Source organism: Equus quagga, chromosome 1, assembly GCF_021613505.1.
Source record: "Equus quagga isolate Etosha38 chromosome 1, UCLA_HA_Equagga_1.0, whole genome shotgun sequence".
Classification (NCBI taxonomy): domain Eukaryota; kingdom Metazoa; phylum Chordata; class Mammalia; order Perissodactyla; family Equidae; genus Equus; species Equus quagga.
The window spans coordinates 106,804,961-106,865,908 of NC_060267.1; the positions used below are offsets into that span (position 1 = coordinate 106,804,961).

At 51.2% G+C, this 60,948-nt stretch overlaps 2 protein-coding genes across 2 annotated transcripts; one reads left to right on the forward strand and one right to left on the reverse strand.

The window, feature by feature from the left end:
• Positions 1–25,827: 25,827 nt before the first annotated feature.
• On the forward strand, positions 25,828–43,384 carry OXTR (oxytocin receptor). Its single transcript, XM_046685700.1, has 4 exons — positions 25,828–25,944; positions 26,546–26,618; positions 26,762–27,799; positions 42,746–43,384. The coding sequence occupies exons 3-4, from the start codon at positions 26,881–26,883 to the stop codon at positions 42,991–42,993; spliced, it is 1,167 nt and encodes a 388-aa protein (XP_046541656.1). The 5' UTR covers positions 25,828–25,944; positions 26,546–26,618; positions 26,762–26,880; the 3' UTR covers positions 42,994–43,384.
• Positions 43,385–49,568: 6,184 nt separating this feature from the next.
• On the reverse strand, positions 49,569–60,353 carry CAV3 (caveolin 3). The gene is made up of 2 exons (XM_046679442.1): positions 60,067–60,353; positions 49,569–50,323 (listed from the first exon to the last, which is right to left on the reverse strand). Exons 1-2 carry the CDS (start codon positions 60,178–60,180, stop codon positions 49,982–49,984), a joined length of 456 nt encoding a protein of 151 aa, XP_046535398.1. The 5' UTR covers positions 60,181–60,353; the 3' UTR covers positions 49,569–49,981.
• Between the last annotated feature and the right edge of the window lie 595 nt (positions 60,354–60,948).

Below are 60,948 nucleotides of genomic sequence, written 5' to 3' on the forward strand. Positions count from 1 at the left end.
GCCCCAGACACCCACCAATCTACTTTCCCTCCATGAATTTGTCCATTCTGAACATTTCATATGAATGGAATGATACAATATGTGGTCTTTTGTAACTGGCTTCTTTCACTTAGTTTTTCTTTTTTTGACGTTCATACATGTTATGGCATGCATCATTCATTTTTATGGCTGAATAATATTCCATTGTATGGATGCAACACATTTTATTTATCCATTCATCAGTTGATGGACATTTGAGTTGTTACCACTTTTTTGTCCATAATGAATAATGCTGCCATGAACTTTCATGTACACGTTTTTGTGTGGACATGTTTTCAGTTCCCTTGGGTATATATTTAAGAATGGAATTGCTGAGTAATATAGAAGTCTATGTTTTATTTTTCAGGAACTGCCAGACTATATCCCAAAGTGGTTGTACCATTTTACATTCTAATTAGCAGTGTATGAGAATTCAAATTTCCTATCTTTTTGATTATAGCCATGCTAGTGGGTGTGAAGTGGTATCTGACTGTGGTTTTGATTTGGTAGCTAATGATGGTGAGCATCTTTTCATGTTCTTTTTGGCCATTTGGATATCTTCGTAGAAATGTCCATTCATACATTTTGCTTGTTTTTAAATTGCGATATTTGCCTTCTCATTATTGAGTTGTAAGAGTCTTTTTTTTAAAAAAATATTCTGGATACAAGTCCATTATCAGATCTATGATTTGCAAACATATTCGGTGGGTTGTCTTTTCACTTGCTTGATGGTGCCCTTTGAAGCACAAAACTTTTAATTTTGATGAAGTCCGATTTATGCATTTTTTGGGTTCTGTTTGTACTTTTGGTGTCATAGCTAAGAACCATAGGGTTTTGTACATCCACAATCTTCTTGCCTATGAGTAAGGCATTTTTACTTCTTTTCTTAATATTTATGCCTTTGATCTCTTTTTCTTGATCTATTGCACTGGCTAAGACCTCTACTATAATGCTGGATAAAATTGGTGATAGCATAAATCCTTGCCTTATTACCAATCTTAGGGAACAAGGGTTTAATATTTTATTGTTATGTGTGATGTTGTCTGTAGGTCCTTTATCATAATGAGGAAGTTCCCTCCTACTCTGGCTTGCTGAGAGTTTTTTAAAAAGCAAGATGGATGTTGAGTTGTGCCAAGTGTTATTTTTGCATCTATTGAGATGATTATTACTATTTTCGGCTGGAGTGCTCTTTAACATAAGGGAGCGGTCCCGTGCACTGGAGCATGCTTAGCCGCGTGCCTGGCCTCTAGTACTAGACGCCAGTAGTAACGACCTGGTTGTGAAAACCAAAAATATCTCAACTTAATTGGATCTGAAATTGAGCAGTGTTTGGACGTTGCTGTAGCCTTCCTCTGATTCAGTTCACCATTGGCTTCAAATCATTGGAAGGCAGGATCAGTACTTTCCTCTAAACAGGGATTAAATCGTTAGCTGCGTGATCAAATTCAGTTATCAGCCCCTCACCTCCCCAGAGGTCAGGCTGGCCCGAAGTTCCAACCGTTGAATAATTTTTGGTGACCAGCTCCCACCCTGAAGCTCTCTAGGGGTCCACCATGAGTCACCTCATTAGCATAACAAGTAGTCCCGTCACTCAGGAGATTCTAAGGGTTTGGAAGTTCTGTGACGGGAACTAGGGGCAAAGCCCAGAGATATTCTCTGTTATACCGCAGGGCTTCTCTCGGTTCTCCTGCCCATCCCTGACTTTCTGAGGGGAACTTGCACTTGGAGAGAGGTCCCAGCCCAGTGTACCAGCAAAGATTCCTCTCTGCTCTCCTTCTCTGCCCCCATCCGCTGCTTTGAGTGTCCTACCTCTCATACTTGTTGAAGACTCACGGGGTAAGAGACGGGGAGTGGATGCAGACTGTCTGAGGGTGGGACACTCCGGGATTCGAATCAGTCATGCCGGCCCAAATACCGTGTTAAAAGTTGGCTATCAGTTCAGCTGGATTCTCTTGGCTCATCTCTGTGGAGGATTACTCTTTCTCTCACAGTCCTACCAAGTATGGAGCAGTTGTGGTTTTTTTCTCTCTTACGAAGTGCATGTCACATTCTGGAGTTTAGTTTATTTATATTTCTTTGTGTCCATGCTCTCTGATGAGTTTTTTAAAACAATTCGATTCTGGCTTATCTTCTTTTTTCTTTTGGAGGGGGGACAGTTGTTAGCAATGGTCTTTGATTTTTTTTGTGTGTGTGTGACTTTCTATATTTGAACCCAGACTGTTCATTTTTGTAAAGAATAAAGTAGGAGCTGTTAAGGGATGTTTTCGGTGAAAATTGTATGCATTTTAACCTCATTTTGTTCTTCTCTTCCATGCATGATAAGGCCTCTTTTGAGTAGCTCTTAAGCTCTCAAAGACCCCTTTAACAGCTCCCTTCTCTGAATCTCCCATAAACACCACTCATTTTATCTCCGCAATAGCAAATATCAGGCATGCATTCTGGCACTCTACTCTCTGCTCCCATCTCCCAACACACTCCCGCAGAAATTGCTGTTTAGTCTCCTGGCTGTCTCTCCTGTAGAAACCGGATGAGTTCTTCCAATCCTTCTCAACACAATGTACCAGGCAACCAATTAGACTTGGTCCACAGGATCAAATATATTTGCCATCCTGGGTTTAACCTCAAAGATGTTTTTTCCCCAAGTGAGCACTTGGGACTCCTCCAAGAAAAAGCCTGTCACATGGGGCATCCATAGGTTATAGGTTATGGTCACAAACAGCATTTCAAAGAGGATCAATGCGTACAGAGTTCAAAACAAAATGAGAACAAATTGGAAGACACTGGGGTGAAATAATGTGAGAAGAGTTTGTGCTGGTATATGACACGCACACTGAGAGAGGGAGATACAACCCAGCCTTGGCCTCCCTGGGGTGTAGTGTGTTCATCTTCTAAGTTGTTGGGTGGGAAAGGGAGCAGGGAGACAGACTGTACCGTATAATCTCTAGGGCCCTTCTGCTGCACGCATCAAATCGTAGAGAAAACTATATCAGGATGACGCTGCTAAGCTTTATTTTATTCCACTCCTTTAATTCCTACTCTTTCCACCAGCATTCAAGCAGCAGCAAGGACTTTCCATGCACACTTCCCTACAAAACAGAGAAAGAAGAGTCAAATTCTTGTAAATCTATAGCAGAGAGGATAGTCTTGAAAGCCACGATTTTCAATGGTAAGAGTAAAATTTTTGAGAAAGAAGGGGTATTAAATATATTTCTTTATTTATTTGCATTCTAAAAGATTGGTTTTTGAGTATCAAGGACTAAAAGGACTCAGAGGACAGTATTATATTATGAATCTGCCAAATCTAAGGAAAATAAGAGTTTGACCAGCTGGCCAGAAGCGAAGTACCAGAGGGGAGGTGATCAGCATTCAGATACTTTTTAGTTCCCAGAGCCCCTTTTATGAGCCAAACCCCAGGATGGGGCTGGGATGACAGAAAGTCTGAGAACCACCCACCCCCCAGCTCCCAGATACACTTGGGAAGGTATGAGAGCCGAAGACCCACTGCCTGCCTTCCTCAGGTGTGAGCCAGAAGGCTTACATGGTTTGTAGAGAAGCTTCATTGTCCAACAGGTACCCAAGTGATGGAGTGGCTGAGGGAGGTGGCTCAGCCGATGGACCAGAGGCCATTTCACAGAATCCTCCACACCCCAGTATGGTGTGCGGAAAGCAGACAAGACTTCTAGGGCTCCACGAGTGCCATGGGAGGGCAAGTGGGCAGGCGGACTCAAGGAATTTGGGCTTCCGCTAAGAAGGATAGTGGAGTCCAGCCCCCAGGACTCAGGAAATGAGCATCTCTGAGCAGGAACAGAGGAGAGGCTGGGACTCAATGCCCTCCCTCTGGGGCCTGGACTTGGGAACTTGGCCGAGCCCCTAGGGAGACAGGGAAGCGGAGGATCCCAGGTTAACTGAGCATGTATCTGGAAGGGACTGAGTTTGAGATCAGAAATGATTTGGACTCTCTGAGTTGGAAAGCTGCACTTGTTCTGCACCCACGGGAATGGTAGCCCTTTTAGTTTTTGAGAAATGAGTTTACATTTTCACACATATGAGTTTCTTGCACTCTTGGGACTGAAAAATCCATCCCTACAGAAGTGGTGAGGTGGTCCACACTCGTGTATTGGAAGTGGCGAGCCCCTGCTGCTTAATTCCAAACAGCACTTTGGCAGTGATCCTGAAACTGAAGACAGAAAGACAGACAAGTAGGAACAGAAAGAAGAAACTGGAGGCAAATGAAACAGTTACACTCTTAACTGAGACTTCCAAGCCTGCGAGAGCCTGAATGATCTGGCACCGCCCCCTCTGCACTCCTTCCCCCTGCCCCTCCGTGTGCTCTCTGCTCCGCTTGCACTGGCCTTCTTTACTCCAACACTCCAAGACCCTTCCCCATCGTCTTGTTATCTATTGCTCATCACCACCGCCCAGTGCTTAGGGATTTAGCACGGCAGCACCCATTCACTATCTCCCACAATTCCTTGGGACGACTGGGCTCAGCTGGGTGGTTCGTCCGCTCCATGTGGTGTTGGCCCCAGTCATCTGGAGGCGCCAGGGTGCTGCCATGGCCAAGGTGGCTCACTCACACAGCTGGCAGCTGGGAGCTCAGCTGAGGTTGTCAGTTGGAGGGTGTGTTAGTCTGAGTTCTCCAGAAGAACAGAACCAATAGGATGTGTGGGTGCGTATACATAGAAAGAGACTTATTATGTGGAATTGGCTCGCATGATTACAGAGGCAGGTGAGTCCCAAGATCTGCAGGGTAAGTTGGCAAGCTAGAGGCCCAGGGGGCTGATGGTGTTAATTGTGTTTGAGTCTGAAGGCCTGAGACCCGGGAGAGCTGATGGTGTAGTTTCAGTCCAAAGGCCAGCAGGCTTGAGACCTAAGAAGAGCCAACGTCTTAGCTTGAGTCTGAAGGCAGGAAAAAAGCCAATGTCCCATTTTAAAGGCAGGCAGGCAGGCAGCAATCCCTCTTAGTCCAAGGAGGTCAGTCTTTTAGTGCTAATCAGGCCTTCAACTGATTGGTTGAGGCCCACCCACATTCTGGAGGGCAATGTGCTTTATTCACTCTACTGATTCAAATGTTAATCTCATCCAAAAACACCAGCGTGGGAACATCCAGAATAATGTTTGAGCAACAATCTGGGCCCCCTGTGGCCCAGTCAAGTTGACACGTAAAATTAACCTCACTTCACCACTGGACATCCCCCGTGGCTTGGGCTCTCACAGGGTGGTGGCTGGATTGCAGGGGGCAGTGTTCGAAGCTTGCCAAAGCAGAACCTGCAGATGTCGTAAGGCCCTGCCTTGGAAGTCACAGGACATCACCTCTGCTGTGTTTGTCGATCAAAGCAAGTCACAGGGTCCGCCTAGACTCAAGGGGCGGAGAAATAGGCTCCCCCTCTCTATGGGAGGAGTGACAAGGCATCCGTGCCCATCTTTAACTCCCCGCAGATGGCAAGGCCTCCGTGCATGCTGTCCTCAAGAGGATTCTCCTCCTCTCCTCACCTGGCCAAGCCCACCTCATTCTTCGGGTCTCAGCGTAAGTGTCCGTCCCCCGGGAAGCCTTTCTTGAACCCCTTCCATCCCCGCAGACCAGCTTGGGTCGCCTAGTTCTGTGCTCTCACACACTCTGGGCTTTTCTGCACAGTGCCCGTCACAGCTCTAATTAATATCTGGGTAAAGATGAGCTTACAGGCTGGCTCCAGTCTCATGGGGATGGTGTTGGCTGGGGTGAGGGGGCTCGAAAGAACATGAGATTTAAAGGCAGAATACTTAGATTTTTAGGTTCCGGCCCTGCCACTTACTAGCTATGTGACTTTGAGGACATCATATATGTTCTCAGTCCTTCACTCACTCTCCTCATCTCTAAAACCAGAATAGTAACACAGACCTTTCCTTACAAAGTTGCCGCAAGGATTAAGAGACGAGATGTAAAAGCCTATTGCAGATGTTGAAGTACTGTGTGTAAAACAGCCTTTCTTCCTTCTCCTCTTCCGCTCCTCCTCCTCTTTCTGAAAAGGAGGAAGCTGACAATATGTGCCTTCAAGTTCCAGTACCCGGATGGGACCCCTTGGTGTGGAGAGCTAGCAGGAAAGAGAGAGCCCCCCATGGCTGCTGTGTGACAGGAGCAGCTGCAGGCCGACAGGTTCAGCTCAGGATGCTCTGTGCTCACACGGTGTGGGGCAGAGCCCAGGTGGGAGCCCCCACTCCTGACTGCTGCACTCCACTCTGCAGCTCTGTAGGGGGATGGGGGGGTTCCCGCTGGAGGGAATGGGATGGCCAGAGGAACATGGGAGGCTGTGAAGAAAAATAGGTTTGCTTCTGATTTGCTTACCTGGATTTGGCCTATGGAATTCAAAATTAAATCTGTCCCTTAAAAAGCTGAGTTCGATTAGTGAGCCCTGGGAGGCAGAGTTCAAGCAGAAGGACATCAGCCAGGCCTCCAAGGTAGTGTGAATATAATCACAAGACTTAAAAACAAAAACACCCCCTCCAAACTAAATATGACCAAGTTTATATGAGCATACAAATGCTGTTCCTTCTAGACAGCAAAGAAGGCAGCAAAGACGACTAGGCTTATATCGGAAGGACTCGGGCCAATTTGAAGAAGCTCCCACTGGCCGAAGGTGACCAACAGCAAGGACACCACCACAATGGATGACAAGTTATCAAGTACGTTGAAATACAGAAATTCATAATGAAATGAACAATAACTGGTCACCATGAGGCAATGCTAGGGAACTAACTTACTTGGAAAACTTGTGAATAAAAAGGAAGAATCAAGCGTTTTATTCTGTCTTTTCCGTAAGAACTCCAGCTCTGGGTCACCAAAGAGTGGGAGAGGAAAAGTTTCTCTTTACGGAAGGGTTGCCGCGAATAAGTGAAGGGGGCGGCTGGAAGGAGAAGATCACCATGGGGCATCCCTAATCATTTCATGGGTCTGTGTCCTGAGCAGTAATAGCTGCTAACATGGCGAAAAAGACACAACCGGGCACTGTGTGCTTCCCAATGGAAGTCTACAAACACCATCTGTGATGTAATTAGGAAAAAAAAAAGATCAAAAAGTGAAGCCCATCAAGCCTCCAAAACAGGGGTCAAGAACCCTTTTCTGCAAAGGGCCAGATAGCAATCTTTTGGGTTTTGTGGATGAGCTGTGTCATAACTACACAACTCTGCCACAGAAGCACTGAGGCCGCCATAGACAATATGGAAACACATAGGCTGGCTGTGTCCTGATAAAACTTTATTTATAAAATCAGGCCATGGGCTGGATGTGGCCCGCAGGTCATAGTTTGCTGACCTTTGTGCTAGACTCAACTGCCAACTTACAAGCAATTCAGAAGACAGAAGAACACACAATCAGCAAAATCCAAGCTGTGGGAAAATCTATATGAAACGATATCAATTTCTTCAACAAATAAATTACAATTAAAGTTGGGAGGGGCAGGGGAAAACTAGAAATTAAAAGAAACAAAAAACAATGTCAATGTGTAGATCTTTTTTGAATCATGATTTACACACACTGTTAAAATAATTGAAGATATTTAAGAGACAACTGAAAGCTAGAACTTTTTCTGGATATTTTATGATATTAAGGAATTATCGTTACTTTTTAGGTAGAAAATGATATTATGGTTATGTGTATGTATATATACATATTGGTTAAATGGTTATATGTATATATGTATATATATATACATATATATAAATCATTAAGTTTGGCACACCCTGCTTCAGGGTTCGTGGGTTTGTGTTCGCAGGTTTGGTTCCTGGGTGCGGACCTACACCACTCATCAGTGTGGTGACTCACATATAAAATATAGGAAGACTGGCACAGATGTTAGCTCAGGGCTAATCTTCCTCAGCCAAAAAAAAAAAAAAAAATTACTAATTGATCTGCTGATACTGTTTTGTTGGTACTTCTCTGATGACCTTTATCATATTCTGCCTTGTCATTTTTATTTGGGGACTTGTCTTAGGGCCTCTATTAAACTGTCAGCTTCATGAGGACAGTTGCCAGGTTGGACCCACCTGGCCTGGGCACCTTGCATGGTGCCAAAGACAGGGCCAGATGGAGAGACTGACTTAGTTCAGAAGTACAGGTAACAGACTGATTGCCTTACCAGCAAACGTCAGGAGGAAACGCCCGCCGTGCAGAAGCCCCTGGAGGATGAAGAGCCAGTGTCCATATTTGTATCCAAAGAAGAGGGTCCTAGTCGGCTCCAGAGATAAAGGAAAAGACAGGCCGGCCTGAAACCCAAGGAAGAAGCTGACCCAGAAGCCACGAAGACTAGTGCCTTGTGATAGAATAAATCGCACACGGAATTATTAATGGAAATTTGCTTGAAATGGTGCATGTCATATAAGGAGAGACATGGCATCTTACCTTTAGAATTATTTGCTGTGCAAGCACAATGGCAACATGAAGATAAATTTAAAAGGAAAAAAAAGTACCCAGAATCCTGCTCCCCAACAAACCAGCGTTTTCCAGGTTAACGTGTGCTTTGCAATTCTTGTCCCCACACACTTTAGTTATGAATAGTTGTGCTTAGTGCAAATCTCATCCTGAAGTCTAATTTTTTTAACTTGACATGTCATAAACCTCTCTTTCGCTGTGATGTTGTTACACATGCTTCACAATAATGTTCTTGGCTGCAATAATATTATATCAACTTAGTGTATCACAATTTATATAGCCACTTCCCTATTTTTAGATTTTCAGGTTGTTTCTAATTTTATGCTATTTTAAGTAATATTGCAATAAATACGTTCCCTCATACTTTTTCTCCTTTAAATTATTGCCTTACCGTAAACACACAAGAATAGGATTGCTGAGGCAAAGGGCACTTCTATCTTAAAGGCTATCAAAACAGCGGAAAGTTGCTTTTCACGTGACCGCCCCACGTTGTACCCGCCGGGTACAGACGCATGGACTCCTGACGTGCCCTCTTTACCTTGGTTCTGACGGTTTTAGTTTTGCATTTCCTTCATTACTAGAGGTTGCATCTTTTTCCCCACCCGGGTTGGCGTTTTAATTGCATCTTTCTTTGTCAGTTAAGTGTCAGGAAATCCGTACTTCCCTCATTTAGTCAGTTTTGCTTTCTTCTCCTTGACAATATATGATAGAATTCCTTAACCAATTGCGGCTTTATGAATAAATTATCATCTTTATTTTGTTGTCAAAATGTTTTCCACGCTCCAGCTCAGCATCAGAATTCCTATGAACCGGCATGCATGTGTGTGTGCGTGTGCACACGTGTGTGTTTTCTGTAGATGCCCATGTGCCGTCCTCAGAGGGTCTGATTCGTCAGGTCTGCAGTGGGACTGGGGCATCTTTTATTTTTAACAAGCTCACCTGGTGATTCTGAACCACTGACTAACCACACAGATATTGATGTCTTAACTGAGAGCCAACAATAACCTGGCTCTCCCATATGTTGACATAAAACTATGGATGCATTCGATATTATTTTTCTGTGGGTTCTTAGATCTCAAATATTAAGTTTCAGGCAAAAATCTCAATGCAGATTGATTTTTTCTCTACAATTTGATGTTAATCACGGCTACCGTTTATTGAATATCTTCCACGGGTCGGTCACAGTGTGAAGGACTTTGTATGCATCCTTTCATTTCATCCTCATGAAAATCTTATGAGCTGCCCCCACTGTTGCTGTTCTAATGGTGAAGAAACGGAGATCAAGGAGAATAAGTAACTTTCTCAAGACCACAAGCAGACCCAGAACTTGCACTGGAGGTTTCGACTCTAAAACCAGATGTCTTTAACCATGATCTTAAGCTGCCGACTCACTTGGTTGACAGCAAATTGACGGAAAGATGGAGCTCAGAGGAGAAAGGTACCAGCTGCCACATGATGAGAAGGATACGGGGATGAAGATGGGTCAGGGAGGGGTGTTGGTAGGGCTAGGCGGTGCCAATGTCCTGGGGACACAGACCTAGTGCCAATCCCAGGAGGCGAGGAGGGCTGCGACTGGGCAGTGACCTCCCGGCTCAGAGGAGGCCAGCACGGGCTGAGCAGTTCCAACAGGACTTGCCGTCCTGGGGTCCAGTCCTCTCTGTCTCGTATGTCCTGCGTGGCTTCCAGCAAGTCATCCGCCTCTTTGGGCTTACACCCTTATACCTGCTTCACCTTCCCTGAAGTTATTATGAGGAGCAAACGAGGGGTTGACATGACCCAACTCAACAGTCCTACCTGTTGGAATTTATTATACTAGGATAAAAGAAGGGGAACCTCGATAAGCTGGTAAATTTGATTTTCCATGCACACAGAGCTTTCTCGTGTCACTTTCTATCTGTTGCTCTCACCTCAAACCTCTGAATGTGTTCTCTGGAACACATCCGCCTCCACGCTGGCCGCTGGCCAGCACATGACCTCATCCTGTATTTCACTGAGGAAATAGACAACCAGACAGAAACAGCCCCATTTCCCCCTCAGAGGGCCCTGCAGCTGCGCCCGTGTTCTCTGCCCTCCTATGGGCGCCTCTGGAAGGAGTGTCCCTGCTCCCATCAGAGGCCAGCCCTCTCCTGAGTTCTGGATCTGAGACCTTCACTCCTGCCATCAGCCCTCTCTGCTGGAGCATCCCAAGAATATTCAAGCACGCTCTAGGATCTTCCATCTTGGGAAGGAGCCCCTCTTGAGACCCTCCATTGACCGCTCACATCGCACGCTCTCCTCCCACATCGTCATGCTGTCACACGCTCCTGGTTTCCTTGCCGCCTCGCTCGTTGCTTCTATGCACTCCCTTTTTCTCTACCTACCTTCTCTCCATGCTTTGTGTCATCTCTCTGCTCAGGTCCAGACCTTTCTCCTGAGTTCCAGACCACACACCTCACTGGCTGCCTGAAAGCTCCATGTGGGTGATGAATAGGCCTCTTAGAAGGGACATGTCAAGAACAGAACTCTGTTTTCCACCCTCCCGCCTTGAGTCCACCTGCTCTTCCCCATCCCAGTAGGTGGCTTCTGGCATCCCATAGACGTGACTGCTGTAGCCAGAAACCTGGAAATAGTCTCTGACTCCTCGCGCTCCCCAGCATATTCACCTCATCAGCAAGCCGTGCTGCTTCAGCTTGGAAGCTGTCTCCAGGCACGCTCCTGCCACGCCCTCCACCCATCCTGTCCCAGTTGCCACTGGCTCTCATGGGCACAACTGGCCTGCAGCCTCCTGGCTGGGCTCCCTGCCCCCAGCCTCACCCTCTTTCCCACCCTTTCCCACTCAGCAGCCAGAGAGATCTGTTAAAAACGTGACCGGCTCTTGGAAGCTGGTTGTCCCCATAGAGCAGCTTGGGTGAGAGCACTGGATGGTGAGAAGTCACGTGGAGGGGCACCGAGGCCCCCTGATGGCTGACACTGAAACTCTAGATGTGTGGGTGAACCCATCTTGGATCCTTGCCGTGGAGCAGAGATGAGCTGTCCCACTGAGACCTTCTTGGATTCCCAACCCACAGAATCATGAGTAAGAAAATGGTTGCTGTTTTAAGCTACTGCAAAAATCCTGACACTCCCCTAATTATCCCTTTTATCCTATTGCACTAGGAATAAAATCCAAATTCCTTACTGAGGCTTATAGGCCTTCAAAATCCAGTCCCTGCCTTCCACTTTTCTCTTGAGCACCATGCTGTGGCCATATGATTCCTTTCTGTTCCTCAGACCTGATGTGTGCATGCCTGCCTCAGGGCCTTTGCACTTGCTGTTTCCTCAGTCTTTCCTGCAGTTCCTGGCATGGCTGGATTCTTTCTATTCTTCAAGACCCAACTCAGAGGCCATCTCTTCAGAGAGGCTTTCTCTGACCACGCTCCTCACTTTGAAACATCATCACTCTGTCTATTTTCTTCTTAGCACCTACCACAGTCTGGAACTTTTTTACTCAGGGAATTCTGTCTCCCTTCAGTAGGACATCAGTTCTGTGAGAGCAGGATTTTGTCTCTTGTTCACAGCTCATCCTCGGGGCTTGACAGGCTGATGTATCGCAGACCTGCAGTAAATGATAGATGAATGTTCACCGGAAACAACTTCAATATTTAATAATAGGCGACTGTGTATATTAGGTTGATGCTTCTTACACTTGAATGCAGTACAGGACACCTGGGGATCTTGTTAAAATACAGATTCTGATTCCACAATTCTGGGAATTCGGGGGTGAGGCCTGAGGCTCGGCATTGCTAATAGGTTCCTCTCGATTCCGGTGCACTTTGACCAGCAAGGCATTGAGACGTTTCTACCTGCCACAATATTCAACCATCATACAAACGTATTTGTTTCGGCAGGAAGCAAAAAGGAGCGCTCACACTCCATGCTTTGTTCGAGTATCTTTCCAGGTACTTGCAATCGATAACCTTATCATGTCCAGGGCTGTCTTGGTGTCTCTTGCTTTCCAAGAGGGTTGCGTCTCTGAGTTTAAAGGCTAAGTCTGCTTCTCGGAATTCAATGCCCTACACTTTCTGCACCTCGTAACCGCAGCGGTTGTCCACCGAGTGGCCGCCAGCTTGCCGTGGCACGGGGAAGGGGATGTGCCCGCCGGGCATCTGAAGATGTCCTGAGCACCATGTCGGCGTGGCGTGGGAGATCCCAATCCCTGGTCGCCTGTAATCATGTTAGCGATTAGCTAATGTCTCTGAGACTTTGAGTCATGGGTTCCTGGTGACTCAGGGTCTATCGGTGTCCATCGAGTTTCCTCAAGCAGCTTTGCTGTCCGGCCTCTGTCCCTTGTGCCAACATTCATCCGTCTCTTCCTTTGAAGCAGAAGGAGTGATGCCCAGTGGACCCGTGGCACCACGCCTTCCTTTGCATCCTGGGTCGGGCGCCGTGGCTTTGGCCTTGGTCACTCACCCCCATCTCTCTGCCCTTAGGCTTAGGGTTCACACATGCTCATTGGAACTGGAGGGATGGTCAGCCCCTAAAATGAGGCCTCAGAAACAGGGCCCAGGAGAAAGGAGCTCCGAGAAGAGAGTCTCTGTTAGGGCACGTTCTAGGGCGTTGTCCCCACGCCCTCTCTGAGCACTCACTATCAGCCAGGCTGTGCTGGGCAGTCGTCCATCTGTTATCTCCCCAGCTCCTCCCACAGCGCTGGGAGGAAGGTGTCTGTGACTCGGGGAGAAGCTGCCAAGAGAGGAGGCTGGCTTGCCCAGGCCCCCTGAAGATGCGGAGAGACGGGCTGCAGAGCCAGGGACGATGCTGCTCTTTGGGGAAGGCAAAGGAGGCAGACAGCTCTGTCACGGGAGCTGTTTGCTTCCCAGGTGGGCATTGTGGGGATCAGGCTCCTGGGAGCTCTGGACCCAGAGCAGATTTTCCTGGAGGACTCCGTGGCAAGCTGCGCTGGAGATTCTCCCATGGGCCAGCATTATGCAGAGGCTGTGCCCACTCTAGGAAACCCTACTCGTCTGCAGGCAGTGCCCCCAAATCCACCCTCGGTGCTCCCTTCTGTAGGGTAAGCAGTTGATGTGCCTGTGGATCTTGCTCACTTAAAATTACACAGAGATATTAAGTTGGTAGCATCTCCCTGTGAATGAGTCGATCGACTATTCCTGAGACAGGAGGCTTGGTCGCTGCAGAAGGTAGAATATGGAGAGGGAGGGCCGTTGTTCCCGAGTTAGCAGTTCCGTGGTATGAGGCATGGTTCAGGGAGGTGAGAAGGGCAGTGGTCAGAGAAAGGAGGTAAAGGTTGCCATCTGGGCAGGGGACCAACCCCTGCTTCAAATGAATGAGGAGCTGATGAAAGCTAACACTCTTTGAGTTCTTACCCTGTGCCTGGTGCCATGCTGCGTGCTTAGAATCCATTGTCTTCCTTCCTTCCTTCCATCCTTTCATTTAACTAACGTGTTTAACCTTAACCTACATGTTTACCAGTTTAGACAATGCTGAAATGTATGAAGCAAACAGCTGGAGCTTCCCCACCTAACAGCAATCCAGCTTTCAGAGGTAACCAAGGACTGTCAACAATTTGATATCTTTTCTATGATCATACGAATGAATATAATTCAAAAGTATTTTTTGTTTTTGCAAAAAAGCCATATCATACTCTCCATATCATTCTTCAGTCTCCTTTTTCCCCCTTACTGCAGAGCACGGACAGTTTCCCTGGGCAGCCATGTTGCTCTCTGACGGGTAGGTAGACTCAGAAGGGGATGGGCAGAGCTGGATTGTTAGAGGGGTCCTGGGAAAAGAGAGGGAAGTGTCAGGGAAGCAAGCTGGGGGCACCAAGCCTGGTTTCTACCTGCCTGGGAGAGTGCCGGGCCATCCTGAATTGCAGTGGTCCTGCCTCGTAGGTGCTGGTGGAGTGGGTCACCTTGGGGTCCTCTTCTTGGTTGCTACACCCAATTGCCTTCCTCTCAGAAGTCAGTACAGCCAGACAGCCAGGGTGCTCTGAGCCTCTCAGGGTGAGCCGCTGAGCTGGATGTCAGATGCTCTGAATGCGAGATGGCGGAGTGGAGGGAGGCATTGCTTAGCAACTGCATCTGGAGAGGGCCCAGGGTTTCAGTTGATGGTAAGCGGCATGTGAGTCAACATGGTGGGAATTTCCAAGGAAGACAATTTGTTCTCCAGCCACATTAATGGAAGTATGGCATTTAGGACGAGCCCGAGGACTCTCTTCTTTTTAATAAAAGAAGTACAAAATTTATACTCTGAAAACAATATAACATTTTTGAAGGAAATTAAAGAAGACCTAAATAATGGAAAGACGTCCATTTTTGTGGACCAAAAAACTTACTATTGCTCAGATGGCAAGACTCTCCAAACTGATCTACAAATTCGAGGCAATTCCTGTCCAAATCCCAGCTGGCTTCTCTGCACAACTTGATAAGCTGATGCTAAAATTCATATAGAAATGTAAGGACCCAGGATAACGAAGATAATCCTGAAAAAGAACAAAGTTGGAAAACTCACTCTTCTCCATTTCAAAACTTACCACAAAACTACAGCAATCAAGACAGAATGGTGCTGGTATAAGGATAGACACACAGATAAATGGACTGTAATTGAGAGTCCAGAAATAAACCCTCATAACTATGGTCAACTGATTTTCTACAAGAGTTCCAAGACCATTCAATGGAGAAAGAAAGCCTTTTCAGCAAATGATGTTGGGAAAACTGGATATCCACCTGCAAAAGAATGAATTTGAACCCTTACCTCACACCATGTATAAAAGTTAAATCAAAATGCATCAAAGACCTAAGTGTGATCAAAGAAAAAAATGGATGAATTGGACTTCATCAAAGTTGAAAACTTTTGTGTTTCAATGAAGACCATCAAGAAAGTGACGACAACCCACAGAATGGGAGAAAATATTTACAAATCATATATCTAACAAGGGACTTGAATCCAGAATACATAAAGAACTCTTACCATCCAATAATAAAAAGACAGCCCAATCAAAAAATAGGCAGGGGAGGAATAGACATTTCTCCAGAGAAGATATACAAAGGGCCAATGAGCACACGAAAAGATCCTCAGCATCATCAGCCATCACGAAAATGCAAATCAAAACCACAATGAGATTCCTTCACATCCAGTAAGATGGCTGTCATCAAAAAAGAGATAATAACAAGTGTCGACAAGGATGTGAGGAAACTGGAACCCTCACGCTCTGTTAGTGGGATGTAAAATGGTGCAGCCACTCCGGAAAGCAACTGGAAGTTCCTCACGAGGTTAAACATTGAGTTAGCATGTGCCCCAGCAATTCCACTCCTGGGTGCATACCCAAGAAAACTGAAAATATTTGTCCGTACAAAAACTTGTACACAAACGCTCAGCAGGAGGATTCATTCAGCCAAAAAGTGCAAATAACCCAAATATTCATCAAATGACAAATGGATAAATAAAATGTGGTATAGCTACACAGAGGAGGAGTATTTGGCAGTAAAAAGAAGTGTAATACAGATACATGCTGGAACGTGCATGAACCTTGAAAACCCTACGCTGAGTGAAAAAGGCCAGACATAAAAGGCCACATTTTGCGTGATTCCATTTACAGGAAGTGTCCAGAGTAGGCAAACCCATAGAGACACAGTAGATAGTGGTGCCTAGAGCTGGAAGGTTTGGAGAGAAATGGGGAGTGTGCTAAAGGGTATAACGTTTCACCATAAAGTGATGAAAATGTTCTACGATTGATTGTGTTGATGGTTGTTGTGTTGGTTTCACAAACTTTGTGGCTTAAAACACTGTGAATTGATCATGTTACGGTTCTGGAGGCCAGAAGTTAGGAAGGGGCCTCTCTGGGGAGAAATCAAGGTGTGGGCAGGGCCGATTCCTTCAGGAGGCTCAGGGGAGAATCTGTTTCCTTGTCTTTTCTAGCTTCCAGGCCACCTGCATTTTTTTGGTTTGGGGCCCCTTCCTCCATCTTCAAAGACAGCAATGGAGCATCTTCCAATCTTGCTGATGCTGACACACAATCTGCTGCCTACTCTCTTCCATTTATAAGGGAACTGTGACTACACCGGGCCCACCAGAAGACCTCCCCCAGCTCAAGGTCAGCTGAGTAGCAACTCTCGTTTCCCCAGGCCACGTAACAGAGCCTATTCACAGGTCCTGGGGCGGAGGTCGTGGACATCACTGGGGCGCCATTATTCTGCTGACCACAGGTGGAGAACACTGCTGTGCGCAAGCATGGATCAAGATGGTGGCACCACTGTGTAGTGGCTGTCATTGTGTCCTTCACGGCCACACTCTTAACAGTGAAAAACGCCTGTTTCACTTAAAAATGTTCTGGATGAAGCGGAAAGAATACTAATTGCATTAAATCTCAACCTTTGAGCTCACATCTGTTTCTTAGTCTGGGTGATGGAATGGGAGGTAGGCAGGAAGGCCTGCTGCCCCCTGACGCTTTGTGGTTGTCCCAGCGAAAAGCACTTGTGCAGTTGTGTGAGCTGTGAGCTGAACTAGCGGCCATTTTCATGGAACACCATTTTTCCTGGGAAGAACGAGTGACAGCCACACTACGGGTATTCATGTTTGGGTATTTGCCAGACTCTTTCTCAAAAATCAATGAAATGGGCTTGTCACTTCAAAGAAAACAGTGGACTGTATCTGTTGACGATTAAATTAGAGCTTTTAAGGGAAAATTAGAATTTTGGAAAGCTTGTATATACCTTTCTGACCTTGATGGCTTCCCAATACTTAAAGACTTTTGTGATGAGAACATTGGTGATACTAATGAATGTGATTTTTAAAACAGTGTTTGATAAAATTTATCAACATTTGGAAGATATGCATAACTCAGCGAACTGATGATTCTTAGATGACCAATGCAGCATGTTACAAAATCATGGAGCCAACCAGTATACTAGCCTGTGGTCGTTTGTCCACTTAGTGCTGCGCTATTTTAAAAATATCCATCGGATCATATCATTACCCTGCTCAGACCCTCCGATGGCTTTCTATTACATTTGGAATGAAATCCAGACTCCTCCGCTGGCCCATCAGGCCCTTACATGGTCTGGCCTTTATTGACCTCCATGACCTCACTTCTTACCACTCTCCCCTCAGTTCACTCTACTCTGGCTATGTTGTCCTTCATTTATGCCAAATTGCGGCTGCCTCAGGGCCTTTGCACTTGCATTATCTCTGGCTTGAATGCTCTTCTCCCAGACCTTCCCAGAGCTCACTCCTGTTCATTCAAGTCCTTGCCCAGTGTGACCTCCTGAGACTGGTCTTCCGTGGCCACCTCATCTAAAGTAGCCCAAGTCTCCCTCCACCTCCTTACCTTGATTTTTTTTTTCTTCACAGTACTTATTGCCTTCTGCTATCATATTAATATTCTATGTGTATATTTGCTTATGATCTGACTCTCCCACTAAATGTAAGCTTCATGAGGGCAGGGACTTTGTTTACGTTCTCATAGCTGACTCTCCATGGCTTGAAAGAGTGCCTGGAGCATCGTGGGAGCTGTGTTGCTGACACCTGTCCCATAGATGCCTTCTGGGAGTTTACACACCTGGGAGTTCCCACTAGGCTATAAACGCCCCGAAGCCAGGGCTGTGTTTTACCAGACGCCTCTGCCTTGAGTTTTATGGAGGAAGAATTTAGGAGAGCCGAGGCGGCAGCATTTCCAGGGAAGGCGGGTGTGGACATCATGTGTGGGCCCTACCTCCTTGAGAGCCTTGAACGCACAGACCTGAGGGGCAGTGTGGGTCTGAGAGAGGAGCCGGGACAAGGTTGGACCATAGTTCAGCCTGCTGGAAGGGTGGGGCCCAGAAACGAAAGGAATCTCACTCCCCTGGACTTGGAGTGGGGACCTCCACGACGGGCCGTTTCGGGCTCTGTCTGGCTTGCTAGTCCATCGCACGACCTCTGCAGTCAGGCAAGCCCAGGTTCAAACCCAGGCTCTGTTTTATTCTACCTGTGTAACCGGCACATGTTCTCCAGCTTACCCAGGCCTCTGACGTCTCACCTGCAGAATGAGGGTAATAAGTAATTTACTTCCCAGAATTTAATTGAGATAGTTCATGCAAAGCTCTCAGCACACAGTAAGCACTCAACAAGGATTGCCAGGTCGCTGCTGAGGATAATTATGCCCCAGTCTCCGCCGTTACCTCTTCTGAGGAATGCAGACGATGATTGCTGCGTTTTGACCTCAGGGGGTTGTTTCTGAAGCTCTAACAAGCTGATAGACTGGAAAGTGCTCTGAGTAGGGACAAAAGCAGAACGAATGCGGGAGGTTGCTCCGATCTGGCCTTCCTTATGAAGGATGTGGGGCTTCCTGCAGACTCTGAATTATGAGGGCTCAGAGGAGCCAGGCTTTGCTGGAGGTTCAGTGCCTCCTGCCTGGAGCCTCATTTGGATGCCAGTGGTGGCCATTCCCTCTCTAGATACCCCGGGCAGCTGTTGGTGGGGACCTTTTTTTTAGTGTATAGAAATAATTTTAATTTCATATTGCAGCACAGTAGACATACAATCAATATTAGTTCCTAGAGTGTGCAATATATGAATTATTCACATTAAAAAATTAGGAACAGAAAGCCTCAGAGGCAGGAAATACAAGGCCCAGCTGCCTCCGGGCCAGACAGAGTCCCTAGGGGCCACCCGCGCCTGGGAGGGCAAACCAAAGGGGAGGCTGGGCCAGAAAACCAGCAGCGGCTCTCACGCTGCTCCTGTCCCAGGCGGGCAGCCTGGCAGGGAGGGACGGCTCCCCTTCTGTTTGAGGTGACCAGGCCCCTTAATAATCTTTTCACTGAATCCGAGCTTCAGGAAGCTTTTCAAGAGCAAGGGAGCTGGAGGAGGGCTGTGCATTTGGGTGGAGCGGTGTCCGCCCCGCTTCCCTGGGACCGAAAGTTAGCTCATTGAAAGCTAAGTTGGTTGGTTGAGTTCAGCTCCAGACTCAGAGAACTGCCTCTCGGTGCTGCGATTCAGGGTCACCCCAGCGGGCGCACAGTAGGTGCTTAGAAAATATTGAGTGCAAGAGTGTTTCTGCATGACAGAGCACAGGAAAAGGTACATTCCGTCAAGGTGTGCGCAACATCCCAGGGAGAAAGGCAGACTTCTGTTGGGTGCCCCTCTGGGAAGAAATACCTTTTTTTTTTTTTTTTTTACCTAAAAAGGAAAAATGAGTGGGTCGTTGGAATTGGTGGAGGCGGGAGAGGGCTGCCTGGGGCTTGGGACAATGTGCGTGTCTGGAGCTCTCAGGTCCCTGGAATTTCCCTTAGGTTCCTTCCTCCTCCCCGAGATGGCCTGATAGAAGCAGGCAGAGGTGGTGGATGGTGGAAGAGAGCTCTGTTTTCCTCGAGTGTCCTGTGCGAGTCTAGCCCTTGGATGATTCCAGGGGACTGTCTGAACCCCTCTCTTATCCCCTTTCCCTCTGCTTCACCAGAAAGTCTTTCCAGCTTGTATCTCCAGAACCTTTTCAATGCTTGGGCCTTTCGTGACCAGGAGGTGGCTGGGTCCATGGAAAAACCGGAGTTTTGGTTCGGCTTCATTTCTGATGGTGGTGGGACCTTGGGCGAATCACTTGTCCTTGCTATGTTGACCTGGACACTGCTCTACGCAGGCTAGCTCGATTCTCAACGGCCTCTTATCCGATTTGCCTTCTGCGACTTGCCCACTTCAATCTGGGCCCCCTCTCCCCATGCAAGCACGTTGTCACTTATCCACCTCTCCTTCAGTTACCCGCCAGAGCTTCCTGGCGCTCTGAGACACAGCAAAATCCCTGACCTTGGCTACCAGGCTGGGTGGTCTCTTCTGGTGACCTCTCCAGGTTTGTCTCGTGCTTCATTCCAGCCACGCCGGCCTTCTTTAACCAGCTGTGTGGCCTCGGGCAAGCCCCTTCCCCTCTCTGAACCTCAGTTTCCTCCTCTGTAAGACAGACATCACGAGAATCCCAACCATTCTGCTTGTTCCGAGTGAGGATAAGAACCACTTTTACATGTCTTTCTGATCCTGGAGGCCCTGCTGCTCCCAAAGTCACACATTCCACAGATCCTGATTCTCAATGAACCTTTTCTTCTGCAAAAGAACAGCCTGCTTTTATTCCAAGCTCTCTTATTCCAGAAGAATGCTTTTTCTCTCTAGTTATGTCTTAACCTAGGCCAACAGCGTCTACAAACGGAGAATGGGTTTATTTAAGCCATTTCCTTAATAGGGGTTGTGTTGTTGTGTTCATTGTCAACTGACACCGTGTTTGTGGAACGAGAGGCATCGTCCTTTATCTCTGCCATCGCTCCCTCTGGGGAGGATGGCACACACGTATGAACAATGTGCCTTCTCACAGAGAGCCCTCCTTCAGCCAGATTTCCACAGAAATACTGTTCCAGGAAGAAAGGGTCTGACCCGAGGGATTAACTTGCTGAGGGATGTTCTCGGGTAACCCACCGATCGTTTTCTCAACATGTCTTCATTGATGGGTATGTATGATAGGAAAGATGATGGGCAAGCAGATAAGGACTATGACCCACAAGGCGCCTTCTAGGCACTCACAGCTGAACTGGGAGACTGAGCACCATCACACCACACGTGAGGTCTGCGGTCATGCGGCAGAGGTTCAGAACAGGGAATTCTCAGTGGCCGAGAGGGTCAGAGAAGGCTTCGCTGGAGAGGCAAAGATTTAGAATTCTCATCACACCAGTTAGGGTTCAAAGGAGTTACTTTCCTTCCCCGGCACAACACACACACACACCACGTACACACAGACACACAACATGCATACATGCACATGCACGCACAGTTTGTCTAAGTGAATTGAGAAGACACGTGAGCTTGATCTGGAAAACTTAAAAGATGGAGGTTGGGGGCCAGCCTGGTGGCGCAGCAGTTAAGTTCGCACGTTCCACTTCAGCAGCCCGGGGTTCACAGTTTTGGATCCCGGGTGCAGACCTACGCACTGCTCAACAAGCCGTGCTGTGGCAGGCGTCCCACATATAAAATAGAGGAAGATGGGCACGGATGTTAGCTCAGGGCCAGTCTTCCTCAGCAAAAGGAGAAGGATTGGCAACAGATGTTACCTCAGGGATAATCTTCCTCAAAAAAAAAGAAGATGGAGGTTGAGTGGATGAGAAAATATTTTCACAAGATGGTCCTGGGGTGAGGCTTGTCAACATGAGAAAACAGACGCAGATGTACAATACTCAACCGTTTTCAAAGTATCCCGCCTGTGAATTATTTGCACAGTCCCATGAGGTCAGCACCTGGGGAAACTAAGTCTCAGAGACACACAGGCCACACGGGTAGGAGGTGGTAAAACTCAGAAGCCGGCACTCATGAGTGCAGTTCAGAGTGCTTTCTAACAGTTGAACATGTTTTTTTCTCTCCCTCCACCCACCGTGGGACACAGGAATGAAGCATAGGCTGAGAAGTGGCCCAAAATGACGCAGGCTGGACGAAGTATGCAAGAGCTATGAGGAGAAGCTGGCGTCCTGACACAACACCCTAGTACAGCCTCGTGAATGTCCCAGGTCATCCCACACACCCTGCCGTTCCTGCATCTGGACAGCATAGCTGAATGCAAGAAGGCTAGGGGTCAAGTTTGCCGGCAGAAAATTATTGCTCAAACGACTTAGTCTTCGTGCCTGAGAGCGTCACTGATGCCCTCCTGAGCCAGAGGCCCAAGCAGAGACAGAAATCATGTGGTCGGGGGAGTAACCGGGGAGGTGGTGGGGAGGGAGTGGACTGGATGTGTTTATGGCTCGTTTCCACCCTGACCAGTGAGGTCACCTGGGCTGGGATCCGCATCGAGATAAATGCAGCAGAGCTGGAAAATTCCCAGGATGCTGAAACTCAGGACCCAGCTCCCGGAGGTGGGAGTGGGAGCTGGACAGGTCATCGTGGGCAGGAAACCTTCCTCCAGTGTCCTAGGCCTGCTCTCAGGACAGAGAAACTGGCCATGGGGACGTTTATGTCTTATCTTTCTTACTCCCCCTTCCATCCTCCTCTACTTAATAATGCCTGTGGAGTGCCCATGGGCAGCATCCTGGGCTTTCTGAAGTACACGCAGATACAACACTGGCCCTGCCTTCAAGACCCTTGGCTGCTTGGGGAGACTGGGAAGTTTGTAAAACAGTGGTTTCCGAAACTCACTCTGTGATGGTTAATTTTATGTCAACTTGGCTGGGCCGCGGTGCCCAGATATGTGGTCAAATGTTACTCTAGATGTTCCTATGAGGGTGTTTTTGGATGAGAGTAACGTTTAAATGGACTTTGAGTAAAGCAGCCTGCTCTGTCTAATGTGGGTGGGCCTCGTCCAATCAGTTGAAGGCCCAAATAGAAGCAAAAATTGACTTCCCCTGAGGAAAAAGGAATTCTGAAGCAGACAGCTTTCAGACTTAAACGGAAGCATCTGCTCTTCTCTGGCTCTCCAGCCTGCAGCTCCACCCTGTAGATTTTGGACCTGCCAGCCTCCATAATTACCTGAGCCTGTTCCTTAAGATAAATCTGTATCTATGCCTATGTCCATATCTATATATCTTCGGGATAACCCTGACTAATACACCCTCCAATGTCCCATCCCCCACTCCCCCGGGTCCATGACTACAGCATCTCTTGCCTGAACCCCTCAAGGGTCTCCTAATGCCAGGATCTCTTTTCCCATCTTCCTTGTGGCCACCAAGGGTCTCTCTGTAAAGCCTGTGACTGAGCACGTCCTTCTGCTTACAATCCTTCCATGGGCATCGTCTTCCCCCCACTGTCTCCCGAACCTTAGGCCTCCCAGCACTGCCTTCATGATTTGTGGTCTATCATACTTTCTCCTGGCTGAAACCAACAGGAATGAAGTATAACTGGGAAAGAACTAACTTCCCCACCGTGTTCTTCAGTATCTCTCAATACAAAATCCACACCTTGAATGCCATCAGAGAAAGTATTCCGTCCCACATTTGGGGGAATGTTGGTTTACAGGATAAAATCCATTCTTCTTGGCATTGCTTTCTTGCTACTCTCCCAGCCACATGGAATAGTTAGTTCCCCAAACGCCAGGTACGCCTGGAACACCTCTGAGAAGAATGCCTCTTCTCTTTGCTTCCTGGAGAACTCGTTCTTGAGCCTCAAAATCCGGCTGCCTTCTTTGTGGCAACTGTCCACCAGGTGCTTGCCTGCACGGTGCCAGGCCCGTGTTGGCATTTATCATTGTCACACTGCAAATATGTGAGTGCTTGTCTCCCCAGAGGTTAGAGGTCAAGGGGTGGGAGCACGTTTTATTCCTGTGAGGACTCTTCAAGGGGACCCCTCAGGAAATAGCATCTCTCTCCCCTGCCTGACCTCTGCACATGCTGAGGAATAAAACAAAAGAGAAGAAATGGAGAACAAACGGTCCACTTTTTTTATTTTTCAGATGATGGCTAAATGAGAACTTAGCTTTTGCGTGAGACCAAATGGTCCTGCTCAGTGAATCCAGAATTCGGCAGTCTGACCTGCCCTGCACAGGCCACTCAGGACCGGGCAGGCTCCCCTGTGACGGGAAGAGCCTGGCCCTGGAGAAGGCACCCAGGAACCTGCTCCCTGAAGCAGCTCCCCTCCAGGGGAAAGGGGGGCAGGCCGGGCCCTGCAGGCCGGGTGGTCTTCTTCCCGATGTTACCCATCAGGGGCGCCCCCTCCTCATCCCACCACAGAGTCGGGCAGATGTGTTTCACCCCCTAGAATCAAGCTCGCAGATGGCGAATTCAAATTCCAGAAAACCAGAGGAATGAGATCTCAGAGATGAGCTCTCTTGACCAGCCCTCTCATTTTACAACGGGGAAACTGAGGCCCAGGGAGAAGTTCAAGTTCACCTAATCCACCTGAGCGGTCTGTAACTTTAATCTGTAATTTGTGTGACAGATACTATTAATTAATATTATTAAAAACAAGACAAAAGGCCCAAAATGGAGTCACTTATGCTAAGCCCCACATCACCAAATGGAAACTCGACTTAATTACAGTTTCGACTCTCCCAGAAATGGAAGCTTAAACCAGTCAATCAGGAACCGCCTGTCAGCATGAGTCAGGTAAGTGGCCTGACGGACCCCTGCCCCCCGTCAAGGGAAGTGACCCCGCAATAAGCAACCTGCTTTTCTTCCTAGCATGACTTCCTTGTTCCCACTCCCCTCTGTGTATAAGAGTCTTTCATTTTGTACAGCTCCTCAGGGCTCCTTTCTGCCTGCTAGATTGGATGCTGCCTGACTCATGAATTGTTAAATAAAGCCAATAAAATTTTACAATTTATTCAGTGAATTTTCTTTTTTAACACTATTACGGCACAACTCCCAAGGGCAAGAAAAAGACAACTCTTGCCTCTCTCCCCTTCCCAGCGTTACCGGAATTCCCAGGCCCATCCTGGAATGCCCGCTCACCTTGAACCCTGGGACCAGGGCGGAGGTGATGGTCTGCCCCTGGGATGTCTTGGCAAAGGGCTGTAATTGTGGATTCAGGAAACCCGGTCCTGGGCTAACTCAATTCTCTCCACATAATTAAAAGAGGTAGAAATGAAACGTCAGGAGGAAACATGCACTTGATAAAACTTAAAGAGCCCTGTCCATTTTTGAATCCTCACTTTGCTTTCCTGCCTTAATTCTTGGCCACTGTAAATTATTTCAAAAAACGATTTTAGAAGAGAAAAGGAGCCAGGAGTGAAAGAAGCGCCTTTAACATTCCCCCTTCCTTTGGCATCATTTAGGATTTTAATTTTCAAGCATGACAAGGAGGCAGAAATGGCTTCGGGCGGCAGAGGAGCAGCATCACGTTAAAATGAAGACAGATTTCTCTTTTTCCTTGAGGTCTTCTCCTAAAAAGTGCCTAAAGAATGAAGACCTCCCCCGGTGCTGATTAGAACAGAAGGCATTTCTAATTCCTCACGAATGGGAAGAGGAACTATCCCAAAGCAAGGACTAACTTGATTCGACGCTCAATCCACTACTTCAAGCTCCTGGGAGAAAAAAAAAAAGCGCTGAAATTAACCTGTTGTTTGGGAAATATCCCCGAAATGCTTTTGTAATTTCATCACCAACTACTCAGGGGGAAATACTGCTCTTTAAGCCTCCCTTTTGCCCGAGAGTCCAGAGCTTCTAAACCAAGAAAGGAAGAAAGCAAGCGGGTTATTTACGAGCGCCTCCCTCTCGCAGTTTTAAGACGCTGTGCACCGAGCCTGCTTGTCACCGCTCCGGGCCATCGCCCGGCGAGGCGACCGGCTCTGCGGGGCCCGGCGCGGCCGGCCTTCCGCGTCCCCTAGCGGACGCGAGAGGTGGTGCGGCCCCGGCCACTCGCCGCAGAAAAGCGGGCCACCAGGAGACAGCGCCGCGTCCGCACGCTGTCGGTTGCACAACCTCAGCAGCACCCCTGCTCGCCTTGTGTCCTCATCCAGCGACCAGTCAGGCTGTGAGCGAGGGGAGTCCAGCCACCAAGGCTCCAGAGTTGGAGACCTCAGCATAGTAGACTGGGTGCCGCCTGGGGCCACCCCAACCTGGGCCGGGAGCGCACGCGTCTTTGCAGCCGTCCGCGACGGTGCAACTTCCCCAGGGAGCCGAGTTTAGGTCAGCCTGCGGGGCTCGGTGCAGGGAGCTGGGTCCTGCGCGGGGGTGGACGGCATGGCTGGGGCTGGTGGAGCCCCTGGGAGACGGTGGGGGGCCTCGCGCTCGTGGTTCCTGGAGGCGCGATTGGTGCTCCGAGAGACTGTAGAGTGGCTGCTCAGGAACAAGATGCGGAGCCCTTGACTGTCGGGGCCAAGACGTGCGTCGGGGCTGCTGGGCTGGGGAGGACCCCCGCGGGAAGATACTGGGAACAGCGGTCGAGGTCGGCCTCCAGGAGGGACCGCCGGACTGGGGTTCCAGGAGAGCAGCTGTTGTGGAAGTTCGGGGTGGGGGGCAGCTATGCATTTTAGAAACAGGAGGTTGGAGGGCGATGACCCTGGGCTAGGGTTTCCCAGGCAAGTGGGCTGTTTGGGGATCTCCGGAGGAAGTAGCTGGAGTAAGGTTTACTAGGAGAGGTGGCTGGTTTGGAGGCCTCGCGGGAGGTGGCTGTGCTGAGGGTCCGGGGGGCGGAGAGTTACTTTGGGGATGCCTGGGGGAGGTGTCTGGCTTAGGAGTCCCAGTCCCGGAGGAAAGTGGCCGATTATGACCCTCCCCTCTCCTTCAGTGGAAGCGACTGAGTATCTCGAGGAACCGGCGGTCCGGGAGATTCCCGCTCATTTCCAGCGGCTCTGAAGGAGGTACCTCAAACGGGGCTTTCCGGGGTGGCGGCTGAGCCCCTAGTCCTAAAAGATTTGGGGTTCCTGGGAAGGGGACCACAGAGCCGCACGTGCGTCGGGAGAGAAACGCCAGGTCTTCTCAGGACCCTCGGGGTTTGTTTCAGGGCCCGACCCGCAGGTCCGTCCGCGGAGTCGCCGGGAGTGTAACCCGAGGAGCCCCGCCCCGCCGCGCCCCGCCTTAAAGGTTCTCCGAGGCCAGGGGCGCACAGCGGCGGCCGCGGTCATGGAGGGCGCGCTCGCGGCCAACTGGAGCGCCGAGGCGGCCAACGGGAGCGCGGCGCCGCCGGGGGCCGAGGGCAACCGCACCGCCGGGCCGCCGCAGCGCAACGAGGCCCTGGCGCGCGTGGAGGTGGCCGTGCTGTGCCTCATCCTCTTCCTGGCGCTGAGCGGCAACGCGTGTGTGCTGCTGGCGCTGCGCACCACGCGCCACAAGCACTCGCGCCTCTTCTTCTTCATGAAGCACTTGAGCATCGCCGATCTGGTGGTGGCCGTGTTTCAGGTGCTGCCGCAGCTGCTGTGGGACATCACCTTCCGCTTCTACGGGCCCGACCTGCTGTGCCGCCTGGTCAAGTACCTGCAGGTGGTGGGCATGTTCGCCTCCACCTACCTGCTGCTGCTCATGTCCCTCGACCGCTGCCTGGCCATCTGCCAGCCGCTGCGCGTGCTGCGCCGCCGCGTGGACCGCCTGGCCGTGCTCGCCACGTGGCTGGGCTGCCTGGTGGCCAGCGCACCGCAGGTGCACATCTTCTCGCTGCGCGAGGTGGCCGACGGCGTCTTTGACTGCTGGGCTGTCTTCATCCAGCCCTGGGGGCCCAAGGCCTACGTCACGTGGATCACGCTGTCCGTCTACATCGTGCCGGTCATCGTGCTCGCCGCCTGCTACGGCCTCATCAGCTTCAAGATCTGGCAGAACTTGCGGCTCAAGACGGCGGCGGCGGCCGCTGAGGGGCCCGAGGGCGCGTCGGCGGGCAGCGGGGGGCACGCGGCTATGGCCCGCGTCAGCAGCGTCAAGCTCATCTCCAAGGCCAAGATCCGCACGGTCAAGATGACCTTCATCATCGTGCTGGCCTTCATCGTGTGCTGGACGCCATTCTTCTTCGTGCAGATGTGGAGCGTCTGGGACCCCAACGCGCCCAAGGAAGGTAGTGCTGGCGGGGAACCCCCGAGGAGGGAGGGGGCAGGGAGACGCCCGGGTCCTGCTGCCGCCGCACGTCCGCGGATCTGGGGGCCTTCAGGGGGAGAAGCGGGCTTTGGAGTCCTGCAGGGCTGGGTTTGAGTCTTGGCTCCATCATCCCCCGGCTAAGTGATTTTGAGCGTCGCCTCCCTGAGCCTCCAATTCCTCTTGTAAAGTGGCAATAACGATAAAAGTACCAGTTCTCACCAGGCAGTAGGGGAACGAAATGAGAAAACGCACGGAAAGTCTTAGCACAGTCCTTGGGCTACATGGGGTGTGTGATTCTTTACTATGGACGGGAAACAAGTTCAAGTGACTCGCCGTCTCCGTGGTTCGCGAGTAGTGGGGGTACCTTTCGAACCCGGGCCCCAGCTCAGCTCCTTCCGCTTGAAGTTCAAGTCGGCCTGAACCCGCGGGGTCTGGTTTGGATAGGGGCAGCGGGAGGTGGGCGATTCCATTGTCTAACCAAGAGCTGAGAAGGTGCTGGGAGGGGCGCCCTGGGGATGTGAAGACAGTCCCCGAACCGCTCGCCTAGTGGAGAGGTGAGTGCCCCAGGGGGTGGCGGGCAGGCGCGGGGGCTGGGGGTGCCCCGGGACCGGAGACGTCGCTCCTGCTGAGGGGGTGGGGGGTAGGGGCCGGTAAGGGAAGGGAGGCGAGACGCAAACTTTCCGCTTTGCCCCGGGAGGCTGGGGGATTTCTGTGGGCGGGGGACGCTGCCTCCAGATGGAAGGACTGCGGAATCAGGGTGAGGATGGCCAGGGGCCAGTTGTCAGAGTCGGGAGACCAGGAGAAGAGGACAGAAGGGGCGATCTGTGAGGAGGGAGCTTGAGGGAGCAGAGAGCACCTTGGGCTCCGGCGCTTGTGGCCAGCCCGGGGCTGGGAGCTCCAGGCCGATGCGCCTCCATTGCCCACAATTCCAGCAGCTCGTTTGCAAAGAGCGGGAGGGCTGATCCGCGGTGGTGAATGACGGACACCTCTGGGTTGCCGCGAGCACAGAGCACTGCAGTGGGGTGCAAGCGACTCGGATGCTTGTAAGAAAAGGCCAGGGGTTTGCTTTCCCCGTCCTGCCCCGAGACAGCACAAATCTCCCTTTATGGATGTCATCGCTACTGCTCCCAACAGTCTCAACCACCACCGTCCCCTGGAGGCTGAAATCGCCTTCGTTCAGCTGGGTAACTTTGCTTTGCTCTCTTCCAGAAACCACAGACTCCTGGCTTTATCCTGCCCTCCCAATTAGCCTAGTATTTGCCTTAGTGGCCTGGGCGATTATCATTCAACATTTATTGAGCACCTGTGGTGTGCTGGCCCTGGTGGGGTCATTTGGCGTGAGGATCGCTGTGAAGACTCAAGGATAGCCAGCCTGGCTTCCTGGTGCAGCCACTAGTCACACCTTGCAGGGGGGGGCGGTTCAGGGGTTCAGAGAGGGTAAGGCACTTGCTCTAGATCACACAGCAAATTGGAGGCTGCCTAGAGCTGGGGTTTCCTGCCCTGCCTACTCTCCCCGACAGCTGTTTCTTCCTGCTCCATCAGGCCACACCTGTTTCCTGGGCAGGATCCTAAGAGATACTGGACCAGGTATTGAGGTGCTCAAACGCCAGCCCTTGAGGAAGTGAGACCGACACCCCCTTAGAGCAGATACTGGGGGGACCTGGGATGTAGTTCTCCATCCGGCCCTTACTAGTTGTGGGACTTTGGGTGAGGGGTCCCCTTCTCCCCCTTGACCGTCTATGCCATACTTCTAGAAGGAGGACATCAGAGTGTTCAGCTCATCCATCGTGCAGCTCTTCTGACTCCTTGCCCCCTGCTATCCCCACGCCCCTCCCATTCATTTTTCTCTGGTGATTTTTCTCCCTCCTCCCTTCCCCCACCCCTCCTCGTATGACTTCCTGTTGTCCACCCCCTTGTCTGCTCTCCTCCTTCTCACTTTGCTCCCTAAAGAACAAAGAACGAGCACCTATGATCAACTCACACGGTGTAATCACCGAGTGAAGTTTTGATCTTTTCCACGCTTTAAAAGTACATCAAACATTGATTTTTACGTCTTAAAAATAAGACACAGGAAGAGAGTGAGCGAGAGGCAGCTCCCACCTAAAGTGGGGCCCAAGGCCTTTGGGTACGTGTGGCTTTCCCAGGGTGAGAGGATTTCCCGGGTGAGGGTTTGTGGAGACCGGCTCCTGCTCGGGTTCTGGGAGCGGGGAAAGAGCCTCGGGTCCCATATTCCCTTTGCTTCTTTCCCAGTGAGAGGAAAAGGTGGGTGTCGCTTGAACACCCAGGTCACCTGGTTCTCCTGGGCGTTCTCTCCTGAGTGTTCTGAGTGCAAATGCAGACATAAGGGGCCTTGTGACCCACTGCTGGCAGCACCCTCCTCCCCCTCGTGCTGCCAGGAGCTGTGCCCAGTCCACGTGAGAGGCCCATCGAGCATAGAGGACATGGGCTCGGGCCACCAGCCTCACCAAGTCATGCCTCAGGGCTGTGGGGGTCCAAGCGGACGTGGGCTCAGCCAGAACACACACCCTGTGCCTGCTTGGCATTAATTTGGATAATTACAAGAAGCAGCCTGGGCCATCAGAAACAATGGTGTTTACGATCACCCAGGAGACATGACTCAATCTAGAGGCTAGGAAGGAAGAAAAGAGAGACATGCTCCAGCGACTGAGAGGGTTTGATCATCGAAGTGGAATTAATGCACAGCCCTGGCTTTCCTCTCCCAGAGAAGGGGAATTCACGAGAGATGCAAAATTTCTAGATCAGGGCCCCTTGCTCTGCTCATCTCCTGTGGAGCAGAGCCTGGAAGTTCAAGGAGCCCTTTGGGAACAGCGTGACATTCTTCAGGGAAGCCCAGGGGCAGACAGGCTCAGGTAGAGGCAAGATTGGGGCAGCCGTGCGGTCTGTTCCTGCCTGTAGCTTCCTCGTGAAACCTCTGGAGGACAAGGAGCTACTTAGCCACGGGCTACAGATCTGGGCTGATGTGTGGATGGAGGAGTCTCCTTGCCTTGGCTAGTGGCCTCGTGGCCCCCCCTGGACTCCAAGTCCCTGCCTCCATTAAGGTTCCCTCTCTCTGACGTTCTCTCGAAAGCCACATGCTCCTTTTCCATCTCTCTCCTTGACCGACCTCTTTCGCCCGCACAGCTGCACTCATTAAGCGCCGCCTTATGGGTTTAGAGCTCACCTTGATCCAGAACACTTGGAGGTGGGGCACAGAGATTCAGCTACTGTGGCACGATAAAGGGGCTGTAAGGAAAGGGATGAGGGGAAAGGATAGGGAAATTAGAATATTATCGTAACAGTGATAACAAAGGCACTGGGTGCAGAGGTGAGCCGCACGTGGGGCTTCCTTTTCATCAGAGCCAAAGAGGAAAGCTCTCGATTTCATTATTTCCATTGTTCAGAAGAAAAAACAATGAGAGAAGAGAAGGAGAAGACGAGGTCGTGGTAATTTAAGGAGCTCCCCCTCCGGAGCAGCCCCAAGCCGCTGAGCCTGGTTTGGTGGGACTGGAGACCGAGGGCAGACGCCCTGGCAGGTTTTGACGAGCCCCGAACGTATCCTTCAGAACCAGAGTCCGCAGCCACAGCCTCGGCACCAGCCTCCCCTGGAACTCGATGGGATTCGCTTTGCTGCTGGTCCCAAGGACTCTGACCCTGGGGTGCTTCTGAGGGAGCAGGTGAGGATGACATGGTGTGACCTGTGGCACCTAGGGGCCATGTGACTAATGTCACTCTTCCCCTCCCCCGTCCCCTTCTGCTTGTTAAAAGTTCTGTTTGCATTCTTGGGTTGACTTTGAGCATCTTGGCAGTTATTCCTGAGGGAGGAGGTGGACATTTTTCTCTCGAGAGCCTGGGTGGCGGGGGATGAGGTAGAAGGGAAGCCTGCTGGACAATGGGCAGTGTGTCCGGGGAGGTGAGTGTATGGAGGGGAAACTCGTTAAGCCAGGGAGGCAGATGAGCCTTGTCAGAACAGGGACGCCACCTCTCTTGTTCACTGGCGTGTGCCCGGGCCTAGCCCAGGGCCGGGCACCCATTAGGAGCTCAACCAATGCTTGTTGAACAAATACATGGGATCTGGTGAAGAAGTGAGCACCCCATCACAGGGGGCAATCAAACATCTGTGGGGGTGTTGTAGCAGGAGGAAGGTTGAAACACATTGCAGGCCTAGTTTTAAGTATTTCCTCATCTGAAAATGAGCTCCCCAGTCCCTCCCAGTTTCTTTGGAACTATGGCCCCTCCAGTGTGGTCTACCCACTTTGCCTTTCCAAGGACCCCATGCCCAAGGTTTGGGCGGGCCGGGTACCTTGGAGGGGCCTGCTCTTCTGGTGACCCATTGATATGGAGAGCTGTGGGGGCAGGTGCGCCTGAGAAGATTGAGCAGACGTTCTTGGCCAGGAAAAGCTCTCAAGCTTGGCCTTTCTGGGTATAAATTGCAATTAGGCCGACAGTTAACCAACCACCGTACTCTTGTCTGATTGAGCAATTGGGAGTTCTTTTATGTTCTTGGCTCATGTAATGTTTTCCCGTTGAGTTTCTGCCCCAAGGTGACTTTACTTTTTTTGTCCCCACCCAAAGTTTTGGTTAATAACAGCACAAAAAAATCTGTTGAGTGAGGCTTTGCTACATGCTTTTCCCCATCTGATGGATATCTGGCTGGGTGGGGAGGTGGGACAAGGGCTGTGGGGAGGCCTTGGGTCTGGAGGAGAGCAGCGTGGAAAAGGCCTGCCCCTGGCGGCGTCCTGCTCCCTGGGAGGCGGGGCTGGGCCTGGGCTGTCTGTCAGCTGCCTGAAGGGCTGACCCCACCACCTTGCACTGGAAACTGTTGGAAGTGGAGGGAACCCCGCAAGCTCTCTCCCAGGGGCTGGGGCCGGGTGGGGGCTGAACTGTGCTCTGGCAGGCCCCCAACATCAAGCCCCGGGGAGATGTACTGGGAGGTGGTGAGAGTTCCCGTCACAGACTGGTCTCCTTGCCATCTGTGTGGTTTGGGACAAGTTTGTGGGCCTCTGTCCTTTCCATCTGAGCAATGGGCTAGCATCTGAGGGTGGAATACAGCCCCGCTCTGGGCTCAGCTTCAGGGAGGTGATGGGTTGCACCATCACCACTGCTTGTCGAGTGCCCAGCCGTCTCTCCTCCTCACCCAGCACAGCCAGGTCAGGGGGCGTTCTCCCTGCTTACAGATGAGGAAACTGAGTCTCAGAGAGGCGTGACCTGCTCAAGAGCCCTGTTGAGTGAGTGGTGGAGCTGGGATTTGAACCCAGGTCGTCTCCTGCCAGAGACTGCCCTCCTGCACGGCCCCTCACCAGGCCGGCATTTTCAAGGTGACCTGCCCCTCTCGACATCGGAATCTCCTGGGCACTTGTTAAGAAGCTGGTTCCTGACCCCACCCCAGGGCCTTGCACCCTCTCTGTGGCCTAAACATTCCCACTCCTGGGCTCTCTTTCCCACAACACCCGGCATGCAGCCACCCGGCTTCCCGTCTGCTGATGGCACTGCCCCCTCAGTACTCTGGGTCCCGTGTCCCTTGACTCTCGCCCGCCCCCTTGGAGTTCTCTGATCCACCATCCCCTGCCCCCTGCCTCTCATGTCGATCCCTTCCTTTTTCATCACCTCCTTCCTGGTTTGAGCAGAGCTTCCTCGGCCTCAGCACTAGTGGCATTTGGGGCCAGGAAATCGTTGTTTTGAGTGTGGTGGGGGGAGGGCTGTCCATCCTGTGTGCTGTAGGATGTTTAACAGCATCCCTGGCTTCTGCCCACTAGATGCCTCTAGCACCCCCCTCAGCTGTGACCACAAAACTGTCTCCAGACACTGCCCAACGTCCCTGAAGGGGCAAAGTCGAGCCTGGTTGAGAAGTGCTGGTCTAGACCCGTGGTGTAGGCCTGGCCCCCACCACATACAACAGATGCGTCACCCTTGTCACCTCTTCCCTGGGCTCTGGCCATTCTGCCTGGTGCACCCCAGCCAGGCCTGAAGACTGCCACTTCCCACTGCATCCTTTTGCTTTGCAGCCATGCTGACACTGTTCCCACCACAGGAATGCCCACCCCAGGCTCCTCCGTGGGCACCATCCTTCAAATCCAAGTCCAGTGTGTGGGCTGCTCTGTTCAGACCCTCAGGGGTCTGTGAGAATGATGCTTCCGGGAGCTGTGCAGGGCACAACCTGAACAGCTGGACATGGCAGCCTCTTCCATGCCCACTTTCCTGAAGCCGTCCCTGTTCCCCCAGCTGGAGGTCTCCTTTCTCCTCTGACCGCCAATGCATTCGTTCTACAAGCAGTTACCCAGTGCCTCCCGAGGGTCCTGTCCACACAGCTCCTGCTTTGATCTGTCAATCCTCCAGCAAAGAGAGTTTGCAAGGAGCCCTCCTAGTCCCTGGCCCACCCGCCCGCCCTCCTGTGGCCAACAGGTGGCATATGCACCAACGTGGGACAGTCAAGCCAAGGCTGGTCACAGAGTTCTGGGTACACCCACAGACCTCAGGGAGGACACTCCCAGTTTCTGCCAGTCTGGCATTGGCGTCTTACGTCCCAAGGTGTAGCCAGATGGAGTGACCTGGGCAGTTGACCCAACCTGCCTCGAGCTCACTTTCCTGGGGTTAAGAATGGGGTTTAGGTTGTGGGGAGGGTGGAGTGTGCTGGGGGCACAGTGCCTAACACAGAGTAAGCGCTCAATAAATGTTGGCTTTAAAAAAAGAGGGAGCAATGTCGAGACGTGCCAGGGTCCTGGGGTAAGTCAGTGCAGTGGAGGAGCAACATTTTAGCAGAGGGCGCAGTTTCAGGTGAGGGGTGGTGGCGAGCCCAGGGTGCTGGCAATAGGAGTGGTGGGAGGTAAAGAGGAATTAGGGCCTCTCCTGGAGGAGGCATCAAGAGGCAAGGTGGGAGGTCCTAGCCCTGGGTGTTGGCAACCCAGGGGGACCCTTGTATGAGGGGTGGGCAGGACCGGGGTGTGACCTGGTCGTTTCCAGCGTCCCAGCCCCTGATTCCTGGCCACTGAGGAACAGCCTCTGCCAGGCCTCCTGTGTGCTCCGCCAGGAGCTGGCACTCCTGGTTCCAGGTGCTCCAGGACCACGGGCCTCTGCCCTCGACAGCTCATGCTCGCACCGTAACGGTCACTCTTGCTCATTCTGTTTCTCTCTCTTTCTCCCCGCCTGACCTTGGTATCTGAGTGCGGACTTAATTTTCCTAGAGGGAATTTCATTTGGGTCCAGTCATCTTGTTAGGAGCCCATCTCCTCCCGTTAAGCAGGGAAATTGTCTCTCTGCCTTTCCAGTGTGCTGGTGGCGCTGGCTGATTTATCAGGACTTCCTGTCTGCTAATTTCATGCTTCAGTTCAATTGGATCCCTTATTGAACTGTTTCTATTTTCCAGTCTCTGCTAGCAGCCAAGGACAGAGCCACAAAGGGGACACAGTCCCCAGCCACAGATTGTAAACATAAATTAAAATAATAGGAAGGAATGATGCTGTAAGAGAGAGATTTATTTATCAAGTACTGTGAGTGCCCCAGGAGGCATTAGTTGATTCCCTCTCCCTGCGGAAAAATTCAGGAGGGTGTCAGAGAGGAAGCAACATTTGAAAAGGGTTTTGAAGGATGAGTAGGAGCTGGCTATGCAAAGAAGCAGATGCACATTCCATGTTGAGATTATTGGCAGTTATTTTATTATCTTTCCTCCTCCTGGACGGATACTTCTCAAACTTCAATGTGCACACAAATCATGTGGAGGGATCTTGTTAAAATGTGGATTCTGATTCAGTGGGTCTGGGTGGGCGCCCGAGAGTCTGCATTTTTAACAAGCATCCAGGTGCGGCCTGTGCAGTGCCCATGCAGCTGGCCCACTGACTACCCTTGGAGCAGGAAGTCTTTAATATCTTATCTCTTTTACCAAAACGTGCAGTTTGCCTTTATCCGTATGGCCCAGATTGGCTGCAGGGCCCTCTTGTTCCCCACAGGGTAGAGAAGGGCTGGTCGTTCGCAAAAAGGCCCCAGCTCGTCTGCTTCCAGAATGTGGTTGTTCCTTAGGAGCACGACACGGCATCAGGGTTGAGTAGTGCCATAATAGGAGCCCATCTCAAGCTCTGTAGCCCACACATTTGGCTCCTAATCCTGACCATAATTATGATACATGGGGCAGTCACACGTCTGATTTTTAGAACAATGCCAATGTTGTAAAATTGTGGTCTTTTCAAAGAAGGCGCTCTGTAATACATGTTAGTATTCAATCTTTATATAAGTGTACATTCAAAAATCATTTTAAAAAGGCCTTCCATAGACCACAACTCCCAAATTCCTACACAGCTCTGTAGGAATAAAGGACTTAGGCTGGAATTCCTGAGCCCCAGGGAAGCAGGCCTGATTGGGGTGGTGAGGGGGTGGGGTGGGCCTTGAACCAGTGATGATTTCTCGAGGGAGGGCCTCCTATAGCTGTTGATTTGGTTCAGATGAAAGATGTCAGGCGGCCATAAGTCTTTGAATTGCATGTGAAACGCACTAGTTGCCTCGGGAACAACACAGCCCGAGAGACCATGGCCAGCTGCCCATCAGCTGTTCTGGGCTAATTTGGGCCTTTGGTGACGGGGACGGGGACAGGCAGAGGGAGTGCCGGGAAATCCGAACGGGGAGTTCTTAGGGCTTGAGTAAAGCAGGCCCGTGGGTGGACAGCATGCTCAGGGCATACCGTCCTCGTCCTCGGGTGGCCCTCGGCCACCCACCCCTCCATGAATCACCGTGCTGTGTGGAAATGGAGCCTTGTTTCTGTCTCCAGGGGGTAAAATTGCCCAGCGGGGGATGTTTGCTTTTGACTTGTGGCCATTTCTGCTTATGTCTCTGCTTCGCCCGTAGGAGGCCCCACTGGAAGATGACCCCTCGTCCCCAGCCCCAGCCTTGGGCCCGCCAGCGCCTCTCCTAAATGCTGCCACGCCCCGTTTAATAGCATGTCTGTCTTGTACTTCTCTCTTTCCCATCTGAGTTTGTAAATCCCTGAGGGCAGGTCCCCAGGGCCAGCTCAGTGGCTGGCACCGAGTCGAGGAAGGGATGCGGGAACATCTGATCGTCATCTCCTGCTCCTCCTCCCAGAATGCCCTGCACTCGAGGCCAGGCAGGTGTGAGGGTTGATCCCTGGACCAGGGCCTCTGCCCGCCCACGCTGCTTGGCAAGGACCAGGGGGAGCAGTGTGCTCCCACGCCGGCCTCCGTCCTGGGGGAAAGGTGTTACTTCTGTGGGAGGCGAGTGGAGGAGGCATGACCAGAACTGGCTCTCCCAGCGGAGACCCTGAGATCCTGCTCCCTCCCGGGGTGGCAGCCACCTTCCCTTCTGGGTTTCCTACGTCACTGACAGAGTAAGTTTTTCCAAACTGGACTCTTTAGAGTTCCTTTGGTGTCACGTAATCCAATCCCAGGGCTCTGGGCTTTGTTTTGTCTTTTTTAACTTTTGAAGTCATGAAAAAAAGGGGCAAAGGACCATTTCTGTAATCAACCTGGGATCAGGAGTCCCTATACCTTGGTCTTTAAAAAATTATACAGTTGATCATATCTCATATCCATTAATAATAATAATCGAATAAACATTTTCCCATTCACAAAGACCTTTTATGCTACTTTTTCCCCCAATTTTCTCAAAGTCCTTTTGAGTGTCACCTCCATTTTACAGTAAAGGATATTAAGCCTCAGATAGTAGATGTGACTCAGAGAATGATTAGGTGGGAGGGGGATTCAGACCCCAGGAGTTTGCCTCTGAATCCTGTGTTCCTGGCTCCTCCCTCCCCGCTCTGAGCGGGGGCTCCCAGGTCACCTCCCTGAATGGCTCTGTTGCCCGCCTGGCCTCAGAGGAGGAGCTGGCTGCAGAGCATACCTTCCTGCGAGGAGTCGGGTGGACTGTGACTTCCAGGTCCTCCTTTTCTCCGCACTGACTTCATGGTCGCTCTGCTTTGTGGAAAGTATGGCGGGGGCCAGTCTCACAGGGAGCTTGGGAGCTGGGATGGCCCTTCGGAGAAGCCTGAATGAAGGCAAACGGTCAGATCTTTGCACATTTGCGTGGAGCAGTCATGAGACATGGGCTCCCCTGGGACGGGGTGTTACCCTCTGGCCAAAGTGATGCCCTGGGAGGAATGCAGCCGTGAGCCTTCGCCCCCGGCTCTCTGGCCAGTGGGGCTGGGGGACGAGCACCGGAATCCTAGAGCTGGGCCTGAGCGTGGGCACCAGCATCTGAGCAAAGCTGCCGGCTCAGCTTGAGGCAGTGTCCCCCAACTCACCTTTCCAGTCAGTGTCTGCTGGGCAGCTACCCAGGGGTGGCTGTGTTTTGAAAGAAGACAATCAATAAGGTAAGGATTTCAGTGTAGAAGGAGACCAGGAGGGTGGCATGAACCTAGAACTTCGAGCAGGAATACAGGTGAGCAGGGAGGAGAGTGGACGATTTTACAGAGTAGAGAGACAGCAGCCTCTCCCAGCTGGGATGTCCAGGCTCGGCTGTGAGCTAATTCAGGATCTTAGCCCTAAAATCTGCAGGGCAAGATCAGATATTGCCAGCACCCCAAGGAAGACGGAATGAGACAAGAGCGTTCCTATCCGATGCTCTGTGATTGTTTCAGTCACCTTGACTTTGTGGAACCCAGGCATCCTCCTTGCCCTCCCCAAAGATGGCCCATCCTTTCAGTCTTAAACCCATCAGGAAATTTCAAGCTGGGTGAGAGGGCAGACCAGTTCCAAAGGCTACACTGGTGGTGGGGCCTTGTGAGCCAGCACAAGAATCTACATAGAAGCTGAACCCTTGGCCATGCACTCTGGCTCAAGAGCCACACTGGACAGACACTGCCAAATGGCTGTGCAGCTTCCAGAAGCTCAGCCAGTGGGTCCTGTGTCCTCTGCCCCACTCTAGGCTGCCTCAGATTCCGGGACACAGCCCCGCCCAGGGAGCAGCCTCTCTCCATTGGTTCAAACGTGTTGGTGCTAACTATGTTATTGATAAGAAAAGTGACATTTACAGAGCACGTGCACATCATTGTGGTAATAACAATAGCTAAGCTTGATTAACTGTTTACTGTTGTTGACTGCTGGAAATCGTGGTGAGCACTTGGCATCCCATCTAATTGAACTTTGCAATGATTCTGTCAAGAAGCTCTTTCTGTTTTTCCCATTTCACACTTGGAGAAACCGAGGTTCAGGGACTTGGCCTAGAACACACAGGTGCAAAGTGGCAGAGCCAGGATTTGTGCCAGGTCCGGGTAACTCGGAAGCAGAGGCACCATCCAGTTCTGCTCCTGGTGGTGTGGGCCGCAGTGGGCTGAGCTGGCCCTGCGGTCGGCCCCTCCCCTTTCTGAGCCCTTTCCCACCACGTTTTAGCGTCTGCGCCTCCTCCAGCATCTAGATCAAGGACTGACCAACTTTTTGTGTAAAAGGCCAGGCAGTAAATATTATAAGCTTGTGGGACATGAGGTCTCTGTAACAGCTGCTCAACTTTGCCTTTGTGGTGCAAAAGCTGCCGTAGAAAATATGTGAATGAATGGGCATGGTTGTGTTCCAGTAAAACTTTATTGATAAACACAAGCAGCAGGCAGGCTTTGGCCCGTGGGCTGTAGTTTGCTGGCCCCTGGCCTAGACCAGGAGACATTTCTGCCCAGAAGGAGGGTGATCTGATAGGAGGCAATGCATTTTCCCTCCCACGTGCACTTGGATTTTAAAAGCCTGTTGCTGGGGAGTGGGCAACGCTTAGCCTCCGAGGAGGCCTCCATCTGTTTGGGGAACAGGAACTTGCTCTCCAACTCTGTCCCTCTTGGTGTGATGGCCCAGCCAGCCTGTGTCCTTTCTTTGGGACTGAGAAGATTGCGTCAGCCAACCGACACGTGGGAATGCTGACCTCGTTTTGAATGGAATCAGACTTCACTACTTTCAGGTGGGAACACAGGATGACTTGCTGTGTGTCCTTGGGGAAGGCGCTTCCCTTCTCTGAGCTCCACTTTCCTCATCTATGACATGGGGATAAGGCTGCTTTGAAAACTGTACTGTTCTGTGTAAGCTTGAGGGGTGAGTCTGATGGTCAACGTTGCTGCATTGTCGCGTGCTCCCTTGGAAACATCACCGTGAAATGCAGGGACGGTGTTTTCCATGCTTTGTGCTGTTCCTGTTCTTCTGCAGCCCTGTGAAGCCTTTCCAGCCACCAGAAAGGGCGATGTTGTGGCCTAACCAAGATCCAGTAAGTGCCGATAGCCGGTGAGGTGCAGTAAGTCACTCACCCGCTCAGAAACCATCAATGGCTCCCCACTGCCTATAGATTAAAGTTCAGACTCAGCCTGGATTCAAGGTCCTCCCCAGCCTGGCTCTTTCCAGTCTCTTCTGTGAAACTCCGCTCCCCAACTCTGGCAGTGCCTGGATGCTCTTGGACTTTCTCACTTATGTGCCTGTATTCCTGTTGCTTCCTTCCTCTGAGAGCCCCTCCAGAGCCCATTTTTTACTTTCAAAGAGCTCTCCTCCATGCTGATGGCTTGAAATTCTACCAGTGGGGACTCATGTCTTTGAATGATTACGAGATTGCCAAATTTTAAAAAGTCCGGGTGTGCCCTTAGCATTTGGCAACTTGACACGAGCGGGTTCAGCTTAGCGAGTCATCCATCCGCCAGGAACCAGGCTGGTCATTCGAGTCTGTGGCCACCAGGTGGGGAAGAGGTGCTGGCTGTCATCCAAACTCCTCCCACCCAGGCTGGCCGCTTGGAGGTAGAAAAAGTCATGTGGCTGCTCAGGACTACATTAACCGTTTACTTTTTTGTTTTTGATGGTCTTTAGGTTTGTTTGTTCATTTTTTTTAAACAGGATAAATAAAAGATCCAAATGTAAAGAGTGAGGCGAGAAGCTTAAAAGACCAGCTAAGCTTCTGCACAGTAACTCTGGACAGCTGGGGAGAGGTGGTCCCTTTCTGTCCCAGCGTGAGCTTCATTCTCGAATCTTCCTTTGCCCCATTTTCTAGCTTTATACACCTGTAGTCTGCCCTTTGTGTCTGGTAGTTGACTTCTCGTGCCTTTTTTAATTTAGACTTTTGTAAGATTTTGCCTCTTTCATTTTAGATGTTTAATGATGATGTCGAAGACATTCTATTTTTAATTTTGGTGATATTTCACTAGAATTTCTAAACTTAAATTCGTCTTCTTCTTACCCATCCAAATCAAAGCAAGTGTTTATTTTCATTCCCTTTTATAGAAAGTGAGGAATGCTGTGGCATTGGCTTTTTTTCCTTTCACTTTTCTGTTGTTTACTATTTTAGTCTGAGAATTGGGTTCCCCTCCTTGGCTTTCTAAACATTCTCTTTTGCACGATTTTTGGGTGTTGGTCTGTTGTAGCGTGCTTTGCTTTCAACAGGTGCACAAGTAACTAGGGCAGAGGTTCGAAGACTTGCATGTGCGTCAGAATCCCCGGGAGGGCTTGTTGCAACGGACTGCTGAGCCTCGCCCCCAGGAGTCTGAGGCAGAGTTCTGGGGTCGGACCTGAGGACTGGCATTTCTAACAAGCTCCCAGGTGTTCCAGGGACCCCACTCTGGGAACCACTGAATCCTCTTCCACACAACCTCCCTCCTCCCTTTGGTGCACGCAGACTTCGCTGACGGACACCTCTGTGCTCTGCATCCATGGTGGCGTCTGGATCTTGCAACTCCAGCGGCCCCGTGAGAAATCTTTTCCTGAATTTAGCTCTCGAATTCTGGAGTTATTTTTTGAAAACTTTTCGCTGAAAAGACTGAAGACTAGTGGATTTCCCCAGCCTTCTTGCAGTTACCCTCACTCATAAGGGTAAGGCTGGGGACAGAATTCTTGGGTCCCTCGTCTGCCGCGCAGGTTTCTCACGGGGCAGCCTGTCCTGCTCTGTTGGAGGGAGAAGTCTACCATTTGTCAGGTTTACGTCCATGGAAAGAAACCCAGATTTTCCCTCCCCTCTACTTGGAAGCACTTAGGAATTTTTCTCCCTCCTTGAAGCTTAAATTTGTAACAAGCAATGTCTCAAAGGTGATTTCTGATCATTAATTCTGCCTGAACTCAGTAAACCCTCAGTATAACAGCTTCGACACAGTTCTTGTGTGTCTTGTTGTCGTGCCGAAGCTGTGCTCCCAGGGGCAGCTTCGCAGAAATGCTCTTAGCGTTCTCGCCTGTGAAGACAGCATACACTTTCTTGCCACCAAGCCTTTGCCTGGGCTATTCCTTCTGCCTGCACACTCTTCCTCGCTTCTCTGCCTGGGAAACAGAAGCATCCTCCAGCGTCAGCTCCAGTGCTGGCTTCCCTGGGGCTGGCCATGATTAGCTCTCAGAGCTGTACCCTCCTCAGTGTACCCACCTGACTCACCTCGTGCCCATCTCATGGTTCTGCTCATTTTGTTTTTGTGTCCCAGTGCCTTGCCTGGTGCCTGGCACATGGTTGTGACGGCAGCCACCATGTATGGGCACTTACTGTGTACCAGGCACCCTTTAATCCTTGAAGCATTCCCGCGAGGTTTGGGTGCTCTTGTTATCCCCATTAAAGGTTAGGAAACGACAGTTTCTTGGGGAGTTAAAGTCATTTGTGGCTCTCGGGGCTAGAATACAAACTAGGTCTGGCAGCTTCCGGACTCTGCTCTTCGACACTCTGAATAGTAGGCACTCAACACTTGCTGGGTGAGTGATGAATGAACAGGTGGCCATGATAAGTACAGCTCCTGCTGGTGGAGGCACGCCGTGGGTGAGCTTTTGAGGGGAGAAAGGACAGGGAGCATCCCAGGGCTGGGCTGAGCCTGGGAAGGCTCGGGGGCCAGGCTGAGTGCGCGGCCAGAGCAAGGATATGGAAGGAAGACCGACTTTGTCTTTTTAGTACTCCGTCTTGTGGCCCTGCACCGGGCACCTGGAAAAGGCTGGGCTCAGGAAATGATGGTTAATGCTCCAGCAGTGATGCTCTCTTCTCCTTTCTCCCTGCACCCCTGCCCTCCTTCCAGCCTCGGCTTTCATCATAGCCATGCTCCTGGCCAGCCTCAACAGCTGCTGCAACCCCTGGATCTACATGCTGTTCACGGGCCACCTCTTCCACGAACTCGTGCAGCGCTTCTTCTGCTGCTCCTCCAGCTACCTGAAGGGCAGCCGGCCCGGGGAGACGAGCGCCAGCAAGAAGAGCAACTCGTCCACCTTTGTCCTGAGCGGGCACAGCTCCAGCCAGAAGAGCTGCTTGCAGCCAGCCACTGTGTGACCAGCCTGGGTCAGGACTGCCTCCCTGGGCTGGGGTTGTGCTGACACAGACAGTCCGCCCCTCAGTGGCCATGTATGTATGTGTATAAGGTACCTTGCAGTTTGTACCCCTCCACACCTGGGGTGGCTTGAGCGGGGTGGGGGATTCTGACCTGGGAGGGGGCAGTGGCCTCTACGGTGAAAGGTGATAGGGTGACTCATCGTCAGACCACCCCTGGGCCTCCCCTGGGCTCCCACAGGCACTCCTGCTACCCTGGCCCCACTGCTGCCCCTAGTGGGTGGGTTGCTTTTTTTTTTTTTTTTTTTCCTGAACCTCTAATTTCACTCCAGTACATTTTTACTCCTTTATTCTGGGATCTTGTGAAAGGTGGTAAGTAAAGGATTGGTGACCAGTTGGGTATGGAAGCCTAGTGTTCTGAGCGTGGAGTCAGGAGTGGGAATGGGACCTCAGAGGGGGAGGGTGGTGCTAATGTCCTCCTGACCTCAGGGGGCCTCTGCCTTTGAGGGGACTGAACCTGGGTGCCAGCTTGTCAGAAGGGGCCCTAGGAGCAGGGGCTTCCGTTATGAGACCATTTGGCACAGGCAGCCGACTAAAACTTGGGTTGAAAATGTCTAGGAAGCTAATATTTCAGAAGCAATTGGTGAAGAAAAAGAAATGAAAGGCATCCAAATTGGAAAAGAAGTAAAATTCTCTGCAGATGACACGATTTTGTATATAGAAAATTCTGAGGAATTCGTGTATACACGTGCGCACACACAAACCCATTAGAACTAATAAACGAGTTCAGCAAGGTTGCGGAGGACAAGGTCAATGTACAAAAATCAACTGCATTTCTTCTCAGCATCCATGAACAATATGAGAATGAAATTAAGACATAATTCCATTTAGAATAGTTTCAGAAAGAATAAAATAGGAATAAATTTCATGAAAGAAGTGCAAGACTTATAGCCTAAAAATTACAAAATATTTTGAAGAAATTGAAGAAATTGAAATTGAAGAAGACTTCAATAAATAGAAATACATTTTGTGTTCATGGATCAGAGACTTAAATATTGTTAAGATGACAGTACTATCCAAATTGATGTACAGATTCAGGGCAATCCTATCAAAATGCTAGCTGGCTTCTTTGCATAAATTGATAAGCTGATCCTAAAATTCATGTGGAAATGCAAGGGACCCAGAATAGCCAAGTAAACCTTGAAAAAGGAGAACAAAGTTGGTGAATTCAGACTTCCTGGTTTCAAAACTCCCTATAAAGCTCCGGTCGTCAAGGGTGTGGTACTGGCATAAGGATAGACATAGAGACCAAAGGAATAGATTAGCGAGTACGGACATCAACTCTTACATTTATGACCAGTTGCTTTTTGACAAGTGTGACGAGAGAATTCAATAGGGAAGAATAGTCTTTTCAAGTTGTGGTGCTGGGACAACTGGATTTCCACATGCGAAAGAACGAAGTTAGATCCCTACCTCACACTGGATACAAAAATTAACTCAAAATGCATCAGACTTAAACGTAAGCACTAAAACTATAAAACTCTTCAAAGGAAACAGAGGTGTAACCCTTCATGACCTTGGAGTAGGTCGTGGTTTCTTAGATAGGACACCCAAAAGCATAAGCAAAGGAAAAGAGATACACTTAGACCTCATCAAAGATGAAAACTTTTGTGCGTCAAAGGACATTATCCAGAAAGTGAAAAGACAACTCACAGAATGGAAGAAAATATTTGCAAATCATATACTTGTATCCAGAATATATCAAGAACTCTTACAACTTCATAATGAGACAACCCAATTTAAAAAATGGGCAAAATATTTGAATAGGCAATTTTTTATATCTTCTCCAAAGAAGATATACAAATGGCTCATGAACACATGAAAAGATGCTCAGCATTATTATTTGTTCGGGAAATGCAAATCAGAACCACAGTGAAATAGCACATCACACCCACTAAGATGGCTATAATCACAAAGACGGGCAATAACAGGTGTTGGCACAGATGTAGAGAAATTAGAACTCTCATACCTTGCTTGTGGGAATGCAAAATGGTGCAGCCACTTTGGAAAATAGTCTGGCAGTTCCTCAAAAAGTTAAACATAGAATTACCGTATGAGCCAGAAATGCCACTCCTAAGTATTTACTCAAGAGAAGTGAAAGTGCACATATGCACAAAAACTCGTCCATAAATGTTCATGGCACCATAATTTATAATAGCCAAAAAATGGAAATAACCCAAATGTCTATCAACTGATGAACGGATAAAGAAAATGTGGTAAATCTATACAGTGGCGTATTATCTAGCTATAAAAAGAAGTAAAGAACTGATTCATGCTACAGCATGGATGAACCTTGAAAACATTACGCTAAGTGAAAGAATCCATTGCAAAAAGCCACAGACGATATGATTCTGTTCATATAAAATGTCCAGAATGGGCAAATCTGTAGAGACAGATTATAGAATAGTGGTTTCCAGGGGCGGGAGGCTGGGGTGAATGTGGAGTGACTGCTAACAGATACGGCGTTTCCTTTTTGGGTGATGAAAATTTTCTGGAATAAGTGATGATGGTGCATGATTTTGAGAATATGCTAAAAACCACTAAATTGAATACTTTAAAAACTAAAAAATGTTTACCAGCTGAATTCAGAGGCGGCCAGCTTGAAGGATGAATTCCTCGGCATCTTCTCCCTTCCAGAGCTTTGTTTCCCTAGGTGACACACCATTTCAGAGGAATCCCATGATTTTCTTACTCAGTTTTTCTGCAAGAGATGGTGTTTCCAGTGTGGCTAGAAGTACCACTAGTGATCATACACCCATTGTGGTCCAGTAAAGGTCAAGGGATGTCTTGTGGCCGCAGACTGTTGTGTTTTATTTAGAAGAGCAATCCACCAAGGGTCTCAAAGGTTTTACTTACCTGATAAACATGTTCTCCACTGTCCTCTCAGCCTTGAGGTAGCACATGACCGTGTCCAGGAAATCCGTTTAGCTGTTAAATACGGGACATCATAGATCAGAGGTTTTCCGACTGGTACTGGCCAGCTCGATGGCACTGTGGGGCACTTTTTTATTTTCACACATATTTTCGGACTCACTGGGATACAGCAAGAGCACTTCCCAAAGCCACTGATCCACTCTCTCCATACACACTTTCCTCTTCTCCCTCCACACTGCATGATACACACGTGTGCGGGCACACACACACACACACACACACACACGCATGCACACAGTAGAATGAGCTAGGAGCGGGTAGGTGTTTAGGGAGAAGAGAGACAGGCACTGAAATGCCAGTGTTCAAAGTCATCACATTTAGCACAAGATCTCCAGCGCTAACTGGAGACTGAGCACAGTGTCATAGTTGCACCCAGAGGCATCACAGTGTCGCTGTGATGTGCACTTAGCCTGTCAACACCAGCCAGTCCTTGCTCTTTGGGAAGCTGACGGGGTGCTGGGTTGGGGTCCCAGTGCCCACGTACAGGACTGCTGGGACCCTCTGGGTGCAAACAGAGATGATGGAGTCTGCTGGCACTTGAGCCGCTCTGCTCACCAGCCAGAGATGCCCCGGGCTCTGCTGTTCCCAGGGGAGTTGCGATCCGAGCAGCCAGCAGAGGCCACTGGGGATCAAGGAGGCAGCGACTCACAGTAGCTTTTTCTGACCAGGGGCACAACTTCCTGAGAACCCTGGAGCTGCAAGGCGCTTGGGCACCAGAACCCACTAAGACGCTTTCCTCATTCTCTCCCTGTGAAAGCTCTGGATGGGCCTTGGGTCTCACTGTGGTGCAGGAATCTGCGTTTTATAGCAAAGCAGTGACATTTGATTTCAGCAGCCCCTCCTCTCTCCTCTCGTTCTGGAGAATATTTTCACTGTCTCTTAGTCTTTCTCCGCCCAAAGCGTGGAAGAAGGAGTGCGGGGTCCAGAACGCTGCCTCAAGCTCAGTCGTTTCTGTGTTCCGTCCCCCGACCATGTGCCTGAGGTCTGCAGTCCATCTGGTCCCAGTTTGGGACCCGTTCATAAGCCTAACAAATAGCCCAAGGTGCCAACCAATTGTAATATGCAGATTTTCTTCTGGAATCTTTCATTGTGCTAATGGTCAAAAGTGAAAAATGAACACTTGAAGACTCTGAGCCTTACTTTTTAGGCCCTGGAAAGAAAGTCTGTCCCACACTTGGGTCTCTTTTTGGGGTGGGTCTGTGTGTTGTGCTGGCAGGAGGCTCCCTTTTACCAAGATCCTGGTCTCAAAGCGCTTGCCCTTTTGTATTTGATTGCAATGAAACGCCACTAAATGCAAAATGTGAATTCCTCGATTTGGTTCTACTGTGGTGACTCCTGTGGTCCCCTCGTGTGCTCTGCCAGTTGGTGAATGATGTGGCCAATAATGAGATGTCTGCTTCATTAGCTGCTTTATAAAAGGTGCACCTAATAAACGTTTTTTTTTTTTATACACTGCTTTGCCTTTTTTCTCCCTCCTGAGAACAGTGACCATGTCTGGTGGCTTGCAGACTTGAGTTTCCTTGTGGGGCTGTGGAGTTATCTGCCTGATTATGACAGAGGTGCATCGGGGCTGTTGGGGGAGGGGAGCGATGGGAGGAGGGGACCTGGTCCCATTGTACTCTCATGTGTCAGAGTTCTGTCAGAAGATGCTCTAAGACCCAGGAACAAGCCTCTTGTATGATAGTCACACCCACTGTGTGCCACAGTCATACTCTGGAGATAATGGGATTCTTGGTTGTCACCTGAAGGGACTCTAACACATATTTCTCCAAGTGGGATGGGGGGCCACCTGCAGAATCCCAGATGGGTTTGTGTTCATTCCTGGGCTCCCCTGCTGAATCACACTGTGCAGCCGGGGCCCGAACCTGCATCTTGAACAAGAGTCCCTGGCAATTGGATGTAGCGTCTGAGAACCCCACCTCCTCCACTGGCCTGTTCTCGTTACACCCTCAGTGTGCTGTTCAAGGGGATTTCTGGAAGGAACGGAACTCCTCAGACACGCATGCATCTAAATGTGTCCTTTCTCTGGTTCTTTGAACTCCATGGGTAATGGAGCACCTGCCATAGTCTGCCCTAGAGAAAGAGAGCGAGCTTGAAAAATTGGAGTCATGGTCAAATCAGGTTACAGCAAATGCCGCAATGGTGGGAAGTCTCTGCATGACCCAAGATTCCAAGTCTGAAACTGATGGCCTGATGATCTCAAGGGCTGTTTGAAGGGGCAGGCCCTTCCAGGAGGATGTAAGGAACATTGGCGTTATGCCTTCCCAGCAGGAGGAGCCTGGGCTCGCTGAGTCCCCTTGGCGGATGTGAGGAGCCCCCGGGCAGAGCCAAGAGCTGCTGACCTCTCTGGGCTGTAACTTTCTCATCTGAAAAAAACTAAGGGATGAATGAGGAAGTGTTCAGGAGGAAATACACTGCTACCTGCAGCTTATTTAAAAACGCATGGAGAAAGGTGAGCTTGCTGGGTGGACAGAGATGTGACAAAGCAGGAGCAGTAAAACGTAGATTCTAGAGCCCGATGGTGGGTGTACAGGTCTTCACGACAAACACTTTCAACTTTCCTTTGGGTTTAAAAATTGCATAATAAGACACTAGGAAAAACAAAAGTAGGTAAAATTTTAGAGGTGAAATGAACATTAGAGATCATTTTATGGATGATAAAATTGAGGCCAGAAAAGCCAACTAGAAGGAGAGGCAGGAGGAGAACGAAGGCTCCCTGTGCCCTGCCTCCCAATCCATGTGTGGTCCACTCCACCACATTGCCCTCCAGGACCCCTTGGGCTCATGGCCAGGCACCAGTGCGGGCATGCCCCTGAAAACCTGAAAAGTGCTGTAGAACCCTGATTTTACTTAAGTGGCTGTTGCATGAAAAAAAAAGGTCAAATAGGTTTGGGAGATACAGACCCAAACTGCAGGACTTGTCAGAGCCTTTAATGTACTAATGTCTATAAAACATCTCTGAGAGAAAGATATAGCATTTTCCAAACAAATTTAACCACATAAGCCACTCCCCTCTTTTTTAGTATAAAGTTCTGGATAACACACTTGGGAAAGGCATCCCTAAAGAACGTAAAATTGCCTTTTTTTTTTTGCAGTGGGGGTAGGTGGGAGGAGGTGGGACTTGCCCTTTCTACTGCTTCTTATTTCCCTAGTGAGCCCACAGGTGCACACATTGGCCCTTATGCCCTCATCACACCTGTTAGGGCTGAAGGAGTACACCTGCCAAGTGGCAATGCCAGGCGCTTGGGGACTCGTTTGAGCCCAGGCCCTGCCCTCAGTGGTGCCCAGGGAGGGTCACTCCCCTTGTGGCCCAAGGGCCACTTTCTCCTGTTGGTGACCACTGGCTGGGCCAGGGGCAACAGAAGTCAGTGGGAAATAGCGTCCCAAAGAAGGTGGGGGCGCAGATAGCCGGCAAACAGGAACAGTCTCAAGAGAAACCAAACCCTGTCTGGTTCTTGGATTTGGCCGAGAGCAGGGCCACGCGACTTGCCTCACTTGTTTCTCAGGGCATGGACATCTACTTCTGGAGCTGATCAGCACATGCACCCACCTGTGGACACACACAAAACACAGCGTTCCCCAAATGCGGCCGAAACCCTTTATTGGAGCCACCCTCCCAACGCCGACAGTCACCGGTGGCTTTCCCGGGCGGCGTGTGTGGACGGGTTGAGCCCGGGTGGGAACCGAGTGCTGGTGGACGCTGTTACAGTACAGGTGAACGCAAAGACTTGCAGTAGCTGCCTCTTAGCAAACCATCTTCCCTCACGCCGGGTCGAGGGGGCATCGTGGGGGGCGGGGCAGAGTGAAGGGCCTCTGTGCTTCCGCGCGCGGGGGTCGTCTTCTCTTTCTGGCTTCCCTGAAGTGTGTGCTCCCGTCTTGGGGGGAAATAGCAGTCCCTAAGGAGAAAAAGCTCGCCGGCAGCCCGCGTGGAGCAGTCCTGTGGGGCCGGCCTGGGCTGACATCCCCCGCGCGGCCGCCCCCGTCGCCACTCCCGGCCTTACACCTCCTTCCGCAGCATCACCTTGATGTTGCTGCACATCTGGCCCAGCGCGGCGAAGAGCGGGTTGCAGAAGGTGCGGATGCAGAGGGAGTAGATGTGGCTGATGCACTGGATCTCGATCAGGTAGCTCTTAATGCACGGCACGACCGCCCAGATGTGGCAGAAGGAGATGCAGGCGAACAGGAAGCCCCAGAGCAGGGCCAGCGGGACGCCGAGCAGCGTGGACAGCAGGCGGTAGCACCAGTACTTGGAGACGGTGAAGGTGGTGTAGCTCACCTTCCACACGCCGTCGAAGCTGTAGGTGCCCACGGGCTCCGCGATCACGTCTTCGAAATCCACCTGCGGGGGCGGGAGGGGAATCCTCAAGTCACAGCATCCCCCCACTTCTGAAGCTTTTGTGAGAGCGTCAGAGCCCCCTGGAGGCTGGGTAAACTCGATGGCTGGGGCCGCCCCCCGCCAGGGACTCTGACCTGGCACATCCGGGGTGGGGCCTGGGACTCTGCATTTCTGACAAGCTCCCAGGTGATGCTGATGCTGCGCTAGAGCAGGGAGGGACAAGAGCTGGTCCAAGCCCTCATCTTACGGGTGGCTAGGCAGCCCTGAGGAGTTGAGTGACTTGCTCAAGGCCAGCAGTAAGTCAGAGGCGGGCCTGGAGGCACGGCTCTCAAATTCTGTTATTTTATGATCCTAGGGAGTTGGATGGTCATACTCACCCCCCAGAGATTTACTGGGTGCTGCTGATAGATGGTGAACTGGAAAAGGCTCCTGCCTTCCCACAGCTTATTGGCAATCATACCACAGGGATAAGTGTGTGAGAAGGGAAGGATAGGGGGCTTTGCTCCCACAGGGGGCATTTCACTCAGCCTGGTGGTGACAGAAGGCTGCCTGGAGGAGGAGAGACCTTGCTAAGGTGATACCTGAAGGTAGCCAGGTGGAGGGAGGGGTCTGGGCTGGAAGAGCGTTTGGGCACTAACTGCTGGGACCCAGAGGGACAGACAGTTTGTGGTCTCGGAGACAGGCAGTGCTTCTGGAAGGCCAAGCGCAAGCCCAGAGGCTGGAGGGAAGAGGCAGAGGCTGGAGAGGCGAGGCAGGACGGACACCAGGCCAGAGCAGCCTCTGAAGTCTTTTGCACAGGGAGCAGCTCGGCCGGATATTATTATTTTTTTAATTGATGTATAATTGACATATAACATAGTATTAGTTTCAGGTGTACAACATAACGATTTGACATACGTAAAGATTAGGAAATGATCACCACACTGAGTTAACATCTGTCACCACGCACAGTTACAAATGTGCGTGTGTGTGATGAGAACTTACAAGATCTACTCTCTTAGCAACTGTCAAATATGTAATACGGTGTTATTAACTATAGTCACCATCCCCAGGACTTATTTATTTCATCACTGGAAGTTTGTACCTTTTGATCCCCTTCACCCATTTCACCTGCCTCCCACCCTCAGCCTCTGGCAACCACCAGTGTGTTCTCTGCGTCTTTGAGCTGAGTTTTGAGCAGCTCACCGTGGCTGCCGTGGCTGGGGTGGTGGTGAGGACGCATGTGGGGGACGAGTTGGGAGGGGTCGTGGTATTCCAGGCAGGACCTGCCGGCAGCCTGGGTTGGAGTGATGGTGGTGGGTTAGAGGCGCATAGATCTGAGCTATTTTAGCATCTGGCACGTGGCAGAGTGAGGGCCATGCCATCCCGTCTAGCAAAGGGTCTGGAGTCTGAGTGTGGCTGAGCCGGCCGAGGCGCCTGCGGGGAGACAGGAGTTGTCTTCCTTGCCCTGGTCCCGCAGCGACCCCAGACTTTCCTCTCCCCACTGCCCACCCCGTCCCTCCTTCGCAGCTGGAAGGAACGTGGGAGCTCAGAGAATCCGGTTCCCACATCCCACTGAAATAGTGACTGAGGTCCCATTCGGGAAGTGGGAAAAAATAATCAATGGACTTGAAAAAAAAAAGATTACTTTCAGCCAAGTTGCTTAACCAACCTTTCTGGGGTCCCTGCTACGTGTTAAGCACTGTCATAGCTGCTTTCTGTATATGATGTCATTCAATGCCACTAAGTCTTGGCTGTCTTGTCTATAAAAGGGGGGCAGTGACCATCTGCCAGTGTTCCTGGGCCATTTTAATAAAAGTTGGTTGAATGAACGCACAAACTAATCAGACTGATGGGAGGGGCCCCTGTGGGGGTGGGTGGGGCCAGAGCTCACAGTTCAACCCTCCAGGACCAGCCCCTTCCCCACCTTTGTTGGTGGGCTGAGAGAAGCTCCTCTCCTCTATGAGCAAAGTTATTATTAAAATTACTTTTCATTGTAAAATAACATAGCCACATTGCAGAAATTAAAGGAATAGCAAGAAGAGAGCAAACGCATCTCCAGTTTGTATTTCTCTAGCACTAAAGACGCTATCGCTTTGCTGCTTCTCTTTCCAGCCTAACTTCTTTCGGGGGAAGTGGATGTAACCAGGTTGTCTGTACACCAGCTCTTGGGCGGTGCTGAGCATAATACCAGGCACATGTTAGGTGCTCCGTGACAGTAATTATTTGTCCCATTGCTCTGAAGTTCCCATGAAGATCTATCTCAGAAAATCTGTCGAGACCCCAGGTCAAAAGCTCGTATGGCTCCAGCCTGCCTCGTCGTAAATGCGGGTGTGCACTCAGACCTCAGCCTGCGCTGGCAAGAGGGCCAGAGTCCTCTTCTCTCCCATTTTCTGCTTACACTAACGATCCTACCCCTGGAATCTCTCTGTCATGTCTTTTAATTATCAGTTTTGTGCAGAAGCCACTGGTGCTGATGCTGGAACTGTTTCCAGCGATCGCCTTCGGGCACCGTGCATGGGCAACTCCTAGTTTTCCAAGTCAGCAAATGTGCCCTCAGAGGATGGGCTGTGCTGGAGGAGGCAGCTGGCCCCTGACTGGACTGAGCGTGGACACAGTTTGGTCCCAGCGCTGGTTTGGGCAGATATTTATAAGACCCGGCTCACGCAGCTCGAGACAGTCCTGCCAGTGCGTCAGAAGCACACAGTGACTTCATTTCTTAATTCGATTCCGGAAGCAGAGGGAGATGCCTTTTTCTGGGCGGGCGGTGGGGTAGGGGCTGGATCCACCGGAGCCACAGGGCTCGGTGCGCAGTTGGAGGGCGGGGCTGGGGTGGAGTGGGAAGGTGGCTGCTCCTTCAGCTGGTGTCCCCTCCTCTGGCATATTTATTTTTGGAACAGGAAGAGAGCCAGTTGATGAATCGGAACCAGCCAGCGCAGCCCCTGCGGTCTCCAAAGGGCGGGGAAGGTGCCGGACAGCAGAGGATGCAGGGGAGGCCAGCAGCCACCCCTGTCAAAAATACCTCCCCCGGAATCCTGCATGACTCAGTCCTTGGGCATCTGGGGTCCTGGACAATTCCCACAGCGTATCTGTGGGTGGGGGAAACAGCGCTGGGCAGGAGGATAGACATCTGTTTCTAGTCTCCCCTTGGCCACTGAGTTACTGTGTGACTTTGGGCATGCTGCTTTCCCTCTCTGAGCCTCTGAGGGTTTTTTCGATTGTTTGGTTTTTGTTTTTTAACTCGACACCAAGATGACTGGGCTAAGATCCCTAGTGAAACGGTGTTAGTTTTGGAGTCAGAAGACCCGAGGGGGTGGCTTAGCTGGGCTGGGTGTTACTCTGCTCACTTGTTACCTTGCTATTTAAAGGGTGGTCCACATTCGGTGCCCCCTCCCCAACAAGGTAAGTACAGAAGCTGAGAGTAAGCATCTAGAAATATTTGCAGAATTTTGACACAGTAATTTTATGTCTATTAAATCTAATAATAATAAAAATGGGAGCTTATATTTTCGATGTCTGTTTTTCATTTCGTTTCTCTAGTAATTAATTTTTATTACATTTTACAAAAGTATTGGAATAATCCTAATACAACTGGCCCTTTCGCCAAATAGTTTGAGAATCACTGGCCTGTAAAGTGGAAGCGGCTGCAGAACAGCTGATAAATGGCAGAGCTTCGCTTCTTGTGTTGTAACTGGTAGTAACAATAATAGAATTCTCTACAATCTGGGATCCCCAGAGTAAAGCCCACAATGCGGCCTCTGTAGGTGTCGGTTTCTGACCGTGTATCTTATATCTAGTGCTTCACCCGGCCTGTAAGGGACAAGCAGGGGTGCAGCCGGTGCTGGCCTGACATCAAAGCCTGGCCCTGAATTTCCTCTGCTGTCTCCAGGATCAGGGTCATGGCAGGACCCGGTCCCCCAGCAGGAGCTGAGGCACAGCACGCAGCAGAGGCTGGTGCTGAGGACGGGAGGAGGGGGCTAGGGATTAGCTGGAGCTTGGGGTCCAGGCCACCTTACAGGGGGACCTGGGACACTGGGCTGGGCCTTAAAGGGCCTTGGGTTCCTGTAAACGATCTAGGAAGGGATGGAGATAACAGGGGGCTTCAAGGTGAGAGAAAGGATCCCACCAGAAGAACCTGGTCAGACCTGGGTGATGGGGTCCTTTCCCTCCTGCCCATCTCCTTCTGTCCTCTCTGTCAGTCTCGGCCTTCAGGAAAGCTGGTGCAGGTGCAATGCGAGCAGGGGGACCAGCCCTGGGTTGAGTTCCAGGCTTGGCTGTGCACCAGCTTGTGGTGGGTGGTTCGCTAGTCTCCAGAGATGACCCCCCAATCAGTCATTCCTCTCAGCGTTTATGTCCTTGCATAGTCTCGTCCCATGTCAAGTCTGGGCTTGCCCTGTGACTCGCTTTAACCACCAGGAGGCGGTAGAAGGGATGCTGTACCAATTCCAGAACTAAGCCTCCAGAAAGCCTGGCAGCTTCCGCTTCTGGGCGCCCTGAGCCGCCGGGTTGGAAGTCCACTTTTATACCCTGCTCTGGAGACCAGTGCAGTTAGAGGTCCGTCACTACACCCTGTTCTAGAGACTGCTGGAGAGGCCCAACACTACCCGGAGTTAGAGGCCCAGCCCTCCCAGCATCCCAGCTGAGTCCCCCCTCCCACCATCCCTGCCAAGGCACCAGCATATGAGTGAGCCATCTTGGATGTTCCAGCTCAGTGGAGGCCCCAGGTTGTCACAGCCCGGCTGCCATCTGACTGCAGCTGCATGCGAGGCCACCAGTGGGACCAGCAGAACGGCCCAGCTGAGTCTAGTCGACCCGCAGAACTGTGAGAGACCGTCAGAGGGCTGTTGCCTTAAACTGTTGAGTTTGGGGATGATTTGTTACACAGCAGTGGATAACTGATACAGTGTCTTCAGGGAAAGCTGGTGATAAGCCTGGACTCAGGTTTAGCTTCTGTAGGAGAGGGGGGACTTGTTTGCGCTTGAAAGTGCAAAGCATTCACTAGCCCTTGCCCAGGGAGAATTTCTGGTGGCAGGGTCCAGAAATCTGCATTTTAAAGAGCTCCCCAAGAAAGTGGACCACGTTTTGAAAAACTCTAAACTAGTTGATGCACAGGAGTCCCAATAACACAAGTTATAAATACCTCAGTGGAAGTTAGCCCAAGGTGGCCCTCCTCAGGGGTACTCAACAGGGAGCAAGACGTTTCCAAAAGGAAGGAATTGCCAGTGTGGAATGACTGGCAGCTTGGATGACCTTCCATAACTCAGCCTCAGGCTGCCCCTTCTGCCCTGTCTCCCACAAATTCCCTTTCAGATGCTCTGTCTCAGTTCCACTGTTCTCCGGAATAGTGTAGTAAAGGGGTTTCATCTGTGTGTCAACTCTGCCTTGCTGATGGTCCTGGAAAGTGCTGGGATCTATTAGTAATGTCTGCCATGGACATAGGTGGGGGAGCGGTCATACCCATCCCTCACGTTTGCCAGCTCTGCCCAACATTCTTCCCAATGTTGTGGCCTGTGCTTTTCTTGTTCTTTCTTCTTGGAAAGCCTATTCTCCCTTTCCACATTTTAATTTTTTCCCATTTTTTAAATGCACCTTGGATACCTCGGCCCCATGAAGTGGGCCCCCGATTTTCCAAGTGAAATTAATGTCTTCCTCCCTTCAGCTCATGTGATGCTTCACCTGGCACTGACTTGTGGTATTTAGCCCCTTCTCCCGTATATTCTCATTATTTTAGTCTCATTTTCTCTGTCGGGTTGGATACTTCTCAAGAGGAAGTACCAGGTCAGTTTCATCTTTCTGCAACAGGGCATCCAGATGGGCCCGAACTGGGAGCAGAGTTTGTCGGATTGGTGGGCTACTGGGTCCTCGGGTGTTTAGTAGCCTGAGCTGACAGGCAGCGGGTGGTGGTGTCTGTTTTTCTGAAGGAGGAGGGCGTTTAGCGGCAGCTGTGGGTTGGAGGTGGCTGGGAGCCAATGTGACAGGTTGGGATCATGTCTGTCCCCCGCCCTGTTTGAAGGGCCGACAGTGAGTGCCTGAGGAGGGAGCGGTGGGAGCCAGAAGCTGAAGGGCCTGCATGACGCTTTGGGCTCAGTCGTCGCTGCTTTAGGGCCCACTGCCTCAGGGGAGTTGGGCAGAGAGGGCTGTTGATGAGACAGCCCTGAGCCCTCCCAGAAGTAACGCAGGGCGCTCTGGAGCCGGGCTGGGGTCCAGCGGGAACGCCTGGGGAAGAGCGCTGGAGGCTTACAACGTGGCTCTGAAGGGGAGGGCGTCCTCACTGGCAAGCTGGAGAGCCCGGGCGGCCCTCGGCATGCATTCACATCCCCCCAGCCTGGCCTGGGGCTTACACACAGGGTGTCTGTCCTGCTCATCACCGTCTCCTCTGAGACAGCACGGTGCCTGGCACCCAGTGGGCACCCAGTAATGATTTGTGGACTCAGTGTTCCACGAATGGTGGAGATTCTGGGGGCGGCGGGACTGGGGTGTGCTCTCCCCAGCTGCTCAGCTCTGGGCCCTCAGGAGCCTCCCCTCTGCCCTAGGCCCAGCCCTGAGCCCTGGAGACCATAGTGTGAGTCTTCTGGGCTGTACAGAGGCCCCCTCTGCCTTTGGCACTCATTTTCCAGACTGGGTTCAAGGGCAGCACCAGGATTGCTTGGGGGAGGTTTGGGGAAGTTTTTACTCTGGAAAGTCCAAAGGGAGCGTCTCCCCTCTGCTGGGGTCAAATCCACAGACACGGTGGGTCTATCTCCCACTCTTCATCTGTGGCTTCTCTGTGCGAAACCTCAGCACCTGGCGGCAGAGGGGATGGGTCTCCCTCCTCTCCACCAAGCCTGTACCTACACCAGGGGCTTGGGCCCAGAGAGGGAAAGAGATTTGTTTAGAGTCACACAGCAAGTTAGTGTCAGGGCTAGGACCAGAACTCAGGTCTCTGTAGCTCAGTCTTATCCCAGCATCTTCCTTTGTCACCATCCTAGCCCATGAGGAGCCTGTGGCCATGTGTGAAGCCACCTCTGACAGGTGCCGTCTGAGCCTTCATCTCAGCCTCTGCCTTGTTTCTCTCTGTCTCCCTCGCCCCTCACTCCTCGCTCTTCCTCCTCCTTCCATCTTGTCTTTTCCCCAGTCGGTGACAGAAGCCCAGCTGATCCGAAGGCTGACCTTCGGGCAGACCGCCCACCCCCTTCCCTGCCGTGCTCCCTTCTCTCCTTTCTTCATTCTTTCTCAGCCCATCACACCGACCTGAAGTCTACCTGTTTGTGGTATTTATCTGACTCCGTTGTATGATCCCTGTTCTAAATCGAAAACTTTTTCATTTCTCATTCCTTAAGAACAAAAGAAAAAGTCAAATAACTCCCTAAACCAGGGAATGTCCAATAAATATACCGAATAATAACCCCGCCCGGACCAGATTGTTTGTGGGCCTTTGCTCAGCCTTGAGTGATGATTCTCTGGGGCTCAGGGGGGCTGCGTGAGCAGCTGCGTCTCTGTGGCCGCCCCCGTCCCTTCCTTGGATTACCGTCTGGGCCTGGAGCCTGGCCGGCTCCCTCCTGGCTCAGCAGGACCCGAGAGCCTCTCTCTACTTGTCGCCTAGTGTGAGTGTCCCTCAGAAACCACATTCTCTTGGGGTCCCCTCCTCCATCCCCAGCAGCTGGCTAGGGACCACCAGGGGGAGCACGGGCGTGAGAGCTGGCCTGTGGCAGAGTCCTCTCGTCCTGCAAGCTCCTCCAGGCTCACATTTCAGCTCCTAATCAGCTCACATTTGTCACACCCTTGCTGTGTGCCAGGGACCGTATTAGGCACTTTCAAACCCTTTATCTCCCTTCAATCCTCACGTTGCCGTTCTATTGTTCAGCGCTGCTCTGAGACTCATTGACCCGGTGGGGGTGAATGATATCACGCTCATCTTTTTTAGGTTAGAAGAGTCTAGATTTGAAACTAGATCTGGTAGCATCATGTCCAGGACTATTCCCGCTAGAGCATATTGCACAAATCATGACAAACATTATTTTAGGTTTATATAGTGCTTTTTGGTTTGCAAAATTCGCTCCCTCATTTTCCCCATTGCAGCACTTTTCACCTGTGCTGTAATTAACCTATTTCCACCACTGATGATATTTATAAATTCACTAATAGCATAAGATGAGCTGTTATGACAAATGCCCGGGGTGAAGTGGGGGCACAGAGGAGGGAGCTACCAATTGCCTGGAGGAGTTGGGGAAGGCTTCCTGGAGGAGGTGACGTTTGAGTTGGGTCTTGTAGGCTGAGTGGGGCCTTCACCACGTGGAGGAGAGGAGGCAGGGGCGCCTGGCAAAGACACAGGAGTGTGTTCTGGTTGGTGTGGCCGACTCCTGTTGTTGGGGCTGGAAGCTGGGAACAAACTGGGCAGAAGAAGCAGTTTGGGGCTGGGTTGTGTTGGGATTTGAAAGCCGTGGGGAGAAGTTAGACTTCCTCCAGCACGGGAGGTGTCCCACTGAAGGGGGACAAGGCAGGGGCTGAGCTTCAGAGCAAGCCCTTCGCCACGCATCTGATCTAGTGGCTGTGAGCTTTGAGTACTTGACCTGTGGCCAGTGCACCTGAAGAATTCGAAATCTTGCTTAATTTTAATTAAAATGTAGAAACTGGTTCTCCATTCTATGAGTGGAAAATATTTAAGAATATTTGGAACCATAAGTGCATGTGAATCGTTCTTCGACTGTACATTTTAGGAAATCTCAACACACAACAAGGATTTTGGATGGAAATGTGGAGTCTGAACTGAGAGGCAGCCTTGGTCTAAGACACACACTGGATTTTGAAGGTGTAGCAAGGCTGTACACTGGTTCATTAATAAGCGTTTTATATTGACTACACAAGGAAATGATACTGTTTTGGATATGTTGGGTTAAACATCATGAAAATTAATTTCACCTGTTTGTTTTTCCTTTTCAAAATTGTGGCTGCTAGAAAATTTATGGTTCCGTGGGGGGAGTGTGTGAGGGGTTGCGTTGTATTTTTATTGGGCAGTGCTGGTGTGAGAGTCCGACGCAGCCCATAGGACCCGGGAGGCCCCTGGCTCCTGCCTTTTCTGCAGCCCTTTGCAGGGACTCTGCTGCGGGCGGGTGGGCGCCCTGCTCCCTTGATCCCTGGAGGGGATTCTGCTGTAGAAAGATCCCTGTGGCTACAGGTGGAGGTTGGAGGGAGGGTGTGGGCCTGGAGGCACAGGCAGCCAGGGCACCCGGCGAGGACATAGGCCTGACTCCGGCAGCAGCCGGGGGACACAGCTCTCCTCTGAGCCTCCCCTTGCGGCCCGGGCACCCTGAGAGAGGCCTCTGCCCTGGCCGGCCACTGGGCCTGGGGTCGCGGGAGCCGGGTGAGCGTGGCATGGCCCCGCTGTGGGCAGGGGACATGGGCAGTGTCAGGGGACAGGGTGCCCCTGCGATAACCGCCAGCCCTGCAGGAAGCCGTGCCCTGGGATTAACCTGCGCCCACTGTGGAGCCCGCAGAAATGGCCCTGGCCCGGAAAAGAGCCCAGCTTGGCCACCTCATCGCTGGCCTGGGACGAGGCCAGGAGCCCATGGGAAGAGCGTGGGAACAGTCAGGAGGGCTTTCCTCCCAACCCGTCAACACCTGGGTCCTGTCTGGCCAGCTCCCTTTCGGCTCTGGTTTGTGCCAAAGGTCCTTTGGGGCTTGTACCAGCTGGGTTTTGAGGGGGGGACTTGGAGGAGCCCGGGGAACAGGTCCCTTTTCAGGGAAGCTGATGGAATGGGGAGCGGAGCCCCTGGGGGCCCCCAGCCTACCTTCACTATGTCCTCGTTAATGTTCTTGGGGTCCCGGTTCACCAAGTCGATCTCCTTGAAGTGAATGTCCTTGACGATCTGGGCCTCCAGGTCTGTGTGCTCCTCGGCCATCATCGCAGAGCTGGGAGGACCCGCGGGAGGAGACCGGAGCTGCGTGGCCGGCGGGGCTGAAGACTTGGGGCAGGGACACCCGTTCAGTGTCCCCAGACTTGTGCCCCTGCCGGCTAAGCAGGCCCCACCCTGCGTGCCGGCTGACAGCTGTCCCACATAACTCCGGCCTGCTCTCGCTAAAGCCTTGGGTGGCAGGCCTCCAAGCTAAAATTAAGCCTGGAGCCCTGCTGGAGGCGGGCACTCCTTAAAGGGGGCTGCCACGGTGCTGGCCCTGCAGAGGGCGGAGGGCCTGGCCCCCGCTGCGGGCTGCCCAGGGGCTCTGCTGTTGGCGGGCGGGCCGCTGGTATTTGCTCACCGCCATCAGCGGTCGGGCTGCCCCCCAGGGGTGGTGGGGTTGGTCCCCAGCCCTGGCTCTTGCTGGCTGTGTGAGTGTGGGCACACCTCCCCTCTCTGGGCCACCACTTCCCTACCTGTAAGACGGGACCGTCTGATAACCATCAGGCTCTGCCTGTCCTTGCAGAGAGCAGGAGATGAGCTCGTGTGTGGGAAAGGCTGTGCTAGGGATTCTCCTTGGAGTCATTAGTCCGGGCCCTGCTGTTCAGTGGCCCTGAGCAGGGCTGAGGTTTTCCTGTTTCTGGGGTTTTTCCCTGGAAGGGGAGCTGATGGGCGGGGTGGGGGGGCTGGGGGTGAGACAGGGGAGGAGACCACTGATGGGGTTGCTCACCTCCTCTGCTTTCTTGATGCCATGTGGAGGGGACGCAGAATCCACGT

Bases quoted from the DNA above. Each gene is read 5' to 3' on its own strand.
- OXTR (XM_046685700.1), top strand. From the start codon at position 26,881: ATGGAGGGCGCGCTCGCGGCCAACTGGAGCGCCGAGGCGGCCAACGGG. The intron at 27,800-42,745 runs GTAGTGCTGGCG...CCCTCCTTCCAG, and splicing joins CCCCAACGCGCCCAAGGAAG to CCTCGGCTTTCATCATAGCC.
- CAV3 (XM_046679442.1), bottom strand. From the start codon at position 60,180: ATGATGGCCGAGGAGCACACAGACCTGGAGGCCCAGATCGTCAAGGAC. The intron at 50,324-60,066 runs GTAGGCTGGGGG...CCGCCCCCGCAG, and splicing joins TTAACGAGGACATAGTGAAG to GTGGATTTCGAAGACGTGAT.